Source organism: Hakea prostrata, chromosome 1, assembly GCF_041222555.1.
Source record: "Hakea prostrata isolate BN-2017 chromosome 1, UWA_Hpros_2, whole genome shotgun sequence".
NCBI classification, from domain to species: Eukaryota; Viridiplantae; Streptophyta; class Magnoliopsida; order Proteales; family Proteaceae; genus Hakea; species Hakea prostrata.
This window is the reverse complement of record NC_142600.1, coordinates 26,705,611-26,777,699: the sequence shown is the minus strand read 5'-3', so window position 1 is coordinate 26,777,699 and position 72,089 is coordinate 26,705,611. Positions and strand designations below refer to the sequence as shown.

Below are 72,089 nucleotides of genomic sequence, written 5' to 3'. Positions count from 1 at the left end.
TACCAATGCAAATAATTATCAAACACCTCTCCTCAGTTAACTTTTGGGTATCTTTTACTTTTACTCTTCAAACTTGCAATTTATCATAATTTTGTCTTTGTTTATTGTGTGGTTAGTAGTAATCCATCCTACCAATTAAAGATGCTAATTGTGCCCTCAATTAAAATAATTGTTAAAACCGTGACATCATTGTTAAAACCCAATTATCATTAATTATTAGGAGCCCAACATACCCTTTTTTTTTTTACTAAAGTTTATCATACAAGTTAAAAACATACCCAACCATGGCCGTATGTGTTTGATTGGTATCAACTATGACCTTTTTTTGGGATAATTGCGATTTTTGAATGTTTAGTAGTATGTGTTTTTAATAATGTCTTCTTGATTTTATAAATAAAATATTAAATCCCTAATTTAGGGTATGTTTCCCATTGATTTTGAACCTAAAGTTAATTTGGGTTCTAATTGTCGTGCTTTCCCCTTTTTGGGGAAGAATTATTCTAATCCACGATAATTTAGTATTTTTCGAGGGGGGTTTTGTAATTCAGGGTTGTAAAACTACAAAATATTTTTCAGTGTACAGGGTGTTTGGGGTTTTAAGAACCATGTTTAACTGTTGTGTTTGGTAACTAGATCCAGTTAATAATTCACCATTTCAGTTTTTAAACTTCAGGTTAAGAGTGACTTGAGTTGAGAGACCTGACAATCATCTTCCATGTCTTTTATGATATTAGTATCATAGACTGAAGCTTCAAATCTTCTACCTAAATGGATGTTTCTGAAGTTCCATTCAGCCCTCTAAGTCTAGGGTATCCCTTTCACCCATATATATATATATATACCTCAGTTTTTTTATTTTTTTTTTATTTTTTATTTTTTATTATTGGCAGCATTGGATTGGAATTTGTGTATATTATGTTTGTCTGACCATCAATGGTGCAATTGAGAAAAAATTTAATAATGTATAAGGTCATGTCGTTCATAAAAAGATTAACATGTTATCAATTGGTGTTTTTGGAGATCAGGAAGGCGAATCTGAAGTATTTTTTGACTAAAAGTGACTTGGATCAAACCTCAGGGACTCCAAATGAAAATTACATTATTTTTTTCTTATTATAGTGATCCAGTTATAATTCGAATAATAACCTTGTTAAATTAATTCTACCAAAACGCATGTTAAAATTAATTTGGTAGAATTTCTTGAAATGCAATTCAACCATAGACCATTTTTTCTTCCCGTAATTGGTTTACCTGGAAGAAGCAAGCAAGGGCGTTAATTATTGAAAGCTCCTTTTGGAATTGAGTTTGCATGGACCAACTTACGCGCACATTGACTACATCTTCAGGAAGTAACTTTTTACATAAATTTAGGTATAAGAGGAAGTTTCACCCTTAATCCCAAGGGGATTCAAACCCTTGACCCATAATTATGAGGTGTTGGTTTTGCCGAGTGAGTAACCCCTCAAGGTTGTTTAGTGAACAAAACACGTGCAATTCCTTGTAATTCATATATAGGATTGTGACACATGGCACTTAATTGTCCAACTGTTACAACTAAAATCCAAGTAAGTATTGAATGTAATGACTTCCTAAAATTTCTTCCAATTTCGTTTTTCTTCATTTCTTGTGGCTTAGTTTTAGAAATTTATTACACATTCTTGATAATTTTAATTAAATCCATTGGATAATGAACTGCCACCTGTCACATTTCCCAAATGCTAAATAGAGATTTACAAGGGTGGGGGATTTTAGACGATGTAGATCTTGCAATATGCCCTTCTTTTAAAACATCAACCTCAAGCGAATTTCTACCAAAAAAAAAAAAACCTCATGTTAATCATGGGTAGAACATGTCACATAAATCTCTGTGCCAAAGAAGCACTATAAGGACGCATTTACAACCATACAAGCCAAATATGTCTTTCATGCACGATAGTCTTTTGTTTCCTTTTCAGCGGTCATATCTTATGAAAGAATAACTGGGCCAGAGAAGAACTGTGATGGTATATTATCTGGACATATATGTCATGCATCTTTATCATGCTAGCCTTTTATGCATTTGGCTTTAGTGCTCCACAATTAACACACAATAGTAAGCTGAAAATCGTGAGTATCAAAAGTTGTGGTCAAGATTTCGTTTTGCAGTTTTTTTTTATTTATTTATAAATATGTATATATACTTTTGAACTACACTAATTGTAAAAAAAAAAAAAAAAAAAACGACCACTTTGAATGTTGTTCTCAGTAAATGTGCAGCACTGAAGCAGGAACTTGTCTTTTACTCCTCTAGTGGCCCAATTTGGCTTCAGTGTTGTGCATTTAATGAACAGCATTGAGCTGCAAATGGTACAGATTTAAAGTGGTGTTCGATCTTTTTTTTTTTGGGGGGGTTTCGGTGGTGTAGTTCAAAAAGTGGGGGGAAAAAAAAAAAAAAAAAAACTAAAACTAAAACTAAAACAATAACAAAAAACCAAAGAAAAGAAGAAAAAAAAAACCCAAAACAGGTGGCCAGAATTCATCCACACCATTCACGGCTCAGTGCTACACATTTGATGTGCAGCACTTGAAGCAATGGCCATAAATGCTAATGGATCCGTGGCTATAAATATCAGATCATACAAGTACTTTCTAAGGCATTATATCAGAGCTCTTCCTCCCTTCTTGACTCCAGTCTTACACTCTTTTTGTCACTAGGAAAATGCCAGACCTTCCTTCTCTTGCTCCTGCTGCCCACCAGCATTTGATTCAAAATATAAAAGCAGATATCACTCGCCAATCAGCAAATTACCATCCAACCATTTGGGGAGATCGATTCATCACATATGCTCCCAAAGATCATACGGTGAGTTGCAAACTTGACAGAGAGAGGTATACCAAAACTGTGTGTAAAGCTCACAGCAAGTTTTTCCGTTGTGCATGTGTGTATAGGGAAGGATCAGGGAGGTCCACAACTGTGTCTGTGTGTTATAAACAAAGAGTGGACCAAAGCCATACATGGGATCTATGTCATAGCTTTTTCTAGCTTTTTCTTTTTTCTCTTTGTATGTATTAGTGTGGAAATTAACAAAGATTAAGCATTTTGCAGGTTTATGATATTTCTGAAAATGATAGAGAGTTGAAAGAAGAAGTAAGGAGGATGCTAAGGGCTGATGCCAATGATCCTGCAAAGAAGTTGAACTTAATTGATTCATTGCAACGGCTTGGTGTGGCTTACCACTTTGAAGGCGAGATAGAGGAAGTGCTACAGAAAATGCAAGACATCCCACCTGATAGTTGTGATGGAAACCATCTTTGTATAATTGCTTTGTGGTTTCGACTAATGAGACAACAAGGCTATAATGTCCCTAGTAGTAAGTACTATGTAATCCTTAAGCATCCCTTGATTGTTTGGCAATTAAGTAGATAACCATCCACTTTAATACTACTTAAATATGATCAAGCGTCCGACCACCTTGCAGGTGTTTTCAATAGGTTTAAAGATAGCAAAGGCAGCTTCAAGGAGGAGATAATTAAAGATGTGCCTGCCTTGTTATGCTTGTATGAAGCTACGTTTCTCAAGGTTCATGGAGAGGACATCCTAGATCAAGCCTTGGCATTCACAACCACTCAGCTTGAATCTAAAGTTGCTCATGACTTGAAGCCTTCACTTGCAACACAAGTGAAGCATGCATTGAGACAACCCCTCCACAAGGGCATGCCAAGACTACAAATCAGGCATTACATCTCCATTTATCAAGAATTGGAGGAGAGGAATGAGACTCTGCTGAAGCTTGCAAAATTGGATTTTAATTCACTTCGGTCAATTCATTTGCAGGAGCTAAGCCAACTCTCAAGGTAGTTGGATTTATTAAATCTTTTTCCCTGAATAATATTTTTCCTTTTTTTTTTTTTTTTTGGTGGTTTGATACATGCATTTTTGTTTCATGCATATATTTGTTATTATGAGCACATGTGATATTCACATACCTATTATTGCAGATGGTGGAGAGAACTGAACTTCGCAACTAAGCTCCCTTATGCTAGAGATCGACTAGTGGAATGCTATCTTTGGATACTAGGAGTGTATTCTGAAGCACATTACTCTCTATCTAGAACGATCTTGACCAAAGTTATGGCCATGACTTCAGTGATAGATGACACCTATGATGTGTATGGCACATTAGAAGAACTCGAGCTTTTCAAAGATGCAGTTGAAAGGTTTGATACTTACATATGTACAATTTTCTGGTTTATTGAAGTGAATTACTTCAAGCTTTTAATGGAGTGCCCAAATTTTCAGGTGGGATATAAGTGCACTGGAGCCACTTCCAGAATACATGAAAGTGCTTTATTCTGCACTCTTAGATGTTTACGATGAAATTGGAGGAATTCTAAGAAAAGAAGGAGTACCTTATCAGCTTAATTATGCAATTGCAGCAGTGAGTGTATCACCAACAGTTAATTATATAACTTGTTGATCTTACATATTCTAGTAAATCTACCTAAAAAGTTAAAACCCTAAAATCATGTTTGTCTGGTTTTATTCCAGATGAAGAGACAAGTCCAAGTTTACTTCATAGAAGCCAAGTGGTCTAAGGAAGGATATATTCCAACATTCGACGAGTATCTAAGAATTGCGTTGCCCTCTTGTGGTTATCCTATGCTTACAGTGACATCCTTTCTTGGCATGGGAGATGTTATGACAAAGGAGGCATTAGATTGGGCAATCGATGATCCCAAACTTGTTCAGGCTTCGGCAATAATATGTCGACTTATGAATGACCTCGTGTCCCGCAAGGTATATAAAACCTAACGCAAACATCATGGCAAAAAGACTTGCTTGAGTAAGGTTGCATGCATGCATAGAAAATTGCTCCCCCCCCCCCCCCCCTCCCTCTTCCGGACTCTTCTTGGGTGGAAGCCTTCGGCACCAAGTTTAATTCGCCTTTTTTACACACAACATGGCATGGCTGTAGTATATACAGTATTTTTTTTTTTTTTGCTGTTGATACGGACACGATGCATTTCACCTGTATAACTCCGTCTTCTTTTTCGTTAACCAAGCAGATGATATGTATCTAACATTGATTTCTAATTCTATTTGAATTGAAGATGGAGCAAGAGAGAGGAATTGTTTGTTCAGGTGTTGAGTGTTACATGAAACAATACGGAGTCACTGAACAAGAGGCATGCCATGAGCTTCAACGAAGAGTGGAACAAGCATGGGAAGATATAAATCAAGGATTCATGAAACCTACTGATGTCCCAGTGCCATTTCTGTTACGAATTCTCAATTTCGCACGTATGATGGATGTCATTTATAAGCATAAAGATGGATATAGTGATTCCACATTATTGAAAGAGTCCATCACCTTGTTGTTCATTGATCCACTATAATTTAACATCGTTTCACCTGGATTGGATCGATATATCTGAAAATAGCAAATGCCGATGAACCCCATAATGCATTTAGATGGAATTGTAATGTTTGTATGTATCAATAAAGTGATATCAACAGAAAAGATTTTAGTCATTTGGATCCCATCGATCATTGTTCTTGTTATGTTGACTGTTCTATTGAATTCTGATGAACCAAGTTCTTCTAATTGATGATCATCAACGAATGGTAGTTAAAAGACTAGTGGGCCAAAGAATGTAAAATAACAATACATGAAACATAAAATAGGGATTTTAAATTGCATTTTGTTATCAAGTAGTACATGTTTTTTTAATTGTTTGGTAAATTTTTTTTTTTTTAAAAAGGGTATGTTGGTTCTTTTAATAATTAAAGATAATTTGTGTTTTAACTATGGAGTTTTGGTTTTTAACAATTATTTTAATTGAGGGTAAAAAAATATTTTTAGCCAAATGTAGTTTGGAATTTTAGAAAAACATTTAACAGTAAAAATTAAATTCAATTGAGAAATTAATAGAGGGGAGGTTTTGATATATTTGCTAGGTAAGAGGGGAGGTAAGTGATATTATCCAACTAAGAGGGGGTGTAAGTGCTATTTGTCCAGCTAAGAGGGGAGTTGATATTTACCCTTTAAAATATCATAAAGAAAAGAAAGAAAAAGATCACAAAGAAATTCCAATGGATTTAAAACTTATTCTTCCAAAAATCAGAAATTCTTTTCTCGAACCTCCGACATAAATAATTTCCATGCATGCTTTCTTTCTCTCCTCCCCTCAGCCATGAACTAGTTAGGTGATTTTAAGAGATGCATGTGACTGTCAAAATATCAAGATATTAAGGGAATCCCCTGACATGTAAGACACCACAAGACAAACGACAGATAAGGCATCACTCATTGTGGGGTTATTACACACTTTGAGGGTTTTTTCTTTCTCTCTTTTTTTTGTAGAAAAAAAAAATCTTAGCACTAATTGATGGACATGTCTTCTCCATCTTTAGGGTTTTAAAAGAGACACCATAGCACTAATTGGTGAAGATGTGAACCACTCATCAACTCCAAATGATAAATTTATAACGTGAACAGGAGCCTAATGCACTATATTATTCATGAGAGGTGAAACACGTGAAAGAAAATCCTCATGAAATGATAAACTATAGCTTTCACTAGGGGCAAATACTTATCAAGCACATTCTGCTCGCAATATATAAAGATGATCCGTACACCAAAAAAATATATATATGAACATGATCCAAATTTATCAATTAGTGCATAATTAATCATAATTTTTTACGATTTCTTTTTAATAATCTTACAATATTTAAAAAAGATTTACATGGTGAGTTTACTTAAAAGAGATTGTATATATAGTAGATTAAAAATTTTGGACTATTTACCTAATACCTATTTTAATATTTCATTTGTCTTTTTTTTTTGGTAAAATAATGCTTTTCATTTCTGTCCAACAAAAGTTTTGGCATTTGCTTTTTTATTCCTAAAAGTTTGTATTATTTGTTAAAAAAAATTTAAAAATATTATCAATCATCAGCTTTAGAAATGTCCCTTTAAAATCAATTTAAATTTATCACAATCATCTTTTTTATCCATTTTATTTTATTTTTAAAAATAAATTATTAAAAACTTATGAAAGCATGAAGAGTAGTAACAAAGTTGTAGCAGTAAATAATTAAAAGAAGGTTTAAAGAAGCAATAGGATTAGAATATTAGGAAGATATTCTTTACAATTTTTCTTTTCTTTTCAAAAACATGAGTAATGGCTATTATCTTTTGGGGATAAATTATTTGGGAAAATAAAAAGCTATAAAAAAATAATTTCAGTAATGTTGATCAAAATTTTTGTCACGTTGGAATGATAAAGATTAAAATAATGACTAGGCAAAACTTTTTTGGGCTGGTTTTTCTAACTAAATGGAGTTGGGCCAATTGGCTACATAGATGTGTGCCTTCTAATTAGTTCTTCGAGACCGTACTAGGTACAAACTCTATGGAAAAATGAGAAGATAATTGAAATTAAGAATAAGGAGAGGGAATCCTTAATTGATTAGACCTATAGTGTATCACTCCCACGGATATTCATATATGACCGGATCCGACTAAGTGGGGTGTGACAACATCCCCTCCAAGACAAGTGCATATTTACCTAGTAGGTCTATCAAAGAGGAAGAATTTGTTAGGGAAACAAATAGAGGTAATGGCAAGACTCTTACATTGGGGGGGGGGGGGTAAATGAAAATGCCATCAGTTGCCATTTTGGAGAGCCGTTAGTGAACACTTGGAGTACCAAGTTGAAGAGAATAGGGGACATGGGTATCCTCGGTGAAGGCCCGATTTGCAAAGAAGCATAGGGAGTGAATGCCGTCAATAGAAACCAAAAGAGAGGGCTTAATAATGCATTGAACCACCTTGATAAAGAGAGGGTAGAAATTAAGCCTATCAAGCAAGGTGAACAGAAAACTCCACTGCACTGAGTTGTAATCTTTCCTCATATCCATTTTTGTTGCAAATCTAGCCACAATCTGATCAAGATGGTAGCCTTGCATCAATCTTGACAAAAGAGGATATTGTCAGAAATATTTTGTCCGTCCACCAAAGTCATTTGGTTAGGATGAATAAGAGATGATGCTACATCTTTTATCTGGTTTGTTGACAACTTGGCAATGAACCGATAAATGAAAGATCCAATTGCAAAGAGTCTGTATTCATTGAAGGTCTCTTGAGACTCCCCTTTTGGGATGGGTATAAGTCTAGACATTTTAACCTGATTTGGAAGGTACAAATTCCTAAAAAAAGGAAGGATTACATTGCACAAATCCGCACCCACAATATCCCAACACTTCTTGTAAAAGATAGCTCCAAAACCATATGGACCTTGAGAGCTATGGTCTTTTGCATAGAAGACCACCTATTTAATCTCTTCAATGGAAAAAGTCGAACCATATTGTTTCTGCTTGCATCTTTGAGGGCTCGATTTTGGCATAGGGTCCATGTGCATACAGACACTCTTTGGAGTTCCCATTCCTTGATTCTAAAAGAAAAGTGTTGCTTAACTTTGGATCAACACCAGATCGAAGATGCAATTGCCAGGCGGAACCTTCACGTAGGTAATGCGGTTTTGTTTCCTCCTCCCTTTGATAGTGTTTTGGAAGAGCCAAGTATTACCATCTCCTTGTTTCGCCCAATCAATCTCTGCTTTCTGTCTAAGCCCTAATTCTCAAGCTTGAAATAGGTAAAGCTCTCCAGATATCGAGGTCTCCTCCTCTGCCTTGGAGCTATTGAAGGAATCAACGTCCATCTCAAGTTGGACTTTAGTGAGCTCATCTTCCAACTCCGCAATCCACTAATCCATTTGTGGAACTTCTGCTTACTTTAGTTTTTAAATTCAAGCTTCAAGCTTTTCAACCGAGTGAGAAAGATGAACACAGGTGTGAAATCCCCCAAAACCCTAACCCATAAATCCATATTGTAAGTCAGAAAACTCGGAATGCGAGTAGAAGGCAACTATGGGCCATCCAAGTTGAGACCATTGGATTGGACTTTGAACCAATGAAAATAGATGGAGAAGATGCTAAGTTGGGAGTTCTTTCAGAATTTGGAAGAAGATCTAACTCGGGCGTTGACGGACTTGGTAGATGGATCAAGAATGTAGTGATGACATATGTAGAAGGTCCCGAAAAATCAGGTAAAACCCTTCTATAGCATAGAAAAGGACCCAAGACTAAGCTAGGGCATTCAAGGCCTCAATTTCACTCTTGGAACAAAAGTAAGACCCAAAATGGAGGCCTTAAAGCACAGAGACCCCAAAAATGGATTTTTATTGTATATATTTGTCCAATTTCTCACTAAAAACCTTTCAAACGTTGTTTATTTTAGGGATATTTTTTAAAATAAACAGTGATTTAATTGTTTTCAGTGATAAATTTAATAAATATATCCAATAAAAATCCATTTTTGGGGTCTTCGTGCTTTTGAAACATAAAGTGGGGTGTCAGTGCTTTAAGGCCTCTATTTTGGAGTGCATGTGCAATTTGCTCTAATTTTATTATTTGGTACTACTGCATTGTTTGAAACAATAATATGGATCATAGGTTTATGTACTCATTTGTGCAATGTTTATGATACATTAATCAAGGTTGGGCCAAGTTTAGGAAGCATGGCCTTCCAGAGTATAAAGACTTGTGTGAAATTTTCGGAGGTACATATGCTACAGATGAAAAAGCAATAACTCCTAACATTGCACTAGAGTCTACAGTGGAGTTGAGCAGGGATAATTACGAGTCTATGGGCACAGAGCAAAGTGTTGGCAATATATTGTTGACACGGGACGATATATCGCCCTATCGCTGGGGGGCAACATGACTCCCCCTAGCGACACAACATATACCAAATGTCGGCGATATATCACTGAAAAATCTGCTATATATAGCAAAAAGTCGATTTTTCGGTGATATATCGCCAAATTCACCATATTTAAAAGAATTTCATTCAGTTTTTCACCAATTTTTCATTCAATTTTTGCCAAAGTGACGTAAGACCTCTACGGGCTCTAGGGGCGCTGCACCCACACCCCTGTTGGGGCTGCCTCCTCGGACCCCGCTTGCTCACCGAGAAACGGGAGCTCAGTGTCTGTTGGCAACATAATGTAAAGCATGAGTCATACTCAACATGTATAATGAATTGTAGACTTTAATACTTCTCTTCACCAATTGTGTATTTGTGTTTTCTTTACATGTTTACATTAGTTTATATGAGTTTTTCAAACATCCAGTTTTGCCCGCATATAGTGTCACATCCACCCAGCCGGTATCCTATCTGGGCATACCCGGATGTGATCCACAGCCCGAAGATCCAGATCGAGCGGCCATGCCTCCCACATACAAGATAACATAATCATGAACAGTATAATCAATGTTTAAAGTAAGCAATAAACAGATCAAATGAATAAGAAAAGATAATAAATCAGAGTGCGAAAATATCAAGTGTCAACTTCTCAATTGAAATGGTCTCAAGGGAAAGGAGTGATCATAAGTCACCCTTTCAAAATAGCGGAAAGGTGGTTAATTAAACTAAATTACAAATCCGTCAAGAGTAAATCCATAAGGGTTAAAGGCAATATACTCATAAGTTTTACAGTCATCCAAGGAAATGGGGCACTACACAAAGGTTTCTTCAATCCTAATGATTGTTTCTTCATAGGTATGGATGTAGTGAACCAAGCGTGGCCGCTCCCTCACTAAGGTGGGGCTAACCCTGGTATGAACCATAATCCTCCTCGGTACAATAATCCTAACTCTAATCGTAGCCATCACCCGAAGGGTAGTATGCGGGATCATAGCTCGGGTCATAGTGTGCGCCATCAGGGTCTTCTGTACCTGCAGGATAATCTAACAAATTGCACGAAAGGAATGAATTCAAAAGAACTCAGCAAGGCAAGTCGTTTCATAATACACAGTTCATCCAATACAAATCATGGTATGATGCAATATGATATGAGACAATGATGATATATGATTCTAATCCTAAGTATGCTAGTCTCTAAGGTAGACATGCTTTAAGCCATAGCACCATACTTCTTTGGGTCATCTGTCACTCCCCCTTAATCATATAGATATCTTGGGTCTGCCATGGTAATTGGGTAAGGTCCTCATCAAGCCATGGTTTGGGGATTTAGTCATCACTCTCTCACATCACCAGTGGTATAAGTATTGGCGCATGTCACGGAGAAGTCTAGACCAATGCAAGTCATCTACTTAGTCATATCATGTCAGATCCGGATACTTCCCCTATGGCACCGACCAACTCGGTTCCGTATCCTTCATACTAGAGTCAGCGTATCCTATGGCACCGACCAACTCGGACTACGGACTCATCAACCCTATTGGTCGTCCACAAATGGTAAACGGGAACTCTCACGTCCTCTCACGGGTTGGTTACCGGTCTTGAGCGCCCATGAGCCCTAGTCTATCCATTTGCAACCCTACCAATAAATGGCCCCTTTCTGGTATCCGCAGTATGGTTTAAGTCCTCTCACAGAGTGGATACCGGTCTTGAGCGCCCATTAACCATACTCTACCACGGGTCGTTCGGTCTCAATACCCTTCCGATTCGGGTCTGATACGACAAGGAAACCTAACTATACACCTAGACAATCCTATGTATGTCATCCAATAACCCGGGAAAGCGTCGATGGACACCATCGGAGAATATCCCATACTACTCCCTCCAATGTCCAAAGACAGAAGTGTCGGAAGGACACTTCCCAATCCCAAGTCATACGTAGTCAATCACAAGTTCAATCTCATCATATCATACTTAATCAATGATTCATCATATAAAAAAAGACATATGACTCTGTGCAGTGGAGTTTTCTTTTCACATTGCTTCTTCGTATGCAATTTCCTCCTATTTTCATAAATTGGGTGGTTCAGTTGGTAACAAATCCTCAATATGTGGTGTTTTTAAATGGTGCTCAATCCCCCTGCTTTACAGTGAACAGGGGTCTTCGGCAAGGATGCCCTCTTTCCCCAACTTTGTTTAATTTGGTGCTTCAAGTGTTTACTGACTCTCTATCTGTGGCTGCCTGCTTGGGTGAATTCAAGTATCATCAGTTTTGTGAGAAGCCAAAAATTACTACTATATGCTTTGCTGATGATTTATTTATATTTGGTAGATCCTCTGTTGCAAATATGACATGTCTTGACAAGGTCTTGAGCGACTTCTCAGCAAGATCGGGTCTTTCAGTGAACAAGGATAAATCAACAATCTTTTTCTCCAATACTCCCCAACCAATTCAGGAAGTCTTTCAACAATCACTCAGGTTTCCAATTGGTGTCTTGCATGTTCGTTATCTTGGTATTCCTCTTACTTCGAAGCATCCTACTTCAGCAGACTTTGCATCTCTTCTTGCCAAGGTGGAGGGTAGGTTGAATGCTTGGAGGGCAAAATCTTTATCTTATGCGGGGCGGTTGACGTTGATTAAATCTGTCCTTTACGGCATTATTGGGTATTGGGTGCAGTGTTTTAAGTTACCTCAGACGGTGGTACATTCCTTGGAACGATCCATGGCTCGCTTCTTATGGTGGGGTGCTAGAGAAAGTGGGTCAATAAAAGTTTCTTGGCAAAAGATCTGTAGACCTTTTAAGGAAGGTGGCTTGGGCATCAAGGATATTTCCAATTGGAATTTGGCAGCCTTGGCGAAGCAAATTTGGCTCATATGCATGAATTCGCCATCTCTGTGGCAAACCTTTGTTCGACATAGATGGTTGAAGAAGAACACTATTTGGTCCCTTCCTCTGCCTAGTCGATGTTCTTTCTCTCTTCGGGCCATATTGAAGGTTAGATCTCTGATTATTCATAAGATTCGATACTTAGTGCATGACGGATCCACCATATCAACTTGGTTTGATCCATGGTTGGAATCGGGTCCACTATATAGCCCTGGGTTGTTGGTGTCTATTGCGGTTGGCAGGGAGCCTCATTCTCGCGTTTCAGACTTGATAGGTGATCATGAAATGTGGAATGGAGAGGTAAATGATCCTGTGATTCGTGACAAGTGGCTTGAAATTTCTAAGACGCCCATATTTCGTCGTTTGGAGGGGGACAAGCCAGTGTGGACAGCTAGTTCTTCAGGTGATTTCACTATTAGTTCGGCTTATAGTATGCTTCGTCAAGCAAGTGAAGAAGTGGGTTGGTATAATGTGATTTGGTCTTCTAAAAATCTAAAACGGTTCGCTTTTGTTGCTTGGCTAGCCTGCCTTGAGCGCCTTCCTACCAAGGACCGATTAATCTCATGGGGTAAGAATATTGACCCAACTTGCTCATTATGCCAATCGGTAGGAGAATCGCATGCTCATATCTTCTTCTCCTGTCCTTTCTCTTTTGGTGTTTGGAGCCGTCTCATGATCCTTCATGGGCTCAAGGATCCAGGTCCTCTCTCGTGGGCAGACGCCTTGCAATGGTGCATTGAGCATTTCAGGGGATTCGATAGCTTGAATGATGTGAGACGATTCAACTTTGTTACCATGATTTACTTTTTGTGGCAGGAAAGGAATAATCGTACCTTTCAGAAGGGCTCTCGGAGTGACCTTGACATCTTTTACTTAGTGGCTAAGATGACCCGATTACGGTTTCAAATTGCAAAGCTAGTGGTGGAGGATTGCCCGAGACAGAGACAATTCTTCTCTAGTTGGGGTATTTCGGTTTCTTTTGCTCAGGTTAAGAGTTCTGTTCATTATTGGTTACCGCCGCCATGGGGTTGGATCCTGATCAACTGTGACGGTTCTCTCCGGGGACATATTGGAGGGTATGGTGCTATGGCTCGAAATTGCAGGGGTGATGTTATTTTTGCTTGTTCTGGTGGTTGTGCTAATGTGGGTGTTTTTCATGCTGAGATGCTTGCAATTCGGTGTGGCTTGCAATTTGCGCAACAATACGGCTGCAATAAGGTTTTGGTGCATTCAGACTCCGAAGTGGCAATTAGGACTTTACTGGGTACTTACCGCCCACATTGGGGGATACTACACATTGTTGAGGATATTCTTCACTTGAGATCCTTGTTTTAGGAGTATATTTTGGTGCATGGTGTTAGGGAGACTAATAGGTGCGCGGATTTTTTAGCCGGATTGGCAACGTCGGACCAAGAAATTTTGTTGGATCCTCTCTCTTTGCCTGCTCAGCTCTCTCAATATGTTGTAGAAGAGCGACAGGGTCGTAGGTTCTTTAGAACCTAATCCTGTATTATTGTTTGTATTTTATTTATTTCTATTAATATAAAGTCTCCTTTTCTCCAAAAAAAAAAAAAAAAAAAAAAAAATATTTAAGGAAGATTAATTAAAAAAAAAAAAAAAAAAAAAAAAAAAAAATATTTTTCAAAAAAAAGGGGGAAAAACCCCAATCCCCATGTAAGGGGAAAGTCGTCATTGATCAAGGATCAAAAAAAAAAAAAAAAATAAAAGATTAATTAAAAAAAAAAAAAAAAAAAAAAAAAAAAAAAAATATTATAAAAAAAGGGTGACCCCCCCCCCCCCCCTAAGAGGGGGAGGTCGCCATTGATCAAGGATTGACATTACTTAGGTAGTGAACCAAAATACACTAAGAGGGTTTCCATAGATAATGTGAATAATAAAATCCACCAAAACTACAAATGATCGCAGCGGAAAATATTCAAATATAAATCAAAATGCTTCCATGAATTGTCTCATAATTTTAATGAAATCCAAATAAAGGTCTAGAATCCAAGATTTACAACTAATAGGAAATTTCAATATTTATCTATCCTAAGAGATGTAGTAGACATGATCTTGATCTTCATCCTCTAAATATCCTTCATCCCTCTGATCAAGTCCATCATCTGTAGAAGTAAGGGGTAAGTTTCGGGAAGAAACTTAAGTACAACCTAATACATATCAACAGTTTCCTTTCTTTTTATATTTAATATTTAATTAAATAGAATCTTATACAAATAAAATGAACTAACATGTATAAATGAGAAAATAAAGTCATGACATGCCCAATGATATGAATGAGACTCAATGATGCCAAAAAGATAGAAATAAATCACACCCTCACTGGTCTAGGGTCGATAGGATGTCCCATGCCGTTACATGGCCCATGGCATCCACCCAACATCCATCTACCCTCAACCCAAATGTTTCCAAACTCAATGTATGTTCCATGCCGTTACATGGCATGCGCGCGTTACACAGCCTTAACATACATTCTCATCCAAAAACACAATTACCATCTCACATGCATACATGGTCTAAGGTAGATCGGATGTCCCATGCCGTTACATGGCCTGTGCGCGTTACACAGCCCAACATCCATCTACCTTAACCAAATGTTTTAGAATCAATGTATGTTCCATGCCGTTACATGGCTCAACGCGCGTTACACAGCCTTAACATACATTCTCATCCAAAACATCTACTAACTCAACATCACACATAATGCTAATATGACCATGACATGTCTTGATGAATCATATGCAAACAATGCAAGATCATATGAAAATGATGAATTTTGGATATAGTCCATTATAAAATCAATGCATAATACGATAATAAATAACCCAATAAAACATAAATATAAAGATACATTCATGCTTATAGAAAAGATTAATAAATTCAAGGGAGAGATTAGTTATTGATAGATCATAATAATTTCATAAAATATAATCTAAAAGAATACATATTTATATACTCAAAGACAAGATACTAATAAATCAAGATAGACAAGATCTAAAACGTATTCATACTCAAAATCAAATTATTAAATCAAAGAAATAAATCATATACCAATAAACTATGTAAATCAAACATCATATAAAACGTATTAATAATCAAGATAAGTTATAAATTCATAATAGAATCAATCACTAAGAAGTCACGTAAAACTATAAATTAGATCATAGAAAAAGAAGACAATAACCTATTGAAAGTGTGAAGGTTGTACTTACCGTGGAGAATATCACCCTTCGATAGAGGGCCTTCAACGCTCTAAATTATCTTCTTCTTTTCTCTGCACCATTGTCTTTCTTTTCTCTTCTTGCTTAACCAACTCTCAATTCTCTTCTTTAATAACCAAATTCTCTTCTTTAATAACCAATATAGGCCCTCAATTCTCTTCTTTAATATACCACGTTCTCATCATCTTTCTTCTCTCCCCTCAATATTCCTCAAGATTCCTCAATATTGTCTCTTCCTAAACTACACCTAAATCCTCCTAAACTCCACGTTTCTTTCACCATCAATTTCTCTCTCCTCTCAATATTCCCTCCTCTTACCATCCATTTCTCTCTCCTCAATATTCCCTCCTCCTAACCTCCACGATTCCATCAACCATCTCCTCCTGAATTCCCACGTTTTCCTTATATTCCCATACTTAGTTTCTCTCAATACTTGATTCCCTCAATATTGGATTCCTCTTTTTATTTGATTACATATTTTATCTCTCATGCAATATTTGATTTGTCTTTTATTCCCTATTTATGCATATCTCCCTATTTATGCAATATTTTCTTTATCATTTAATCCTCTTTTTATTTGATTACATATTTTATCTCTCATGCAATATTTGATTTGTCTTATTCCCTATTTATGCATATCTCCCTATTTATGCAATATTTTCTTTATCATTTAATCATTCTTTTATTTATGCAATGTTTTTGACTTCTACGCATGAAATCTCCCAAATTCTAAAGTAGATCCGGATGGGGTTAAAACAATATCAAAATGTGTAATATAATATATGTAGCTATGCGGCATTGAACCCTGGACTTCTTTCTTAATTCAACGTGCTTGTTAACTGTTTAGCTTGTCCTCAACCTGTGATTGAATTTAGCAAATAAATTCTAGTAACTATATTAATCCCATACTAGTTCGGCTTTTAATGGTAATTATTTGAATATCAATACAAAATGCCAAGACTACCCCTATGCTTTATTTGCGCGTTTTAAAAAAAAAAAAACAAAAAAAAAAAAAAAAAAAAAAAAAAAAAAAAAAATATTATAAAAAAAAAAAAAAAAAAATATAAAAATTTTTTTTTAAAAATTAAAAATTTTTTTTTTTTTTTAAATTTTTTTTTTTACCACCCTCCTTACCTTAATCGAGTCGTAAATAAAATCAATGATCACCAAGAATAGTCCTAGAAATCAGTGCTGGTACTCTAGACAACATACAAGTAACATCAGAGAAGAAAACAGTCGAATCAGAGGTCAAACGAATCAATTAGGCCAAGTACAGGGGTGTTCTCATATCTTGGTTGACTGGCTTGGTCGACTGTCAGTCGACCAAGACTTGTTAACCACTGGGCAGAATTGAAAATCGGTTAGAAACTGGCCTTGCGGTGCTCCGATCGACATGAAATTTGGAGGGCAAGTTTACAACAATATGAGGATACTACACATTAAATTTCATGATGATCCAACGGTCCAATTAAAAATACCCAAATCGAAGTCTTATGTTCTATATGATAAATATCACAAATCGAAATGGAATTGGTTGGAATTGTAAAGAATGATGGGAATCAACTAAGTGAGTGGTAAGAATCAAATTAGAATAAAAAATTCATAGTAATCTAGACCTAACATGCATTTACATATCAGTTTTGAATCAAGACAAGGTTGAAATGAAAGGAATCAAGGTAATGCAATGTAAGTAATCCTAATTGAATCATAGCATAGCAAGAATGGGGTGATAATCATGGGATTGATTGGGGAAAGACTCATGGTTAAGTGTTTGCAAGGTTGCATCACTTCAACCATGATCTTAAGATCATAATTTGGTAGGAAATGAATAGATTAGAAGAAGAATAGAAGGAATCATACCTTGAGTTGATGATTGATGTGCAATACAAATGATTGGAGTCAAAGATCTTCCCAAACACCAAGAAGAGCACAAGAGAGTCTCCAACTTCGTGCTCTGGAGTGCAAATGATTAGCCTAGGTCCTCATTCACGAGTTCCAAAAAGATAGGGGCAAAATGGGAAGTGATTTTGTAAAAATTCGGATTCCATTACTGCTGGTCGACTGGCTGGTCAACTGTTAGTCGACCAAGTAGTCGATCAAGGCATGACTGCAACTTCAGGAGTGGATTTGGAAGGCCAGACAGATCCGAATTGAGTTGGGTCTTCTCCTACAAGTCAATTAACAAGTCTAGTTTCAAGAAATACCTTCGGATTGATCACGGGGGTCCAATAAGTGCTTCAACTAATTCAATCTTCATCGATGCGCAGATTTTCACTCAACACTGACAATGTGCTCAAGTAAGGGGCATCATTGTCAATGTCCATAGGCTCTGGATCAAGCATCGAATCTTCAATAATGCTCCTTACTTCAATGGGTGAGTCGTCCCGCTGACTCATTGTCTGTTTCCCTCAATTTTGACGATTCATTTGGACCTACCAACCTTCTTTCTTTGCATCAACCACCTCCATCCATTGAGCATTGTCTTTAGAAACCTCCACAATGTTGTGAGGGAGTGTCCTAACGGGGCTCCTAGCTATACAACCACAAACTATGTAGGGCCCACAAGTAAAAATAATAAAACAATTAAAAAAAATCCATCTCCCTAATCCTGTAGGCACCTTGTAATTTGTGGTCAATAGCCGTTGGATGAGCACAGATGGGGGAGATGATCCGGACTCGTTGTGAGGTTCGTTACGACTGTTACGTCCATAGCATTTGCATGGTCACATACCGGAGGTACCTAGTCATACACACACACCAAAAAAAAGATAAAAAGATGAGCCACTTTTATCTTCCACAAACACCTCCCCGGGAAGACCATAGTGACGAGCAGAATTGAGTTGTTCACGCCACATTTTCCTCCTGCCAACACGAATCGGTTTACCTTTCAGGCTAGCAACAATGCTCAAGGCCGGGAAGCGCACCCATAGAGGCATAAATTTTCATCCTTCTTGTGTAGGGAGATTCCAGGTACCCAAGGTCGTAAAATGCGAGGTTTGAAGCTACTGTGCAAGACCCTTATGCCATGATTTGTTTCATTGAGATAGTCTCTTGAAATTCAAATATGAAAATTCTTCTATCCATGCCGTAGACTTCCACGTAGCCAACATTGGACCACTTTGATTCGACGAATTTCTTCATCGCCATGAAGGAAGTTTTGGGTCCAAGAACATACCCAACCAAGGCTGATTCCGATCAACCTCTCTCGTGTGCAAGAAAAGCTGGATTATGGACACCTTCCTCAACTCCATTCGCCACTACCGGCGGGATAAAAGGGAGTTAGTCGTCTTCACCATCAACTGTTTGCCTTCCTCCAGAACAACCTTGCCCATGTCTTCATATGCTCATCACCCAAGTTGGCGGATAGTCGAGGCAAACCAGCAGCAGTTACTACGGGCCACCAATGCCTCCAGCCCAGCAGCCATGAAGCCTTGTTACCGTAAACCAGCAAAGGAAAATGAGAACCCCACAGACCCCCCCCCTCGGAGCTCCCCTCAAGTGGTCTAGAGTATTGCGAGATGACAAACTAACCACCATTGCTAGAGAGGATTCATTTACAAATTTCTTATTCATGGAAGATCTCTTAAGTCTTCACAAAGTAAACCATCGATGAATTTTGCGAAATAACAATTTACAGAAAAGCTCAGCATCCCAACAATCAAATGTGAGGAGCAAGCTTAACTCTTTCGATATCAATATCAATATCAATGGATCTCAAAATAATACAGAAACTTGAAAATGAAGGTTACGAATTTTCACCTCCCAAGCTCCAAGAACTGAGCAGACTTGAGCTAATCTTTTGCCCTGCTCTCTCTCTCTCATTCCAATTTCAATCAACAAAAGCTCCTTGTGAATTCACTTCTATCTTCAAGTCACTGGTATGAGTATAATGAAAGCTAGTGTATACCATGGTTTTCATGCATTTCCTCTTCCACCCACTTACCCAAAAAAAAAAAAAAGACGGGAAAAGTGAAGGTCTCGCACCATGATTTCCTTTTTCATTCAACTCTGCCCTACCTAGACATCTGTGCTGCCCTGCAGCTGCTGTTTGTTGACTAGATAAAATACATGATCATATGTAATCAAAGCCCCCAGCAATCAAAATGGGGAAGGAACCGATAGTAGAACGACTGGAACTTGAATAAATAACAATGAATAAGGTACATATGGTGTCTCTGATCATCAGTCTTGGACCAGAAAACCATCAAGAAGTGGATGCTCTACATCTGAATCCCTTCCAAGCACTCCTCTGTCATGTTGACGTGGTCTGCCAAAGAAAATAAAAGCAAGCATCAAGCAGTTAGAATGGCCTACATAAAGGAAACAGTACATCAACGGAATTCAGAAGGAGAAACATATGATGTCCTCAACAACCGGCAAGTTCCTGCTACTGATAAGATGATGTCCAAGAAAATGCACATGGTAAATGCTGATAGAACATGATTTATGTCTCAGAATTCTGATGAAAAATACAAGAAATAACTGCTAAATTGCTCACAAGAGTCACAACTACTACTTGTTAAGTCACATAACCGGGATACATCATGGCACAAAGTCATGAGTGCTGCATGACTTTTGCAATATTACTCAAATATATGTTTCTGAATAAGAAATCAACAAGGGATACTTCCATGAACAACGTTCCAAAATAATACCTTCTTAACTTCTCTAGGGTTATTGCAACAGATATACTTGACTTATTTTGCCCACTCATAGCAAGTGATGGTTACATCAAAATGTTGAAATAAAAGAAAATTCTGTTCGTATCAAGTTCATTGAGAAAAGAAAGCAATGCAGCCATGATGACAAAACAGCTGAATGAAGAAAAAATTGGCAACACTACTTTTGCATCACCAAAGGAAAAGCCACAACTTCCATATGCGTCCCTATCACCATGCTTGGCTAATTCATCATTGAGAGAATGGGAAAACCTGGTTGTGCACTGCATTAGTTCAAGGAAGAGCAAAGACAGACAAAACATTGCAATCATGATAACAAAGTTAAAGAATTAGGCAACACTACTCTTTTTTTGACTAATTTACATGGCCTTACCTGAGAGGGAGTCATCAGATGGCAGAAGCAGAGAGAAAAATAAAAAAATGACTAATTGACTTCAAATGTGATGGACATGTATTCCTGAATAATTCCTTTGCAGAGGCCAGCAGTATCATTGAACCAACAACAACAATAAGCCTTGTCCCAACTAAATGGGGTCGGCTACATGGATTCTTGCCTTCCAATCAGTTCTATTTGAGGTCATGCTAGATACAAGGCCTCAGCCATGCATATCTTTCCTCACCACTTCTCTTAAGGTTATCTCAGGTATGCTCGTAGCTCTTCTAATTCCTTCAATTTGATATATCACTTTTCCATACAGGGGCATTTATAGGTTTCTGTTGAACGTGGTTGTGCCACCTCAAACGACTTTCTCGAAGCTTATCACATATTGAAGCAACTCCTTGACCAACTCTAATATAATCATTCATTATATCATCCTTCCTAGTTTTGCCACTCATCCATCTTAACATCCTCATTTTTGCTACACTAAGTTTATCTATATGATTCTTTTTAACAGCCCAACACTCTGCACCATACATCATAGTTGGTCGAACGAATGGTCCTATAGAATTTTCCTTTAAGCTTTAATGGAATACGTCAATCACACAAGACCCTAGACACATCTCTCCACTTCATTCACCCTATTTTAATTCTTGGGAAACATCATTCTTCTATATCACCTCTTTTGTTTATGATTGAACACAAGTACTTAAAACAATCACCACCTCATCGTCAAGTTTCACCACCTCATCGTGTACCCGATCCTGGCTAAAGTTACAAACTAGATTAATTGTCTTCGTTCTACTTAGTTTAAAGGCTCTTAATTCTAAAGTTGCTCTCCATGTTCTAACTTGGTATTGATCCCCACTTGAGTCCCATCTATCAACACAATATCATCAGCAAAAAGCATACACCAAGGGACCTCGTCTTGAATGTCTTTGGTTAATTCATCCATTACAAGTGCAAATAAATATGGGCTTAAAGTCAATTATTGATGTAGCCAAACTATAATTGGGAATTCATTACTTTGTCCCCCCCACTGTTCTTACACTTGTCATTGAACCATTATACATATCCTTGATTATGTCTACATATTTACTTGCAACACTTCTTTTCTCTCGTACTTGCCAAATTAACACTCTAGGAACTCTATCATAAGCTTTTTCTAAGTCAATAAATACCATATGAAGGTCTTTCCTACACTCTCTATACCTTTCCATAAGTCTCCTAATTAGGTAAATAGCCTCTGTTGTAGATCTTTCTGGCATAAATGCAAATGGGTTCTCTATAATTGTGGTTAAGTGTCTCAAATGGGTTTCAATTACTCTTTCCCAAATTTCATAGTATGGCTCATCAGTTTAATGCCCCCATAGTTATTACAGCTTTGAGTATCTCCTTTATCTTTGTAAATTGGAACCACGATGCTTCTCCTCCATTCATCTGGCATTTTTCTTATGCTCATAAACTTATTAAACAACTTAGTCAACCAAACTAGCCTGTGGGTTCCTAAGTTTTTCTATACTTCTATTGGGATTTCATCAAGACCTTATGTCTTGCCTAGTTTCATCATCCTTGGTGTTTCTTTTACTTCGAATATCAAAATTATCATTGAACCAACATTGCCTAAAATTGGGACTCAAGACCAAGGATAGCTCCTGTTATGACAATCTGATAAAAATCATGGAGAGTCCTTGGCATGAATGAAGCCCTAAGAGCCTAAGACTAATCTAGAATGAAGATTGCACAACAAAACCATGGAAAATAGGTTATTGACACAACAAGAGAAAGTATAGTTTTCTGTTGCCCTCTGCAACGTAAGTATCAAGTTAAAACTAACCTCCCTCGAAAAAGCCTTATATTTATTACATCCATGAATCTCAATAAGCATAGCTGAACTTGACAGTCAAAAAGTGTGGAGGGCACCAAATAAGATTCAAAGGGAAACATTCTACCAAGGAGTATGAAGAAAATTTAAAATCAGGTAAAGCCTTAAAACATCCATCATACAACAACTTCCTCAAGTTAAAATTCCCTTAGTAATAGGTCTTTCATTTCTAACTTACTAGCCGAGTAAAAAGTGGAAATGAGAACAACAGAAAGAGAGGCTCAACTAATCCCAGAAAGATTGGTCTGGACTCTTGATACCAACACTCTCATTCATTCCATTTTCGGATTCAGTTATTATATCCCGTAATGTAGCAAAGCCCCTAAGAATCTTCCAAGAAATATGTCACATCCTATGACTGTATATCTTTGAAGCCATAATCATCAACTCCTTTGGATTGACTGGACAATCTCCCATGAAAAATATTTCTATCCTCTCCTCACCAGGCTTCTAGAAAAGGTTAAAATCATTTGGTTCACTTCAATAGGATACCCCTATTCCCTTTCAGTAAATAACACGAACCTTAAAATCAGCCATATAAAATATAGGGAGATTAGGGAACATGGGCTGACCATCCTACCTCAGTTACTTAACCACTACAATTGCAAAAAAAGGCTAGTGATAAAAAAAACTATTGAAAAAAGAAATGAAATAAAGATGTATAATGCTCTCCAAACAGCCATTATAGCCAAGATATCCATAAGATATAATTTTTCTAAAGCCTTCTAAACTTAAAGTCTTCAGATTAACTATTTAACCCAAAAAAAAAAGACTTAGGGTCCATGGATAACAAGGGACAACACCAACATACCCAAACTTGAGAAATCACAAGATTAATGGTATTAAACTTGCAGAGGCTCTCAAAATTAATAAATTATCGATCAATCACAAGCTAGTTGAGTACATTGTCATATTTGTATAAAGCAGACCTTCTGAAAAAATTAAGCCATAATATGTATCTCTTACAGTATGCAAAGTCATAAGTTCTGCTTTTTCTCTTCAAGTAAGGAGAGTATTGTCCATGACTATTTTTTTGGCATGAAATATTGACCATGACTGCGAGGACTAGAAAAGCTTGTGTTAGAAAACAAGCATTAAATAATCAAAACAACAGCTGAACTAGAACAAAGAAAAGAGAGAAGAAGAAGAAGAAGAGAAGAGAGATGAAGAACAAGTAGAAGAGACCTGTGATTCTTGCTTAAGAGTCTAGAATCACAGAGCCCTTTTATTTATAGCTTCTAATGAATCTAATACAACTTGAGAGACAAGTAATTGTCCTCTAGAAAAAGGAAACAAAAAAATTACAACTTTAGTAACTTCCTAGCTCTTAAAATAGAAAGTTCTGAAAATAGAAACTACCACCAAAATATAAACTATGCTTTCTAAAAACTCCCAAAACTTGTGTAGCAAGACTCCAACATTAGAAATAGAAAGTAGAATAACATCAATAGCATAATATTGTTCACGTAAACAGTACAAACAAAGTTACTGTTCACGTGAACAGTACCGTGAACAGTAAAAACAGATTTTTTACTGTTCACGTGAATAGTGTCATGAACAGTAAATAGCCCAAGTGTATATACTTCAACAGCTTGTAAAGCTTACATTTTGAGAGGTGGTACCTTCCCATTGGGGTTCGATTTCTGTTGCTGCAGAGAGAGATCTCCTATGTTTTGTTTACTGTTACTGGTTCACAAACAGCATCTAAAACAGAGGTTCATGAAAGAAGAAGAATGATGGGGAAGGGGAGGATGTTTGCTCTGATTATAGATGGTGCAGACCTGGAATTGGCCTGCTATGGTGGGCTTTCATGGGAGGGGAATTAGAAGAATAGGAAGAGGAAGAAGTGGGTAGTAGAGGCACAGGAAGGAAGTCTCACAATCAAATAACACTCACACTTGGTTATCTCTCAGTACCTTCTCTTCAACCTGAAACTGCATCCTAATACAAGTTATGTAAAAGAAGAAACATAATCCTGGTTGAAATATGAAACTAAACACAATTCAGATCAAATACTAACTGACTCCTACATGGGAATATTAAAACAATTAAAAGACTAAAATTTAAAACTAAACCAATTTATTTAATAAAGTCCAACTCTTGTTGGACCAAATCTCATTGGACTGGTTCTCTTTTGGTTGGACCGAAACCAGTTGAATCAATCTATTGATATTGCATCCGTTAGTATATGTTTATTATAACATGAAGTCGAAGATAAAATAATTGGAGATGTAGATAAAAGGGGATCGAGTAGATGTGAACCCAATCAACCTTGGTTGCTTCCTTAATGAAGACCCAGTTAAGCATGTATAGCTGACATCTATAATGTGTTGGTGATGGATCAACTAACTGAGGGATTGCTAGTACACCAACCTTGATCCAATCATAGAAAGCATCATTAGACAGCTTGACAAAGATGAAACACAAGCACCATCATATTCACAAGATCCTAATGTGATGTTAAAGAAAGAGGATATTGATGAGAGTTTGATTAAGAGCACAAGGTTATGTCACAAATATGGAAAACTTCAGCAAAGTTAATATGGCAGTGATGATTGGTGATGGTGATGGAGGCATTGGTGGCAATGGTGGCGGTGGTGTGTATGATGTCACTAGACCTGCTGGTGGTAGTGACGGTGGTGGACCTTCTGGTGTTGATTGGATGCAATTCACATGTGAAGCAAGGTTACACATGCAACCCAAGATTATGATCATGCTATTAGGACATGCAAGAAAAAGAGTAAGTGCTCCCAACCCGGCCATGTGGGATGATATGAGTGGAATGGGGGTCACTTACTTTGAGTTCAAATCATGGATGTCAAGGCGGCAAGAGAGATTGGGGCTCCGCCTAGGCCATAAAGCGGTGCCTAGGTGGCAATAAGGCCACCAAAGCGGTTGGGTCAAAAATTTTCAATACAACTACTTTCTATAATAAGATAAAAAAAATATTCAATAGTCTCATTCATCCCAAAAAAAAAGCATTCAAGAATCATAATTATGAAAAATTATTAAAAAAAAAACACAAACATAAATTCATCTCATCAAACCATGGTTGTCAAAGCGTCCGCCTAGGCATTTACTGATTCATTGATTCTTGATGTTGAGTATGGCTTATGCTTCACATTCTTTTGCCAACGGGCATAGGGGCCCTGGCCGGGGTGTGGGGGCAGCATCCCCAGAGCAAAAAATAGGTTCTATGTCACTTTGGGCTTTGGAGTTTCTTTGCAAATTAGGTGTCAATTAAGCGGTTCAAAACAAAGTGGTTGAAAAACTGCTTTGCCGCCTAGGCGGACGGATTGACAACCATGGTTCAGATGGTGTGGTGTTCCCTCAAGCCATGGTTTGAACCCACTATCCATAATAGTGATTCTTCCAATTACGGAAATTATTATGCTTATGGATATGGTGAGGCACAACCACAAGTTAGCAGTGTACCAAATTGGCTACTCTAGAGCAGTACACGAGATTCTCCTGTGAATGAGAATCAAACTTCCATCAATTCTATAACTGGGGTCAATAATATATGAATGTTCAAAAAGTACACAACATCCTCTTGGTGTCTCTTCAAGAAGATTTAACATATGGCTTTGAACTTCCACAACAGTCTTCATGAGATTAGAAGCAGTAATGCATGTAAGAAACCTCAGGTTTGATAACTTACATCAGTTGCATACTTACTAGTTTAACGAGCATATGTTAAATACATAGTATTCTTCTTCTTAACAATTCATGCATGTTTAAATGACTGTTTATTGGCTATACCTCTATTGTTTTCTGTTCAAATTGGACCATTTCCATCTTATTCTGCACCCGTTGATATGTATCAACGATATGATATGATACACAATGAAAAGTCTCTTAAAATCACCGAACTGATATATAATAGTTTAAAAGCATAATAGTACATGATAATTTGAGATATATCCGACATAACATGAGTAGCAAAGATACTGAAGAGATATACCATTGGTCCACAGTGGCTGGATCCTCTTTTTGAGTAATATCAGACCTTACACTAGTTGATTGGAGCTCCATAGTGGCTGGATCTTCTTTTTCCTACAAACCGCCAGTAAACTTCATCAAGCACAATGGACGATATTGTGCGAGAACAGAGAATAAGAATTTTCAGGTTAGGTACCTCAATTAACAAATCTTTTCTAGTAATCAGACCAATAACTTGAGAAGGGCGAGGGATAACAAATATGTGTCTCAATCCCAGTTGGCGGAACAGATTATACACCTGTACCACCGATAACAGGTGAGAATAGAAATGTCTATAATTGTAGTGGCAATAGCAATCAAATAAAGAGCAAATTATTTGTTAAATGCATGGGAGATGCTCACCTTTGTCAAAGACATATCTTCAGGGACAATGTATGGGCAGGGGTTCAGAAAAGGAGCAAGATCTATGTGCATTTCCAATTCATCAGGACTTAGATGAATCTTATCTAGGGACATTCTTTTACTGGAGACAGGTTTCATAAATTCGCTGGTGCCACACCTGTGGAATTTGGCTAATTCATTGACCTCTGGAACTGAACAAGGCAGGACTAAGATTAATATGAACCACCGCATACCTGTTTGGCATGGATCCACCTCTTATATCACATGGAAAAGGGCTATGCTGGAAATCAACTTTAAACTGAAGAAGTATGAATAAATGACTGCATCAAAAACCAATTGCCCATGCTCAGTGTTATTCAAAAAATGCAAAAATTTGTGGGCATATATTTGATCAATGACAAATCCAACAAATTAATAGCAGCAATTTCTACCTACGAAGTATGAGACCAATAATGAGTGTCTCTCCATTCCCTGGTCGATCTACTACCTAGATTCAATGTTACAAGAAACATAAGCAAGTTAACTGAGATCAGACAAATAATTTTGATATAGGTTGACATGTCTATGTGTCACTGATGCAGTCTCTGTGTGTGTGTGTGTGTGTGTAATTTGTGATATGTAAAGAACATGTGTAACTCACAGGAAAGCCATTATGCTTGCTGCTTCTCAAGATGGAAACTACATCAGCAACTTTGACAACACGAGGGAAGTACACAACCTATCAAACAAGAAGTGAAACTAGCTGTAAGTGGGAAAGCAGAATAACAGGAAGATTGAAGAACAAGGAGCAATCTGAAAGCATTCTTATGGAACTGACCTTTTGATTCCTGCAGGCTTCCTTTGCTGTCATTCTCCACATATGGTGTTTAGGTCTTGATTCGAGTAAAGGAATATCCCTCATTCGAGCTTGCATTTCGTACAAACCTTCATTGAAAGCATCACCAACAGCCTGTTATAGAAAAAGATTGCATAATCAGCTGAGTAGATTTCCTAGAAGAAACATACCACATCTTAAAAGCATATTTCCAGGTTTGGATGAAACCAGGCACGGAACCAAAATACTTGGCGAAACTGTTTCGGTTAGTGGTTGATTTCAAGTGGGGTTTTGTATCCACCAAATTTCTACACTCTTCACCAACCCTTTCAAACAAAGTTGGGCGTACCCATCCAAAAAGGTATGACTAGCAAATATATCTTTCAAATAATCACATTACAGTCTCCCACATGGAACATCTTTAACTTGATCTCTAGTTTACTTCTGATGATAGAGCCATCAAGTAGTACACATGAAAACCTTTCCATAGGTAGTTGTGTCCAATTCAAACAACTAGATTAGGATTTAGGAGAGGTCACTCATGGAAGTTTTTCAAAAAAGAAAAAAAGGTATTCAAGTCTATAAGAACTTACCAGCAAACCAGGCATTTCACCAGCTAGAATTTCCCTCTTTTCTCTGGTGTGTAGCCAAATCCCCTAGTAAAAGGGTCATTTTCTGGTGAGAATCAGGCTTACTTTGGCAAAAATATCACTTCTTCGCTTACCTGTGAATTTCCACCCCTTCAATGCCTATAAATAGAAGGCCAGAAGAAGAAAAGAAAAAGGGAACGACAAACGGTATGAGAAAGAGTGATGTGAACCAGGATCTAGGGTTTAATGATTGATACAAGCCCTAGGTCAAAGTCCCCCTCATGATCCTCTTCAAGTGAATCAGCAGCTATCTAGGGTCTGCAATACCCTACGGATGACGGAATTGGGCTGGGTAGGGGGTTCTAGAGCTGGGAACGCGGTAGGTTAGGTTCTACTAGGGTGTAGAAGTTTGGGCTATCCAATCCAACTGAAACCTTGCTAGGGTTTAGGACATTAGTGTTTCTTAAATTCTAGGGTTTCTAGGGTTTGAACTAGGGGTGGGGTCGGGTGTTTCTTGGGGTTGAGGAAAGGTGATCCTAGAAGAGTTGAAGAGAATTAGGAATTTGAAATTTTAGGGTTTTGGGGTTTCTAATGAAGAGGATGAAGAGTAGGGATTTCTAGGGTTCGGGGGAAGGGAGGGGCTGAATTGAGAATCAAAGGTTGGTAGGGGGAGGGGAGTCTAGTTCGGGTATTGGTTAAGGGAAACCGAGGGTTTTAGATTAGGTAAAATTTCTTATTTTGATTTTTCTGGAAAATTCTAAGCTGCTGCAAGCTAAAGGAAGAAGAAGAAGAAGGAAAAGAAGAGAGGGACTGGGATTGATAACCTAGGGTCGGGGAAGGGAGGGGGTTAAGGGATTAGATCTGAGGGAGGGGATAGGGGGCTGCTGCACAGTAGGGAAGGGGGAGGGATGATTTACGATGGGGGAGGCTGGTCTTACTGGTTGTAGGGTAGGGTTTGGGGATGGGGATGGAGCTTGCGGATGGGAGAGAAGGAAGAGAGAAGGCTAGGGTCTGGGTTGGGTTTAATGTACTTAATAGTGGAGGAAGATGGAAGCTGGAATTCTACAAATCTGCAGAAAACTCCCTTAAACAGTAGCTACAGCCTACAAGTCCCCCTCTATGGAACCCATGACTCCAACTTTTTCTCCCTCAAAAGTCAATTTCATTCAATACCCATAATCTGAATTTTAACAACCTAGAGAGGCTTATTTATAGCCTTCAGAAGGAACTCACACTAGGACTCAACTTCAGGGGGAAAAATCAAAAATCAAAAATCAAAAATCAAACTAGGACTCCTACTTTGATTAAAGACTCATACTCATACAAGGACTCTTTCATATCTTACCCTAAAAGGATCCAAATTGAAAAACAAAAGTAGGTATGGAATCCTTGTAGGAAGTAGACTGCAACTAGGGGCTCCCCTTACTACTTCGGAATCCCAACCTAACTGACACTTCAATAACTAGACAAATAGTTTCAAATTCAAAAATAAATGTAGATCTAGGGTTCCACAAACATATTGGACCTAATGAAATTGTATGTTGATTCAACTGAAAAATTACAAAATTACCAAAATACCCTGGTCGTACCAAAGGGCCATAGGATATGGTGCTATCACCCTAGGCTCTATTGTGGCTTTGATTCTGGTTCACATCAAAGAGGGTTCCAGGGAATAACACCTAGAAATGACCAAAATATGCCCAAGTCAAATTCTGCAAGAATTATTATAGAGGCACCAAAACTCCATCCAACTCACTAAGCTAGGTCCTCTAGGCCAGATAGATAGTTTCCCAAAATCCCCTCTATATGCTACTGTTGTAATCAAGGTCTAAAGTGTTGCATATTGGTTGGATAATTTTAAGAGATGTTTTGTTTGTATCATATCATCTTGCAGATACATATTAGGTGCAAAATTACATGGAAATGAACAAATTTAAACAAAAAATAATAGATACAGACAATAGTCACTAACATGCAAAAACACTAAAAAGAAAAATATTATACATTTAAGACAAATGTGCTAAACTGAGGTTGTTGTTAGCTATCAAAGATGAAGCTCCTTATCTATATTGCTGCTTCTAATACCATGAAGAGTTTTGGGGAGGTTCAAAGCCATATCGAAACTCTTCTTTATGTTTATGTTCTACATTTGCTTTTCATGAGGGGTTCTTGATTAGACTTAATCCCTAAATAAATTTCTGACTAAGAACACCTTTAATTTTAAATATATTTACTTCTCATATTCTTGTATTTTATAGCAAGCAGAATAAGCTTCTCTGGTTAAATATTTAGGGTGGTTGATGCCACCTACAATTTCTATTTGATCTAAACAGATGATGCAATAATTGAAAACCTAGAAACATAAGGTATTATCCACTAATTAAATGGTTTACACATTTGATAAGTTCCCACATCATAGTATCCAATGATGTTTGGTGCTCCATGACATACCATGTGTTGGGACAAGGGTAGATTGATGTGATAAGAGAGTTTCAAATAAATACAATCTAATCTACCTAATTTGTAAAAAAAATTCTGACAGTGAAAAATAGAAGTGAATGACAAGTCTAATCCAACCCAAATGTGAAGCTTGTTTTCCATATTTGTTATGAGAAACATAACCAAAAAAACTAGGATTTCAAGTTAGCAGATACATGTTGACACATGCTAATACATGTCAATACGGTTTATTATGTACCGTGACATTCTGGAATTTCCCATTTTTACTAAGAAATACATATTGACATGTATTGGCTGATATATATTGTGAAAGATATTAAGGTACAATCTAATTTTTCTATTAAACAATATGCTTATATTGCAATGTATCTACTGTATTGTCTGTTGTATCATATTGTATTGCACCATGTGTCAACATGTGTTGCCTCCATGACTTGCCATATCAAGACATCAGCCCATCTTGTCTTGACTTAGCCGATACTTTAAACCCTCCTTATAGTGTTAGAACTGTTGTAAATATGACTATAGGAGTTTTCTTAAAATCACTTGTTTATGTCATTAAATTTCAATTTGAATTTTTAAAATGATAATATGATTTTTCTTCATAAGTGAAATTTATACCTAAAATGATGATATATTTATATATTCCAATGTAATACCTAAATGAAAACACACTCTCTGGTTAATATTCAGACCCAAAGAAATCTTTATGGGAAATCCTATTAGACACATAGTTATTGTCAACGGATTCCTTTAACCAATATAATGAGTGAGATAACTCTTGAAACGCCCGACCTAACTCGAACAAGCTTCCTCTCTATCGACAAAGAAGGCTAACGAAAAAGTAATCTTTTGCCATAGGTTCATGATCAAGGTACAACAACAAGAAGCCTTGTCCCAACTGAATGGAGTTGGATACATGGATCCCTACCTTCCAATCAGCTCTATTTGATGGCATACTACATACAAGGCCAAAGCAAAGCATATCTTTTCTCAACACTTCTCATAAGGTTATTTAGGTCTACTCCTAACTCTTCTAGTTCATCTGATCTGGACAAAATCACTTCTCCATATAAGGGTATTTAAAAGGCCTCCGTTGAACGTGGTTGTGCCACCTTAACTGACGTTCTTGTAGCCTATCATTTATCGGAGCTACTACAAGCCAACTCTCATATATCCTTCCTAGTTTCGCCACTTATCCATCTTAGCATCCTCATTTCTACTACATTGAGTTTATTTATATGATGCTTCTTCACAAGCCAACACTCCACCATACAACATAGTTGGTCGTGCAACGGGCCTAGAGAATTTTCCTTTGAACATCAAAGGAATACATTGATCACACAAAACCTTGGACACACCCCTCCACTTAATCCACTCTACTTTAATTATTCGGGAAATGTCATCCTTTATACAACCTTCTTCATTTATGATTGATATAAAGGTACCTAAATTAAATGCTCTATGGAGCTCCTTCTCATAAAGTTTCACCACCTCATCACCCGTCCAATCAAGACCAAAGTTACACATTTGATATTCCATCTTAATTTTACTTAGTATAAAGCCTCTTGATTCCAAAGTTGCTCTCCATGACTTTAATTTGGTGTCAATCTCTGCTTATGTCTCATCTACAAAAACAATATCATCAACAAAAAGCATATACCGAGAAACCTCATCTTGAATGTCATTGGTTAAATCATCCATTATAAGTGCAAACTAGTATGGGCTTAAACCTGATCGTTAATATAGCCCAAGTGTAATTGGGAATTCACCACCTTGTCCCTCCACCATTCTTATACTTGTCACTAAACCATCATACATATCTTTAACTATGTCTACATATCTACTTGCAACATTTCTCTTCTCTAGTACTTCCCAAATTAACTCTCTAGGGACTCTATCATAGGCCTTTTTTAGGTGAATAAAAATTATATGGATATCCTTTTTGAACTCTCTATACCTTTCCATAATTCTCCTAATAAGGTAAATATCTTATTTTATGGATCTTCCCATCTTAAAACCATATTGGTTCTCTATTATAGTAGTTTCTTGTCTCAAATAGGTTTCAATTACTCTCCCGTAATTTGGTAGTAGGAGTCATCAATTTTATGCCTCTATAGTTAAAAACAGCTTTGGGGCCACAATGCTTCTCATTTATTCATCCAGCATTTTCCTTGTAATTATAATCTTATTAAACAACTTAGTTAGCCAAGCTAGCCCATGGGTTCCTAAGCTCTTCACTTTCATTAGGTTTTCATCAGGACATTATGCCTTGCCTATTTTCATCTTCCTTAGGGCTTCTTTTACTATGGACATTGTAATTCTCTGTATATATGTTTGAAAATTGGTGCCATGGCGAATAGTTTATTTTCAAGTAAAAAGATACTTGAAGTATATTTGTTTATAGGCTAGAGAAATAGACTTCTTGTTTCTTCTTGATGTCCTCATCACGTACTAGTTCTTTACCATCTTCGTTTTTTATACATCTAACATGGTCAAAATCTCTACTCTTCTTACCCCTCATTTTAGCCATCTTATAAATAGCTTTTTCCCCTTCATTGTGCTTCCCTTATTATATGTATCTTCATATTCTTCTCCCTTGCTTTTCCAATAAGTTCCTTACCTTCATTTCTATCCAACTCATTCCTTTGTAGGATCTCACATCCCTAATCATTTTCCATGTTTTAAAGCTAGTTTTCTTATTCTCAATAGCTGCTTGAACCTCACCATTCACCAAGTCTCTCTATTGGATCATCTATGACATCTCTAGCCACCTTCCTAATATGTGTCCCAACTCATTCCACATCGTATTAGTGCCCCCCTGAAATTACCACTTTCCTTGTTTTACTGCTTCATTAGTGAAAGACTTCAACCGATCTCCTTTAAGCTCCACCACCTTATAGTTAACCTCACAATCGACACTTCATTAGGTGGTCTACCCACTTGTTTGAACTCTCTCTGAGTATTTTCATATCTTTCCTAATCTCACACTCATCTTCAGAATTAATCATTGCGGGAAACAAGTTATTTCCATGTCAGGCAGAGTGCCCGCTGCCAGCTTGGGTTTAATGAACTGCAAGTCTAGTCAGGTCGGCCCTATTTTGTTCCTTTCAGCTGGATTTTCTTATCCAATTTCTCCAATCCAACTGAACCACTCCCCCAGGACGAGAAGTAGCAAAGCAGCTACCATTTTTTCAGGATTCAGCAGAGAAAGAACATCAAGATATTAAATGGACCCTCGAATAGACCAGTCACTGACGGAAATAACTGATCAGACAAATAATGGTCTAACTTCTTAAATATAATCAAACTCAAACCAGCATAACTTTAGCACCTTCATTGGGACAATGACAAAGGCGCCCTAATCACACCAAGGACAATAATTGTGACCCCATGGGTCCTCCCTAAGTTGACTCTAGAAGGAGACGAATATGAGATAAAAAGGAATCCTCCCCAGTGATGCAGTACGATTAGAGATGGAGCTCCTATCGCATGACTTCTTTTTCTCAGCCTGTATTCTGGATGTAATGAAATCCATCAAACCAGCCTATCTTGGCTCAACTTTTAGCTTAACCGACTTATATTTGAGGAATTTGTTTGACATCAATATAGCTCATTCAAAGAGAAATAATTTCTTAGAACTATCAGCTAATGGATTGCCGATTTTGAGGAAAGAACAGCTGATGATGTGGGCCCACAGCCAGCTTGCTCATGATCAAAAAGATTGAAGATGTTTGGTGAAAGAAAGAAACTTACTTAGTGTTCACTTTACAATACCTAGAACAATGATCAAGTGAGATCTTGTTAGATATTTTAGATTTTATTAGTATCTTATTGGCATTATTAAGTAGATGCTAGATTTGGGTAGGATACTTGGGAATAGTTTAGTTGGGTTTAAGCTGCTAAGAGTCCTAGATAGGAAAAAGATTGAGAAGCTACAATTTTCCTTGAGGGGATATGTTCATTCCTTAACCTGAGAACTTCACATAAGTTTAAGTGGCTCTAAGATAAGTTTGACGGGTGCAGCTCTCCAAATTCCCATCTCAACATACTTTAGTTTGGTGACTATTTAGGGTTTCTTTAATAAGAAGATGGGTTAAATATTCTTCCTTAGGTTTTCGGGGTCTGCTCCATGATAGCTCATGTGATTGGATCTTACTCAATACAGGACTTAGGACGATACAACCATTGCATTTGCTAAACAATTTGCATACAACATAAAGATCACTGTAGAGATGGACACCTTAAGGCAAGACTTCGGAGAAAGTTTTTCTTTCTTCATCACAAGATATAGAGATATGGTCGCAGGGATGAGAGTATGCCCCTCACAGCGTGAACAGGTTGACATGATTGTCCGAAACCTTCACAACCTCCAATACTTCCAGGATCTTGTATCTTCCAGTGACCAGCTCCTTTATTGGTGCTGGAAGAAGGATCAAAGGTAGGCTCTCACATCCACCCAGAAGTGGGAAGAACACAGAGTAAGGGTAAGAGTTGCAACCCTAAATTTAGTGTGATGATCACCATTCACCAGCCAGCTGCACCTAATTCAACTGTGCCACCACCTTGGCAGATAACCTCTTGTACATCCAATCTTCATCATACAACCAAGACCATTACTATCAAGTAGTGTGCAACAATTCACCAAGTTGGGGATGTCCACAAGAATGATATATTCCAAGCTGTAAAGGACTGGGCTCTTGGACATAGTTCACCATGAATAATTGATGAGGACATCAGTGAGCAGTTCCGAGTTTACCGGCGACGCCGACATAGAGATCATCCCACGACAGAATCTATGTGGATGGATGATGAGTTCGGAGGTTATCGGATTGCTAGGATCCTATGGTTCGATGAGAAACATTGCTCATAAGCAGTTTGTCATGTTATTTTCCTTAGTCTTAGTGGGTTGGGTAGTAGTTTACTATTGGAATATTTTAATTTCATGTTTGAGTCTTTATGGGCTGGGCCTAGAGTTTATTTGGGCCCAATTTTGAATTATTTTGAGTTTGGGTTATATTTACAACTTAAGTTGGGGTTATTTTGGGAATTAAACATGTAGGGTTGTGAGGGATCAATTTTTTTTATTTAAACCTTGTATCAAAATCGTTTTTGGCAATTAAGGAATGAAAGAAAAGAATTAGAAAAAGCTCACGCTGCTCTCTCTCTCTCTTGGCTGTAATGGTTCTTTCCCCTCTCTCCAGGTAAGCTCTCTCTCCTCCTTTCACCCTTGTTTCCCACTAGAAAACTTCCCCTTGCTCTCCTTTACAAAGATCTACTCTCTTTTTTCTCAAAAAATACCTAGTTTCTTTCCTAGAAATCTTCTTCTTCTTCTTCCCCAAACCCCACGGTTCTGCTTTTCTTACAGAAAAAGGAAAAAAAAACCTTCTTTTCTTTTCTTCCCTCTTTGTTAGTCTAGTTGTCTTTGGTTAGTCTCCCTTCCCTTCTCTTTGTTTCTTTTCTTTCTCTCCCTCTCTCTTATCACCTACTCTCTTTCCTAGGATACGCCATTACTTCAAAATATTATTTTCTCCTTTCCTAGGATTCCCCACTACTTCAAAATATTTTTATTTCTCTTATTTCTGTTCCTAGATGCTTAGATGCTTTCTAACCCCTGTTTGCAGCCAGGATCAGCAGGTAATATTTTCTCTCCCAAAATATTTCTCATTTATTCTTTGGCAGTAGTTTTGTTTAAAACAAAAACTTCCCAAGACTCCCTTACATTGTTAGTTGTTGAATTCCTTGTTAGAAGTCTAATATTGACTAGGACAGCTCTATTTTTCTTTAAGTTTCTTAATACCCTTGCATTCAATTTAGTGTTATGGTGCCAAGATCCCCATCCCCTTGTTTCCCTATTGATTCTTGTTTAGTTGTGCTTACCAGTAAGACTTATTGTGTTTATTTCTCTACTTTAGCTGTCTTACATGCATAACTAATCAGATTTCAAGTGTTGCAAATTCCTTTCTTTACTATCTGTCAAGAATAGGTGTTTAATTCTAAGAGTCTAGTAGCCCACTTTGTAGGTCCCCTAGTTTCTAGGGTTTCTCCTACATCAATAATACCTTCACTAATACTGTCAAGTACCACCTACAAATCAGGCATTCCACCAATGGGTGCATAACTCTTAGACGTGCAATCCAAGATCTTCTTTTTTGGTAATCAATCCAAGATCTCCTGAGACTGGAAAGAATAACGAGCTGAATCAGTTTCAAAGCCAACTGGCCAATTTCGGTTATGAAATGGTAGGATACTTTAGCTTAGGCCTATCAATCATAGTGGAACCCTCAGTTTTTTAAAAAAGTAAGAGAATGGCCACAGTGGAAGTTTGACTTCAAATCTTATGTTCGTAATATACATTGTAATTTGCTGTAAGCATTACCTTATATTGGCCTATTCCACACAATTTTAGTACCAGAACACACATCAAGTTAATTAACTAGTAAAAATATACATTAAGAGTATTCATCCCAAAAATTTTTCTAAAAATAAGCATTAAGAATGAACCAAGATAAACTGATAAACCATTTCATAATTATCAAACATTATACATGGTTAAGAACCATTTAACAATGTAGGAAGTGTTTCGGAAAAACATCAATACTTGTTCCAAGCTTGTATGGGAGTGACTTGGCCAATGATCACAAAAAAACCAAGTTTCCCAAAACCTTTCCATCAAATCCAGCGAACAATATGAATTCATTCGGAACAAGGGCTATTATATTAAGGAAATGTGTCATTTGAGTTGATAAAAGAGCCAGCAGCAGCACTAAGATAATTGTTAGGAAAAAAAAGCTTTAATTAGCCAAAACAATAACTGAACTTGAAAGAGAATGAAGAAAAAATCAAAGAAGAAGATGAAGAATCGGCAACAATGGACGATTTATAGATCTCAATAGTATAGAATACAACTTGAGAAGTAAGCCATCTTGCCCTCTAAAAAAGGAAACAAAAAGTACATCTAATGGACTCATGAATCTGTCCAAAACAGAAAGAACTAAAAGGGAAAATACATGAAATTAGAAAGAAACTTGAAAATAGAAACAGTGCTTTCTAATTCTCCTAAACCTTGATCACCAAGGAACCTTTTCCAATGAAGGAAAGTATGTAACTCAATTCAACAAAACTTGTGAACCAAGTAACCATCTCTAAGACTAGAAACTCAATAACTTGAGCACCAAGGCAACAGAATCCTCAACACTCCCCCTCAAGCTGGAGTATACACAAAGAAAACTCTAGCTTGAACAATAATAATAAAGTTGAAAGGTAGCACAGTCTTGAACCGTGTAGCAATAGAAAATGCCAATAAACAGTAAGATTATTTCACCCAAGAGATAATCAACTTAAAAAAATACTTTAATTCTTCATGTTGAACGAACCATCTAATATTGAGAATAATTGGTGATATTGATGATGAACAAAATCCACAAGTATAGCAGCATCAAAGGCATTATCCAAGTATTGTCAGTAGTAAGGAGGAATCTCCACAGTAACAGATAAAAGTTTGTAGCTTTAATGTCTACACATAACCTCTTGCAAGAAGCCAAAGTAGTAGGCAAAGGTATAGGTAGGTAAAAGGCAATATTAGTTATTGTGGACTAAATAGGTCAGTAAAAGGCAGTGTAGGTTACTACAGAGCAAGTAGGTAGTAAAAGGTAGTATAAGTTCCTACACACCAAATAGGTAAGTAGGCAAGTAAAAAGTAGTATAGGTTACTACGGACCAAGTAGGTAAGTAGGTAGGTAAAAGGTAATATAGGTTACTACGGATCAAATAGGTAGATAAAAGATAATATAGATTACTATGGACCACAAGTAGGTAAGTAGGTAGGTAAAAGTACTATGGATGTTGTTGTAGAATACCATCTTAGGAGGATAAAGTTTTTCCCCAATAATACTCTTCAACACATCTTGAATAGATATATAAAGAGAATCTAAACTCCCCCTCATGTGTAGCATTAGATGTGGACAATTAATGACAACCAGTTTCCAATAAACAAAGATCCCTAGCAAGAATTTCCAATGTGCCCTTTATGGTAGATATAGTCTTCATTTTTCCAGCAAGTCTAAATCCAAGAAACAATTTCCAAATTCTCCTCATGGTAGATTAAGATACATTGTAATAAACTGGAATTTTTCAAGGGGTTATTGCTAAATAAAGGCAAAGAATGGCAAATCTGTAAATATCCTAAAACTGAAACGGGATATAAATGTAATTAGAGAAATTTCCAAAAGGTAACACAAACAAAAGCCAAACAGTGAACTTGGAAGCCTAAGTTTGAGGAAACACTTCAATTATGGAAATACAAAATAAGGTAAGTCTAGGAATCAGGAAACTGGATGAGAAATCAGAATAAAAAATTCAAATCAGGAACAGAATCCGAAAAACATAACTAGAAACTGAATCAGGAACAGAACAGAAAACAAAATTAGAAAATGAACCAGGTATTGAACCCAAAACTGATCCAAATCTGAACCCAAAATTGAAAACAAAACTAAACTACAATTGAACCAAGAACTGAACCAAACAATGAACTAAAACCCGAACCAGAAGTTGAACCGAAAACTCAACCAACTAAATCAATAACCAATCGACTTATCTTCTTCCTCAAACCTGAAAAATCGAAGACGAGGACACCTGCAATTTAATCAATAACCAATCGACTTATCTTCTTCCTCAAACCTGAAAAATTGAAGACGAGGACACCTGCAATTTCTCTCCGATGGTCTTTTTCCCCCCTCTTGAAGATGTCAACTTTGAACAACGATGATTGTCCACTGCAACTAGATTTTGAACCATCACCTCCTCAGCAAAAATATAATTTCTCCAATGCAGTAGGAACCAGAATCAAGGTATTAAGCCTACTTTGCAAAGATCACAGCTTGAAACTCTCAGATGGCAAAAAAAAAAAAAAAGGATCTTGAACTCGTGATCTGAATACAGTTTCAAAGAAAACTCAAGAAACTCACAACCAGAAAACACCGAAACCTAGCAACCAGCAGCACCATTGGCAATAAACAGGCAATCAATCAAAATCTGTAGACGAACTTTGCACCAAAACTTTGAGATTACCATGCTTATCAGCTAGCACAGATCACACAAATCACATATCTCAATGGAAAAGATCAGCACCAAAACATCCCACAATTTTTTTCACCTTCATGGGAACCCTTAGTTCAATGAATAATTTATCATCTTCATTGAACTAGGGTTCCGTTATTCAAACTGGAAACCTAAATGACTCTCAAACTGGCAATCACAAAGAGAAACAAATGTTGATTAAACCTACTCTGATACCATGTTAAGAAATAAGCTTTAATCAGCCAAAACAATAGCTGAACTTGAAAGAGAATGAAGAAGAAATCGAAGAAGAAGAAGAAGATGAAGAATCAACAACAATGGGTTGCGATTCTAGCTTAGAACTCCTAGAATTACAGCCTCTTATTTATAGATCTCAATAGTCTAGATTACAACATGAGAAGCAAGCCATCTTGCTTTCTAAAAAGGGAAATTAAAAAAAAGTACATCTAACGGACTCATGAATCTGACCAAAATAGAAATAACCAAAAGGGAAAGTACATGAAATTAGAAAGAAACTTGAAAATAAAAACTATGTCGAAAATAGAAACCGTACTTTCTAATTCTCCTAAGCCTCGATCACCAAGGAACCTTCTCCAAGAAAGGAAAAGTGTGTAACTCAATTCTCCAAACTTGTGAACCAAGTCACCATCTCTAAAACTAGAAACTCAATAACATGAACACCAAGGCAGCAGAATTATCAACAATAATCTTTGGAGAAGTAATGAGGAGAGACACGAATGGATTAGGATTTTGTATGACTTCGAATAGAACTGATTCAAGAGTGAGGATCTATGTAGCCAACCCATTTAGTTTGTGCTATACTATGTTATTGTAGTTTTATTCTTTCTGCAGAAACAGTACCAGGACTCTACATTCTGTAGAATTTTCATTGAAACAGCTAAGTATTGACTAAAACTTTACATTCTTTGCATACCTTTCAAGGGTTTCAACATCTATCAAAACCAAAATATTTCACGATATTTTGCAAAAACCTTGAACTATGATTTAAAAGTAAAGAACTACCTTTGATATCAAAAGCACAAGCATTATAAGAGGTAGAAGCTTCAAATCATTGGTGATCTCAACCATAATGACACAAAGGGATACTGTCATTCGCATTGAACCTCCAAGAAAAGCAGCAGCACCAAGCAAAGCATACCTGAACAGGAAATGAGACTTTAGAGAAATATATAATATATCTTGAAGACAGCAACACCAATAACTTCTGTGCAGAGCTTGCATGGGGAGCTAGGGGGATAAAGCAAAGGGGATCAACCAATCAATTGGATTTCAAAACTTGTTTTCATCTGAAAATGGCACATAAATGCAAGAGTTGGAGCCCCAACAGAAATAAAATTAACTAACTCTATTAAAAATATAAGCATTTCCTATTGATGAGCGTTGGAGGAATACAAATTAACTACCAACTTAAATTTCCACAATGAAGATAGAAGCATACGGTGAGAAATGACTGTTCCTAGCAAATAAACCTCTAGAACACTAAACCCTTCTGCATCTTTTACAGATCCCTCTTAGTAAAACCCTAATGACAGGACTCTTGCTTTACCTGGTCTAAAACAATCAGGATTTAGGAGAATAAAGACTTCCTCCACAGAGTCAAAAGAATGGATCCAAGGACAAGGATAAAAATATTCAAAGGAAATGAGGGGAGTTGAAAAGTTAAATGGCTAAACAAATGGAAAAGAAAGCATGCATTTTTATTTATTCATTCATGGATGGAAAAAGCAATATATGTCAATATGGGGGAAGGTTCTACAGTCAAAAAGAAAATAACTGAAAAGGAAAACAACATGCAAGGTGAAGAACTATGCCACTTTTTTTCAGCCATGAGGTTAAGGCAGTTAATGTCCACATGCACAGGAAAAATTCCTGCCCCCCCAACTCATCCCTCCAAAACAAAAAACTGCCTTCCATTTATAATTACAGTTGTTGACAGTTGACACTTATGACATCAACAAGTCACTGAATTTCCGTCACATCAATACATATTTGATTTTCAGGCAATCAGCATAAGGTTTAATAAATCTGGTATACAATCTTCACGGTTCCTCTGAGACTACCTACACAAAACTCGGCCCAAGCAAAGTCAGTGATTTATAATCCATCATAAGACTTTGACAAGATAATTTCCATAACTCTGGTATTCAGGATGATAAAAGTCCCATGAACCATGTAGGAACCAAAGAGAAAGAAAGACCTACGTTCCCTCCTCGATCTTGAGCTTCCTGTAAAAGTTAACCACAAACATGCCAACAAGCCGTCCGTATGTTGATCCTATCATTATTCCAGGAACAAATTGACCAGCAGGAACAGCAGTACCAAATGTCACCACTGCTAAGGCATAAAACAAAACCTGAAACCAAGAAAGGCAAACACAAAGTGAGGAGTACAGAAATGGTCAAGCAACTAATTATAAGACAAACATTAGCAAATCACCAGCAGAATGAAGCCAAAATTCCATGTTAAGAAATGTAAAGAGACAAAGAACCCTCCTCTCTTGATCAAACAAAAGGACCACATACAAACCCCAATGAGAAAACATAAAGTACCTTCCACTCACTTTGCCCTAAGGGTTCCGCCTCTATTTCTAGCATCAAAGAGGAAGCCATCTCAGAATTCTTCTCCCCTTTGCCCCCCCCCCCAATCTTCCCTCCTCCTCACCAATAACTTCGTCCCATCATCCTTTTAGGACTCCCTCCAAGCCATCACCTCTACTGGAGGGATTTCTTGCCGCCACCCATGCTCACAAATTCAATCGAGCCCTGGTCCTGATGGGTTCAGTATGAGGTTCTACCGACTCTACAACGGTCAAGGGCATTGTGGAAACCGATCTAATTGAAGCTATCATAAGTTTTTTTTCTCAATCCCAATAGGATTTCCCCATATCAATCAAACCTTTGTAAGCCTCATCCAAGAATCTCTGGGAGCATCTTCTCTGTCTGATTTCCAATCTCCTCAACAACTTCATCTCCAAAATCCTGGCCAACTGCATTAAATCTATCATCCCTCTACGTGTTAGTCCAAACCAATCGGCCTTCATCTCTGGTCATATTATCACTGACAACATCCTCCTCTGCTCTAAAATTATTAAAGGATTTGACCATAAGAATAGATATCCTACTCTCTCCTCACAATTGACATCCACAATGCCTTTGACACACTTCACTGGGATTTCTTGGTGAACGTACTTAATCAAATGCATCCCCCCATACTCTCTCATCGGATCCTAAAATGCATCTCCTCCCCCTCCTCCTCCGAGCTAGTCAATGGTTACCTTGCTGGCTTCTTCTACTCCAAAGTTGGAATTAGACAAGGATGCCCTCTCTCCCCTTACCTCCTCTCCTTGGCCTTGAAAATCCTCTCTTGAAATATCTAGTCCAAGACAAACCATCACTTGATCTCTCCACTTCCTAAATGTAAGGCGTCCAACCTCATATGTCTTGCCTTTGCAAATGATCTCATGATTTTCTGCAAGGTGGACCCTCCTCCCTCACTTCCATTATATCCTCCCTCCACCTCTTTGAGTCTATCTCGAACTTCAAGCTAACCTTCTAAAATATAGGCTCTTTATCTCTGGGGTTTTTAACCCCCTCACTGCCTCAATTCTTAACATCAGAAAATCTCCCATGGATCTCTCCTAATCAAATATCTCGGCCTTCCCCTCCTCCTTTCTCCTCTTATAGGTCATCAGGGCACCCCCATGCTCAACCTTACTTGCAAGAGGGTCCACCTTTGGAAAGGCAAGCTCCTCTATTACACAAGCAAATTGGTCTCATAAAGTTAGTCCTCCAATCCTCCTACATCTATTGGTGTGGAGTTTTTGCCCTTCCTAAATCTACCATCCATGCCATGAAATCTCTCTTCTATAATTTTCTCTGGAAGAGCCAGGAATATTCCAAATTCCTTCACTCCCTCAGTCCAAAATCTACAAGCCTAAATTTGAAGGATGCCTTGGCATTTGGCACATCAAGGATAATAATATTGCCATCCTTCTCAACCTCATCTAGAAAATCTCTAAAGTGAATTTTGTTTCAATAAATTGGATTTACTCCTATCTTCTCAAGCAGGGAACCCCCTTCCAACCCCCCCCCCTTCTCATCTTCCACCTAAATCTAGAGGAATATCTTGACTCTTCACCCCTAACTCTTCTGCCTTGTCCCTTTCTAATGCTGACGGATCTAAAATTTCCTTTCAGCTTGACCCTTGACACCCGCTTCCATGTTGTGGGCGTTTAGGTGGTCTACTCCTCTAGCATCCCCAAAAACTCCCCTCTTTTTTTTCATCCTCTCAAGCTCCTGGTCTTCACCTTCCCTCTTCCCCTATTGGCTGAATTTTATTTGGCCCTTTCTTCTATTAGGGCCCTGGAATCACAAGATTACACCATGCGGAGGAGTGAGAGAGAGGGTGATGATTGGGGGATGATAAATAGAGGGGAAAGTGTGAGGGAAAGGTATAAAATATTTTATGCAAGTGTTTAGGCAAGGGGTGATTGACACCATCAAAACCAATTTATATTTCATTTGTGATTGTTCTTCATTATTCCAATATTGAAATAATATTAGTTTTCATGTTTGATTCACAAGTTCTTATCACTCTCCTCTTCTTCCTAACCTTGATCCCTCCTGTGACCAGGTCCTCTGTCCTTCTTCCAAGAATGGTGTCTTCACCACTACCTCCGCTTGGAACCTCATCCTCCCCCTTTCTCCTCCTATCCCTAGGTGCAATCTTGTTTGGTTCACTTTACACATCCCTCGCCATCCCTCACATCATGGAGAACTCTCTCCCTCTGCCTCCACAGCCAATCCCTCCTCATTAGTCACTTGATCCCTACCTCCCCCACCTGTATATTTTGCCCTTCCTTTGAAGATATCTCCCTCTCCTCTTTGATTGCCCATTCACTAAACACATCATGCTGAGAGCCTTGCCTCTATCTAGCTGACTTCCAAATGTCCCCACCCATTTGAGACTAAGTACCATTAGATAGCCTCCATCTTCAAAGGCCCCTCCCTGGCAGATTTTGTTGGTACTTAGTGCTTATATTTCGTAAATATGGACTAAGTGCAACTTGCGCAAGTTGACCTCCAAATCTAGACCAAAAGGCATACTCGAAGGCCATCTTGCAATGATGTTAGTTCTAGATTACTCTCTTCCCCTGCAAATCCTTAGCAGATTCCCCAAGGAACAAGCACGTAGATTCCCCAAGGAACAAGCACATTGTTGTTACCTACACTCTAAATTATACTTTATTGGCTTCTTCTAGGCTCTAGAAGCCAAGTTGCCCCCCCCTCTCTCCCACCTTGTAGTTCTTTCCCTTCAAGTGTTTATAATATATTTTTATTCACCCAAAAGAAATAGTTACGAAACATTATGCATATATGATATAACCAATTCTTTAGAACTTTGGAAATTGTTAGAAAACAAGCATTAAATAATCAAAACAACAGCTGAACTAGAACAAAGAAAAGAGAAAAGAAGAAGAAGAAGAGAAGAGAGATGAAGAACCAGTAGAAGAGGCTTGTGATTCTTGCTTAAGAATCTAGAATCACAGAGCCCTTTTATTTATAGCTTCTAATGAATCTAATACAACTTGAGAGACAAGTAATTGTCCTCTAGAAAAAGGAAACAAAAAATTACAACTTTAGTAACTTCCTAGCTCCTAAAATAGAAATTTCTGAAAATAGAAACTACCACCAAAATAGAAACTATGCTTTCTAAAAACTCCAAAACTTATGTAGCAAGACTCCAACATTAGAAATAGAAAGTAGAGTAGCATCACTAGCATATACTGTTCACGTGAAAAGTAACACAGATTTTACTGTTCACGTGAATAGTGTCGTGAACAGAAAATAGCCCAAGTGTATATACTTCAACAGAAATATTAAATTAATCAATTGTAATAGTAAAGATTAAAGTGAACAGGCATACTTGGTTAGGGATACTAACCAACCTTTTTCACTTTGCACAGATAAGCCACATTCATTAAGTACAAATTGAACAGGATGTTAGAGAAATATTCCCTTAGCTAACCCATTGAGCACTGATGCTTGGAAGAAGAAAAGCAGCAGGATAATGTTTAATATCTTGGGGAATTGACAACATCTTGTTCATCATGTGAGATGTGAACATGTTAGGTAACATTTTACAAGGAAATATTGCCATTAGAAATTGTGCAGGTTCAATTTCCCATCCCACTTGGATGGAAAATGCACTCTAGGGTCTGTACTTTCTCTCCCTTCCAAGGCTTAGCATCTCAAGCCCCACAATAGCCTTCTTTGTATGCCCTTTCTCTTCTTTCCAATCCTAGCATTTTTCAGAAGCTTTTACATGGACTACACATTATTTGTCAGAATTAGGGGATTTTGAAATAGAGAATTTCATCATGCTTGAACAAGCCAATATTATTATTTTTCCCATGCAGAGCTAGCTGGGAAAAAAAAAAATCAAATCCCTATGGAAAACGAAGGAGAAACAAGTCATATATTAGCTTTGGATTTGGAGCTCCTGTGGAATGAAGGAATGATAATAGAGTGGTTTCTCTAATTAATAAAAGAGATTAATCTGAAAGCCATTAGTTGCTTGCAAATGAAACTGCCAAGTGAATAGAGTTGAGAGGTACTATACCAAAAAGGTAACAAGGCCTTGAGCACTATACTCATGATATGTGTTAGCACTAAATAAATTGCGTATGGCATTATCCTGAAACAAAAATTTAACTTTAGAATTAAGGCAACAGTAAGCTTTTAACACCAAGAATAGAAGACTGAAGGTCAGCTCTATTAGTAAGAACCTGAGTGTTGAAAAAGATAGTTGCCAAATCATTGTATTCATTGTCATTGGCACAGTAGAACTGAAAGTAACAAAAATTAATGGTAATTAGAAAAATGAGAAACTATACAAAAAGCATATTTAATTTCTACTTAGAAAGTAAGAATTATATTATGAAAGACAATAGATTTGTCAAAACAAGCTCTGACATAATCAACTGTAACATCATGGAGATCAATAGAAGTGATGTGTAGTGGTATATATAATTCATTCAAATAAGTCAATGGACGCTCTTTTTTTTTTTTTTTTTTGGGTTGGCGGTTGTAAATAAAATGGTCCTGCACCACTTGCACCATGAAAGGGATGTGTTACAGTAAGGAAAGGCACCCCCAGGGGGAGGGGAGCATGGAACGCCATTTTTTCGTGCAAAGTGAAGACAGGAGGGTGGATCTCTTGACTTCCAGATACCACAAAACAACCTTCAGGATACTAACAATTAAGTGTCCAATAAATAAGAAGTCTGCCACCCTAAGTCATTTCCCTACAAGGTGCATTGTGTATTTCAATGTTCAGGGTTCACATGATTTGACTTCCTAATAATTAAGTTATTGACCTTCCCGAACCATAAAACCTCTTTTGGCCTAAAATTTCTTTACTATTTATTTCCACATTTTGCTCGAATTCCAACAATCTTCCAACTGCTTCAGTCACTAAAGGCAACATAAGTGCCATCACCAACTTCGGCCAGACAGCGGGAGGGGAACCACAAAACAAGGCCAAAGCTGGGCAGACTTCGCCACAGTCAAACAGAAATGGGTGCTCGTGGAAAAGAAGTACTCCCTTGCTTGATAGGGGGGGCTCATTGCTGCTCTTTCCACATAATACTTTCTTCTAGGGATGCTGATGGAACCTATTCAGACTGGATAATGGCATTAACATGTCTGCATCGGATTATATTCAGAAAGACATGAATAGCATCCTATTAGTTTTCATACAGACTCGGGTACCCTCGGCTACCTTCCAGATAGTTACTTTTCAACACAGATTCTCCTAAATGAATACTAGCACGGAGTGGGTACTAAATTTGAATGCCAGTTTACATCTTAACTGTTTTATCCATGACATTTAGGGTTGAGACTTGAAAATTCAGCAACTACCGTTTCTTCTACTCATCTTAGAATTAGAATCCTTGCATTTTTTATGATTAATTTCTTTTGTACTCAGTTTAATAGAAAATATAGAAAACAACCACGGTATCTTAATGTATAAAATTATGAAGATAGCAAAACATAACCAACAAGGTAACTCAATTGTTGTGTTCTCCTAAAATTATTTGAATAATATGAACTTTGGTTGAAACCCACTAAACAATAGAACTTCATCATGACAAACCCTCCTCCGCTGCTCCCCCTCCCTCCCACTACCGTCGCCGTCCACTCCTCCACCGCCACCTCCACCGTTACCATCGCCACAACCATAGCCTCCGCCCCCGCCTCCGCCACCTTTGCTTCCTCCGATATCACTAAATCCTCGACCCTCCCTTCCTCCCTTCTCCGTCTCCCCCATTAACCTCCATCGCCTGTTCCAAACCCCTCGCTTCTTCTTTCCATTCATCCTCCCCCCTGCTATCTCCGCCACCATCGACACCACCACCACCACCACCCCCGCCAGTCTCGTCTTCACCTGTGAACCCCTCCTCTGTCAACCCTACCCCTCTCCCTCATGCCTGGAGCACCCTTTTCCATCAACCGGCTCCTTCTAGCAAAAACCTCTCCTACTTCCCTCCCATCCCCCTGGTTCATTGCCCCACCTCTGCAACTGCGCCTGAGATTCACCACTGGAAGAATGCTGTCTTGGGACAATTTCTTGGTCCCTGCCCTCCCCTCGGCATTATCAAAGCTTCTCTCTCTAAACAATGAAGTCCTTGGCTCCATGGATATGTTCTTATCAGGATGGCATCTTCTTTCAATTTCTCTTCCCCTTCCCCGCCAATCCAAGGCCATTGATGGCTCCCCTGGTATGTTGGAAAGCGCCAATTTTCATTAAGCCTGGACTCCTTCTATGCCCCTTCTCAGTCATCTCAACTCCCTCCCCCTTGGATCAACCCGCCTGCCTCCCCTAGATTCGGAGTGATGCTTGTCCATTGGCTCCCTCGTCCTCTTCATTCCACTAAGACCTCCGTGCTCGGCTCTCCTTGCTAGACTTTGTATTAGTTCCATCATCCAGCCCCCGCCTCCCCGTATTTCCTTGCGATGATTTGGGTACTCACTTAAACCAAGTCATTGTCTCGACCGGGTCCCCGCGTGGTGCTCTCTCGTGTCTTGCTTTTGGCCTGATACTCATAATGCACTACCCCATCGTTCTTTCCCGCCCCTGAGTTCCCTGCCTCCTTCAGCTCCTTCTCCCCTTCTTCGTGGTTCTTGATCGTGCTTCTTCTCCTTCGCCTCTGCTAGTCCCCGCCTTCTCCTCCTCTTTTGAGGTTATTTGCCCCTTCGCATCCCCACGATCATCGCTGGAATCATCTCCATCCCTTCTATGTGATCCTCCCCGGCGCCTTTTTCCCCTTCAGCTAGGAGGAGAAATAGTCTTCTCCTCCTCCCTCATTCCCTCTCTGTCCCTCCTTCTTCTCTCGCTCTCTCCCTCTTCTCCTCTCTCCGCTTTCGATCCTCCCACCATTCGCCCTCCTTGTGTGGCTCCTCGCTCTCTCCTGTCCGTCCCCTTCTCGCTTCCTCCCTTCTTTCCCCTCTCTACTCCTTGTTTCCATCCCCAGCCTCTCACCTCCTCTTCGCCACCTCCCTCTCAACCCTTCCCCAAACTCTCCCTTATCTCTCCCCCCTTTGTATATCTTTCCCTCCTCCCCCCACCCCTTTCCTCCTTTCTTTCTAACCATCCCTTCTTTGGCCTTTTTCTATTACCCCGGCCCATTTCCTCTCATATGGGTATCCTCCCAACCGTCATAACTTAAACCCTCTTTTAAAGCCCAACCCTCTTTGTTCTTTCACCATCCATACCCACCCTACCCCGAACTTCTCCGACTCCTAACCCCCCCACCAACATACTTCCACTATCTCCACTTTCGCCCTCCTCTATCCCTCCCTGCCTTCCCCCCAATCCCCCCCCCCTTCCTTCCCCCCTCCCTTCCCGCTCCATCTCTCCTCCCTTGTTTTCTCCTCCCCTTTTCTCCTTGTGACTCCCCTCCTCTTTGCTTCCCTTTCTTCTGTTCCCCCCCTAGCTTTCCCCCTCCCCTTCTCTTTTCCTTCCCTTTGTTTTCTTTCTTTTTGGTGTTAGGGGCCTCCTCCTCCGCTGATAACACTCAATTCATCTGCCTCTCTTGGTTGTTCCCTGTTCATTAACTCCCATCTTCCCCCTTCCCTACTTTCCTTCCTCTCCTTTCTCTTTTCCCTTTATTTTCCTATATCCCTCATTTCCATCTTTCTTCCTCTTCCCCTTTCTTCATCTTCATCTATCCTCTTCCTCCTCCCCTTCTTTCTTCCTCTCTTTGTCTTTTTCTCCTTCTTCCCCTCTTTCCCTTCTCCTTTCCTCTTCCTTATTTCCCTTTTTGTGCTTCTTTTTCTTTCTCTGCCTTTGGTCCCCCCTTGCTTCTTTCTTCTCTCTTTTTCTCTTTGTTCCTCTTCCTTGCTATCTTCCTCCTTTTTGCCTCCTTTTCTTTTCTTTTATCCCTTGGTCTTCTTCCCGCCTCCCTCCCATTTCGCCCTTCCCTTCTCTCCTCCTCCCTCTTCCTCCCTTCTTACCTCCCTCTTTTCCCTGCCCTTCTTCTTTTTTTTTCTTCCTCTTTCCCCCCCTCTTCCTCCCCCCTCCCTGCCTTCTCTTCCTCTTGCTTTCCTTCCCCAGTTCCCTCCCCTTCTCCTCTGGGTCTTCCTCTATTTCCTCTTCGATATCTCTTCCATCCTCTCCTTCCCTTCCCTTTCTCGAAGCTCCCTCTCTTTCTTCTTTCCTCTCATCTCCCGCTTCCTTCGCCATCCATCCTGGCTTCTTCCCTCCACTTTCTTCCATCTTCCCTTGCTCGCCTTTCTTCCTTCCCTTCTTTTGTTTATCTCCCCCCTAGCTTAACGAATTGTCTCCTTTTTCTCTCTTCTTTCCCCTCATCCCTCCCCCCCCCCCTCCCTCTCCTTCTCCTCCTTGCCCTTCTCTCTCCCTCCCTTTTCTTCCTTCCCCTTTTGCTCCCCTCCGCTCCCTGCCTCCCTCCTCTTCTTTCTTCTTCTCTTGGATTTCATTCGCTCTTCTCCATCCCTTCTTCCTCCCCTCCCCTTGCCCCATCTTCCTTCCTCTCCTCTCCCCCCTTCCTCTCTCTCCTTTTCTCCCATCTCGCTCTCCCCTCTTTATAATTCATCTCCAAATCTTCCTCCTTTTGGTCATCCCCTCTTTGGTTCCCTAACCATCTCTTTCTTGCCCGTTTTCTCCAATTTCTTCATGTCTTAGATTATCCTGTTTTAGATCCACCACTCCCCCTGCCCTAATAGGTCTCCCTGTGTTCACTCTATTCTGGGACTTCATCACTCCTATCATTGGGCTTCCCCTCCCCTTCTCCATTGGATTGAGACCTTCATCTCCCCCTCATTTCTCTATCATCTTTGGTTCCTCGGCTGGTTTTTTCTTCTTATTGTATCCCGTTCCCCCTCTCCCCTTACCTTTTCTCCTTGCTTGTCCTTTCTCGCCTCTCCTCCCATCATTTCTCATCTCCCCTATTCCCATGCCATCCTAGCTCCCCACCTTCATTTCCTGCCTCTCTTTCTCGTAATCACTCTTCCATCTCTTCCATCCTTCTTCCCTCTCCATTTTTGATCCCTCTCTCTTGTTTCTTATCCTCCATTTTTCTCACGTGTCTCTTCCCTCAGCCTCTCTCCCCCCCGTTCATCCCTCTTTCCCTGACCTCCTCCCCTCTCCCCGTTGCCTCCTCCCCTTCTCCCCTGCTCATCTTCCGGAGCTCCACTCGCGCTCCTCTCTTTCTCTCCTTCCTCTTCCTCCTCTTCCTATCTTTCTGTGTGGCTCTTCTCCCTTCCCCTCTCTCCCTCCCCTCCTTTTCTTCTTTTCTTTGAGGGCCGTCTTCCCATTCCTCCCCCATCGCTTTTCCTTTTCTCCTTCTCCTTTTCCTCTCCGGCATGTTGGCCGCCTCTTACTCATTGGAATTGCCTCCCTGTTCCTTTTCTCTTTCTTTCTTCCTTCTCCCCTCCTCCTCTCTCTTCCCCCATCCCTCCTTTGCTCCCTTCTTCCTCGTCCTCCCCATTTCTATCCTTCTCTTCCCCTCCCCTCCTTCCCTGCCCCCTCCTGTTCTTTACTCTCCTTCCCCCCTGTCTTCCCTTCCCCAACCACTCCCCTCTCACCTTTATCTCCTGTTTTGGTCCCCCTCCCCCTCTCCTTTTCCTCCCTCCCCCTCTCCTCCCTTCCTTCCCCCTCCCCCTTCCCCCTCCTCCCCCTCCCTCCTTACCTTCCCCTTTTTTTCCCTCCCCTCCCTCCTCTTTGGCCCTTCCTCCTCCCCCCTTTCTCTCCCCTCCCCCCCCTCCTTTTGTTTCTTTCCTCTTTTTTCTTGCCCAATTTCCCGCTCGTGTTGGTCCCTAGCCACCGCCTCCATTTGGCCTAGACCGTGACGTTCTCATCGTTTTGCTCGAGATTGGAATTGGATCCTGCGAAGCTATGCCGGTTCCACTATCTGCGACCTTGTGGGCAAACTTGTCTTTGCCGCCACTTTGCACCATCTTTGGTGGGAGCGTAATCTGAGGAGATGGACCTCCAAATCTAGATCCAGAGATATGATTTGGAATGCCATCTGTTTTGATGTTTCTTTAAGACTCCGGTCTCTCCCCCACCCCCTATTGCTGACTCTCCAAGAAATAGGGTGATTGTTAGTTCTTGGAACCTCTCAGCTTCTTTCCTTCCCCCCTCCCCCTTTTTTTTTCCTCTGTATGTTTTTCTTGTTCTTCAGTAATTTAAATTATTATTCATCCAAAAAAAAAATTTTCGATAATTAATCTCTAAAATAGGGGGATTAGCATATATATCAGATTAGTTCTCGGACTGATTTGGATTTTCCTAAATGTATACAAATGCAGATTTGGATGTGGATTTCAGTTATCCATTTATTCCCTACTTTCTTCCAATATAAAAATACTCTAAAGAAACCCTTATATTATTAGTTCCCATGCAAAATAAGGCTTAAATAGATGTTGGATGTGGATGCAGATCTCAAGCAGTACTCTTTTGGAACTTGGAAGCTTACCCTCACATAATTTCCATACATTCCCGGTGGCTGTGGACACTCTATACCCGAATTAGCTTCTGATACTGGGCATGGACTACATTTTCTTAGGAGCGGTAATCCAAAGGAAATGATCGATGTTAACAGAGAGACCAGACATGCTTCAATAATCTGCAACCCACAAAGTAGAGACTGGAATTAGCCACTGATAATCATGAAAAAACAAGCAAATGCCATGAAAACAGGATAAATTGATGAGCAAAAATTTCAATTACAAAATTGTCATAGTTCTTTCTGATGAATTTTTTCCAACCTAGAGTACATAAAAAGAATGCCAGAGAATACCTTCACTCTGTTCCCTTTCTTATGTAAATATTGTCGACGCCAACGAGTTATATAAAGAGTGAGCTGATTGAATAAGGCACCTGAAGAAGAATTAAGAAAAGCAACAAGGTCACAAGATTCTATTGTTTCTCTATCTGTCTCTACCTGCTGACTAGAATCCTGCTCCAAAAACTGACACTGAATATTGTCCAGAATTATTCTTTCTTCTTTATATTTTTATTAAAGTAATGCTATCATAAAACTTCAGCAAAGAAAAGAAGATACCAAGAAGACCTCCAATCACCCCAATGAAAGCCATAGGCAATAATTCCTCAAACGAGTAGTCCTCTTGACCACTACAGAAGTAGTTCTATGGGTTAGAGAAGGAAATGCAAAGAACAACTCAATACAGAAACATGCACATAATATACAATGCGGGAAGTAAGGAACTTTTAAGTACAAAGGACGTTCAATTCTAATTTCTAACCCAGAGATGTCCCAGATTATGAAGCCTCCAGACCCAAAGTGTCCACACTTTCCACTTCCACACCAGGCCATTGCAGTACGTACCACAACAGCCACAACAGCTGATGTGAAAAAGACACGCCACATAAGTTGACTCCTCCACCTTCAAGAAATATAAATGATAAAACATCATTGTCTAAACCATCTCAACTGTTGAACAAACATATGGCCATCAAAAGATCAAGAAACTTTTACCAAGACGTAACCTCTTCAAGTGCAAATAACACACCTCCAACAGGAGCTCTAAAGGCAGCAGCAACTCCAGCAGCACATCCACAGGTTACCTTCGAAAAACATTTGAAACCAGTGAAATGAGCAAATTCAACCATAACTTTAGTTCTCACTTCTCACTACTATTTTCCATCATGAAAGAAAATGATCCTTAGCTAAAAAACTTCTGCAAAATGCTACACAACCATAAGCATACAAGATGCAAACTCCAAACTACTAAAACTGGACAAATAGGATCAATAATGAATGGATAATTATAGAAACATTGTATAAACAGGTAAAAGCTTATTTGGGACATGTTGTCTCCCCCTCATGCCTGTTGCACTTTTCTAGTCTTTAACTCTTTTGTGCACCCACTCCCTTCTGTTGAGATTGGGGCTCAACCTTCAGACTTAATAATATGAATTTCAGATGTGTGTCATGCAAGCCAACAAAAACACCACCAAAGATTTTTCAGACTCCCCTTTTGCAGATTCTGATGTGGCATTAAGAAGAAACATCCCCAGCAAGAAAGGAACACATGTCAATTGGGCATGGCAGCTGTAATGTAATGGCCCACTTACCAATATGGGTAAGGTCATTAATTGGTCCAAGAATCAGTTTCACTTAGGTAGCAAACCGGTTGAAACATAATGGTACGTTAGTAAAATTAAACCCAAATCGTCTAGAGCATTAATCAGCAGAAGCTTTATTTTTCTTCAACAAATATTGGTAAACCGAAGCATTGTCACTATTCTAGGATTTCCAAAATGAACTAAAAGTTAGAGTATTACATTTTTCTCAAATAAAGCATTTAATAAACGATTATGCATTATTCAAAAGTAAACAAGAAATATTTTCTAAATTCTTAGCAGACAATAAATGAGTGAGGTTCATTGCTGGACTGGGTTTCATCCGTTTCATGGCCCAATCTCTCAAAGTCAGGCTCTTTACATTATCATCCAGGGGAAAGAAAATCAAGGGTTAAGTTTCAACAAATTTAGCAAGATCAAACCACCAAAATATTATACAAGTTTGAAACATTGTTTTAAGATAATACAAAAGATACCTCTGATATGAAAATAATGAAAATAATATTCACACAAAAAATTATTCTTTTATTTACTTGGACCCTATACAATGCCTCATGCAGTTACATGGCCTACGCGAGTTACACAGCCATGACATGTGTATTGCTCCTTAATGTTAGTTTCATCAATTTCTTTGGGTTCAATGCATAATACCACATGCCGTTACATGGCATGCGCGTGTTACATCCTCGATATGTGTATTGGTCCCTTCATTGTTATCATGGGTTTCTCCAATATGAGGGGATGAAAGGTGATCCACGCTGTTACATAGCCTATACACGTTACCCATCCAATTCATCATTGGACCATGATACATGGAAACTTCATATATCTATTTCCATAATGCATAACAGCATCATATATGAATCTCTTGCAATATGTTCCATCTTGATATTCATAGAAATTCATAACTATTAAATAATCATGGCTAAACAATAAGGAAACGACTTCTTGCTTGATGCTAGGAGCATTAGAGAACCAAGATCCATAAATGGAGAGCAGAATGGGGATGGAGTTGAAGTTATGGCAGACTTTAAGGGAATGGTGGAAGTAGGCTGAGTTTGAGTCCCTAAGCTTAAGCTACTTAACTCAAGAATTATAATGGAAGAAACTCTCCACTTGAGCTGAGCGTCAGCCAGGGAGGGGTTAAGAGGGTCAAGCTGGAGTATGGATTGTACTAGAGTGAGATTATCACAACAACCATAGACACAGGAGGAGACATTCCCAAAGGAAGAGGAGTTTCAGGCTTTGAGGGAGAGCTTAGTATTGTGAAGCTTCCTAGCGAAGGCCACAAGGGGGGGATAAGGAATGGCAATCGACTGGCTTATCCCAAGCTTCCTAAATGGCAAGGAGGAATGACAAGTTAGAGGACCACATGTTAAAGAATTTGAATGGCTTGGAACAAAGAAGGAGAGAGAATAAGTGTGGAGATGGCAAAGGGAGTGGTTGGAGAGGTTGGCAGGGAGAAAGGAGGTATGGGAGGAAGGGAAGGAGGAAAGCTAAGAATCATTCACAAGAAAATTATCAAGTTTGGAAGCAAGTTGGTCTCGAATCCTGTGGTTATGCCAAGTAAGGAGGTGCCTAACCATTAAAGATCAGTTAAAGCCAAGTCCTTAATCAGCAACTAAAGCATTGACAGCAATAGGGTCGGTGGTGACCCCTAACCTTTTCATGGGAGAAACAAAAGACACAAAGATCATCCCTGAGGCCCCAAGGGAGATACCCAACCGAAGGAGGGGGAGAGGGCAAGAGTGGGGGAGAGGGGGGGAGAGAGAGAGAGAGAGAAGGTCCGCCCACAAGGGAATACAATCATTAAGATGATTCAACCCATAGATAATGGAGAGGCAGAGCAGTACAAGTGGGTGGGAGAGGAGGGAGAAGAAAGACAAAGGTGTATAACTTGGGAATAGGAGAAAGAAGAGGTGGTTTTCATTTTAGCAATGTCTTGTAGAATCCAAATACGATGTCAAGGAGAGTGATCATAACCATGAAGGGGCAATGGAGGTGGCAATCCAAGGGGTGTTGTCACGAAGGACATGGGTTTCAAGAAGGGCACAAAATAAAAATTTAGTGGAACAGATGGCTCCCTTGACATCTGCTCGGCGAGGGAGTTCAATCTCCAAATTAGTGCTTCTGAGTTACACCAAAGGTCCTCACAGCCAGATCCCCCCACCGAGCTAGAGGGACACTAAAATGGCTAGCTTGAAAAATTCAATGGGATCAATGAGCTTAGATGACACTTGGCAGGGAGAGTGTGGGGTCTATACCATATAGCGCTTATGGGCCTGGCTACTGATATGGATATGAAGGAGCAGATGGTGGGGTAACTCATCTGCTAGTTCGAGCACATATGGTGGGGCATATGGTGGCTCATCTGCTGATTAAAGTGGTATGTCTGCACATGGACATAAGGATAGATAAGGCAGATCACTTATGGAGTTCATCTTTGGATATCCATCAAGTCACTAAGAGTACTAGTACTAGTAGCAGTACCAGTTGAGATGCCAAAAAGAAATTCAGAGGATGTTGAAATTACTCTAAGCACTGGCCTCCCACGCAGGAACAGTCCTTTCCCTTACAACACTTTCTATAAGATGGGTTGGCCATTTTATGCAGATGATGCTACATACAAAAGGGCAATGTGCGACTTCTTGAATAACTTAGGCATTCTATAAGATAGGCTGAGTATGTCCACTATCGGCAATGGATGGAGCCACCCCGCTGCAACAGCTATTATTAGGTTAGAGTAGGTCTAATGTGCATTGTAATTTGTAATTCATTCATATACTATTATGTTATACACTTATACTATTTAATGTACTACTTAGTTCTACACTTGTACTTGACTACTTCTATATTGAATTTTAGTTGTTGTCCTTTTTGTTGCACTTTAATGAAAATACTTAGTATTCTCTTGCATAAGATCCATATTTACATTTATTAAAATTCATGTACAAGACTTCCAGTTTTGCCAACGTACAATGGGCATGTGTTGATCAAGAACACTACTTTGGATTAGGTTTTAGGAAAAAATAACACTCCCAGTGTGTTTATTAGTGTCAAATTAGGTTGGACACCAAAAACCAGGCAAGAAGAACCACAAAAACCTAACAAAATTCAGGGCCAAAATAAAAAACTAACTCCAAAACACCAAAATTTCAGTGAAATTTTGGAATTTCAGCTTTCCAACTATGGTTGCTTGTAAAGCCACAAGGTATCGGTAACTCCACGAGCCCTCTTTGGGTAGTCCTAGTCACATCACCTTCACTTGGAGCACCCTTAAAGACATCAAAGAATACAAACTACAGAAACCCAATGAGCCTTTTCAAGAGACTGAATAAACTGACTTAGAACTCCAATGAAAAAAGTATATTGGTTATTGTAATGGCAAGGTTTATTAACTTTCCAATCAGGCTCCCGTAGCAATGAACATCATCCAGTAATTCTCCATCATTAACTCCAAATTTCTGATGAGGTTCTAATGGAATATCCACTACCTTTGAAGCAAACATTTCTATATTAGTTAGAAGATCTAGAACATGTTTTCATTGAGATAAGCTGATTCCCTTTTTGCTAGGAACAAACTCATCGTGAGAAAATAGTGAAAATCTCCTAGGTCTATTATAGTCTAAAAATGTGTCTACAGTTAGTTTTCACCTCAACAATGCCACCCTTGTCATTTCTAGTTATAATTATATCTCACATCGCAGTGTGCATGGCATATCATCCACATGCACAACCGACAAACACCAAGTGGTCAGAGTAACACTGGTTGAACCCATGAAGTAGTCATAGTATTACTAACCATCTCAAACCATGCCTTAGAGACTGTTTGAGACAGTAAAATGCTTTATGTAGCTTGTATACCTTGTGTTGATTCTCCTCCCCCTAAGCAACATACCATGGAGGTTACTTCATGTAAACGTCTTCTTAAAGATCACCACATAGGAAGGCATTTTTTATGTCAGGCTAAAGTAAGGCCAATCAGAGTTGACTACAAGATAAATGATTAGGCGAACCGATTCAATCTGGCAACAAGAGATAAAGTCTCAAAAGTAATCAAACCCGTAAGTCTAGGTGTAACCTTTGGCAACTAAATGGGCTTTCAGCCTCTCAACGGAGCCGTCAAAGTGATACTTGATAGTGAAGACCCAACGACACTTAACCACATCCTTATCAGGAGGTAAATCAACTAAACTCCATGCATTTCAGGAGGTTGAAGCATACATTTTGATATCCATGCTCGAAGAGATATAGGTAAGTCAACTGAAGGCAAGGAGGAAGGAGCTGCATTCAAGGAAAACGATGGAGCAAAGGGCGATGGAGGAGGAGCTATAATAGGAGTAGTGCTGCCCCTCGCTTGCAGCCATTGATATACCCTCAAAGAAGGGGGTGGGGATAGGAATTAAAGATAAGATGGGGATGGACTGGAAGGAGTCATTTTAGATTCCCAACAGTGGGGAAAGTAGGGCGCATCTTCAAAAAAGGTTACATCAGCATTGACAAACTGTCTGCTAGTGATAGGGTATAGCATCAGTGTCCTTTTTTTGAGTGATAAGAGTACCCTAAAGAAGACTAACTTTGTAGACCAGGGGGAAAACTTATCAGGGACAAGATGGGAACTATTGACAAAACAATACAACCAAAAACCCTATGCTGTAGCCTGATGGAAAAGGGGGTAAAGGTAGGAAAAGCAATAGAAATGGGGATATTTTGGGGGAAAAAATGTATTAAGGCATCTCATTAATGAGATAACAGGCAGTCGAAACTCCATCACACCAATATTGTTTGGGAACATGCAAATGGAAGACTAGAGCCTGGATCACCACAAGAAGGTGACAGTTTTCTCATTCAGGCACACCATTTTGCTGGGGGTATAGGTTAACTAGTTTGACGAAGAGTACCATTCTTTGCCACAAAAATCAGAAACCTCATTCTGAACATAATGTAATGCATTGTCAGAACAAAAAACTTTAGTAGACAAAGAAAATTGAGTTTTGATTTCACTCACAAAGTTATGGAAAATAGGCAAGAATTCTGTTCTATCCCTTAAAAAACATAACCAGTGAGACGAGAATAATCGTCAAAAAATGTGACAATGTACAGAAAACTCTGCTCTAAATCCATGTTAGAAACCAGAATCCTATAACCAGCAATCAGCAAAGAAGTTGAAGAAGAAGAAGCTGAGAGAGGAGAGGTGAAATATTGCAATACCTGTGGGGAATAGATCCTGCAATTAGGCTTGAGTAAATTCCTAATTGCAGGTCTGTTTTTTATTTATAATTGAAGGAAATACAATCTTTCTAAAGTAGGACTCTACTGCCCTTGACTACTTATGGCAGTTTTACAAAAGGAAACCAATAGGGGGGGGAACACTATTCTAAAAGAGCTAACACTCACGACAGTAAGGACAATTTTTCCCTTAGTGCCGCCTCTTTGAACTTAACAATATGACATATATTGGTTAGTATTGGAGCGGATAAACGGATATTTAAAACTTCGTTACAAGAGGCAATCGTCGCCATACAGGCTTTAAGGGAATCATGACATTACTGTCGAGGTGAAGACCAACATATTCTGTTTCTCCTCACGAGATTCAGTTTATCATGCATCTGAGAGAATAAAAATGCTTTTCAGCAGCAGGTGTTTAGTCTCTTGTTGTTTGTTTGACTACCATTTGCATTGAGAACAAAAGGAAAATTCTGTCTATGAGACAATTACCTGCTAGTAAATGAACCTAAAAAACTGGTGAAGATTCAGTATATAAAATAAACTACAAAGCAAGAGATACTCACAAAATCACGACAATCACGATCACTCAGGAATACTTTTAGCCACCTTGATCTTGGAAGATATTTTATAGATCCAACCTAAGTTGATTTGCAGCATCAAGAAAAAGAAGAATATGAGTGTAGGAAGACATGCCATAGAAAAGACAAGTTATCAATGCGACGCTCTATTTAAAAATAACTAAACAATGAAAAGACATTGGATCAGCCCTATTTAAAATTACAAAAGCAGCGCAGGGCACAAGTTCAAGAACTATGTGCGGACATGAGGAATCAAAAAAGGAAACATGGAATGTTTGTGAACAGAGGTCATTACTTGAAGCATGTTTTTCAGGTTCTTAATTTCTGTAAAAATCAAGAGTATTTGTATTGTTCCTCAATAGTCAGCTTTGTTAATTCTTTTAATATAAATTCACATGACCTTTTGTTTAGGGTACATAATGAACCCCTTTCGATCTGTTATTTACTCCTTTTCTTCTCCAGCCCAAAAAGATACTTTCCTCAAATATAGCCCTTCCCTCCCCTATTCTTCTCCCCACCCCACACCTCACCAACCCCCAAGAAAAAAGATAACCAATTTTCTAGCGCATGGGATTCTCAAAGGGATGCTGTTACTGTTGAATGGTAAAAAAACACTATATTATCAGGTTTCAAATTTGTGGCCCTAACCTACAAGTGCTAACAATTTATTGTAATTCATTTAAACAATTGCTAATTTTTCAGTCAATAACCACTGGGGGCCACAACGTATGTAATGACAAATGTTAGCATCTTGCACTCAACAAGATTCTCAAACAAAACTACACATTACATTCAGCCCAATAAACACACAATTTACTAACTGAGGCCCAATAAATGAGATCATATACCCTAAAGATGGATAGAGCAGAAAAATGGATATTATAGTTCATGTCTCTCCAAATACATCACACCAAAGTTTTCATGGATCATTCATACCATTTCTAACCTGATCCTCGGAGGGATGTGAATACATAATATACAGATCAGACTAATCCATACTAAATAACTCCAACTGTTGTCAGCAGATGGGTGCTGGTCCATTAGGATGGAATTGGAATTGAAATCGAGGTACACTGAGAGGGGAGAAATTCAAATGCCACACCAACCCCTGGATCCTTGTACCATATGACAGCAGAAACCAGCCAACCACACTTCTGATCTAAATTCTTTCTTCCACCCATAGTTGTGAAAGCATCACCTAGCCATCAAGATAGGTAAGGCCTAGGCAGTTTCCTGCCCTATTCTAAATCAACAATGCCCGGCACCTTACATAAAAGAAGTTCTCAGAACCACATAGTTGTATTTGACCTTGTAGGTGTCATGCCAAAGACTGAAAATGTCGGATATCTTCAGATTATCACTTGCAAAGAACCGGTAAAGCTGTCCTCAGTGATTGTCAACCCTCCAAATTTGGACAGCGAATCTTCGAACATTTCCATTTTTTATTTTAATCTTGTGTATTCGAACTCCCATTTCATTTCATGTATTTCTCATAAGACCTTGTTTTTCATGTGTGGAGGTTGCCCTTGGGTCCTAGCCAATTATGGGCTGAACTTAGATCTAGTAGCCTTTTGGAGGGACTACTGATCAATGGGGTGATTGATTGGCTAGATCAAGCAGTTGGTGTTCAAAGTCCTAATGTGGCTCCAACTTAGACTTTCCTAATGTGGCTCCAACTTAGACTTCACGATTTTGAGAGAAAACCAAGTTCATTATGGACTTATTAAAAAATAAAAAATAAAAAATAAAAGGAAGCAAAAACCAGGGTTTTGAGTTAATGGATCCCAACCCTAAGCCATCCATTATAAATAGAGGACCCATTGCTTGAGACCCATGTTTTCTTGTTTTGATCTAGAAAGAGAGAGAGAGAGAGAGAGAGAGAGAGAGAGAGAGAGCAAGGCTGGAGAAGAAGGAGAAGTGAAGTGAAGCTTGACCATCAGAGGAATTGTTATCCAAACTTTAGATCTGCATGATAGTGAGATACATAATCTTCTTCCCCCTTTTGATTTATTAGTTGTTCCAAATTTGTTGTTGTTGTTGGACTGTTTGTTGTTAGATTGGTCAAAAACCTAATTGTTTTAATCCCTAACCATCAAAAAGGGTGATGGTTTGAACCCTTACAGAACCTGTGATCCCTATTTCGACCCATTCAATTAATGGGGAATTATTGGAATATCATAAAGGGATCCCAAAGGAAGGCCAAAGGATCTTATAGATGATCCCACAATCTTTCTGTTGCTTGTGAAACCAAGTGAGAAACTAGGGGAATGCCTTCCTTGGTAGAGTTCTACTTCCCCGCTCTTTCTGGGGCTTCTAGGAGATGCATGTTTCTTAATGTTTTCCATTAACACAATACGCTTACTTATCCGGGGGGGGGGGATCATAGATTCTGCATTGTTTTGATCTGCATAAATGGGAGATTAACACCAATTGATGCAGGAAACATCCTCCTAGGGTTTTCCCCTTTTAGAAGTCAAAGCAATTCATGTACCAAAAGCAGCATAAAAGTTCATAATGACCCCCATGCATTCAAAGCCTTTTTGGCCACTGGAATAAGTACTGGTCAATGGCCTGATTGACTGGTGGCAGTAACAGTGTCCTACTTGACACTGAATAACTTCTAGTTTGGCCATGCCTTCTAGGGGTTTTAATTGTTTTACTCCTTTTTATTCTTGTTACTTGTATGCTTTGATTAGAAAGAGAAACTTGCTTAAGGACATAGACAATACACTTAATTTATTTTAATTTTGGTCAAAGATTTTATGATTTCTTCATGGGTTTGCTGGAATTGAAAACAGAGAAGCTTGGTCTTCTTTTTGGTTGAACATTTGTTGGATTCTTCATGACAACAACTTCTGGATCATCTTTTGAAAGGTTAGTCCCAATTTCTTCTTGTTTTGAAGGATTTCTTGAAGAAGAGAATGATCATCTGCTTTGTGAACAGAACTATCAAGCTTTCTGATTTGCAATTTTGCCTGTTCAAACCTGTAGTCTGTCTGATTCAAGTTAACTTGATTTTAATGCAACTGGTTCGGTTTGCTGTTTTAAATACATGGTCCAAAACTGATTTAATTTCTGGGTTGGTCCAAAGTTTGGTCTGCTGTTAGGATATGTATTGAATGACTTGTTTTCTGGTTCCTTTCTTGTTCAGAGATTTTATTGGGGTTGTTTTGACATATTTCTGAGTAAGATTATTTTCTGAAAATTTTTTGGTGGCTGAGACTAAGACTGAAAATAAAAATACCATGACCGAGGTGTTATCCTCTTCCTCCCATCGGCTTCCTGAACATAAAGTTGAAGGAGTTAGTAATTTTCATTGATGGAGTAAGATTGTTAAGAGTAGTGATTCTTTGGAGAGGACAATAGGATAACTTGACCAAAAAACCCGATACTACAGACCCTATCTAGGAGAGATGGATGTTCATACTTTAGGACAAAAGTTGAATTCTACAGAGAAACATATTGTGGACCTTCTCACCCAAATTGATACTGACAAGAAACTATGGGAATATCTGAATGTTTTGTACTCTCGTCAGAACAACCTTTCTCGTATCTACAGCTATCCTAGGAGTTCTACCGGACTTATTGAAAGGGTTGGCCATTCACCCAGTAATTTTAAGGTTTTAATAGGATGTATAAAGCGTTAAATTCTATACTTCCCATCACTTCTAATGCTATTAAGATGCAGAACTAACATGAGCAACTTGCTGTGATGAATTTTCTAGGGGGACTTGGGAAAGAGTTTGACTCAATAAGATCTCAAGTCCTCGGTGATGAGAAAATGCCCACCTTATCTATTACCTTCTCTAGGTTCTTTAAGTCTCCAAAGAGAACTCCCATGATACTACATCTAGTAACACATTTGAACTTGCCACAATCACTAATAACCATGGATCTTCTTCTAGAAATACTCATGGTCATGGGGTTACTACTGGAACTACCACCACTCAGGAACCTATCACCACTGTGGTCGGCCAAGTCATATTCAAAGATATTGTTAGAAATTGCACGACAAACCCCGACAAGTTGCCAACACTGCTACAGCCCCAAAGACCATATCTCCTCACAATCTGAAGATAAAATCATGAAGATGTCTACAAAAGACATTATTTGCTTTACCCAATTTTAGGCAGCCAAATCTCAATCATCTGCAACTACATTTGTACGAACAGGTATGCCTCTCATCCGCTTTTAGGACTAGGATTATTGATTCTGGTGCCACTGATCACATGACTGGCACCCCAAATTTCTTTTTTTCTTTTTGTTCATCACTTCTATGGTCACCCTTATGAATGGTTCCTGTAACATAGTTAAAGGCAATATAACTATTCATCTTACTCCATCCCTAACCTTATCCTCTGTCCTTTATTTACCAGAATTTTCATTTAATTTATTTCCTGTTCATAGGCTTACCATTGAATGGAATTGTTCTATCACATTTTTTCCTAGCTTTTGTCTCTTTCAGGATCTTACAGCGAAGAAGACATTTGGAAAGGGTTATGAGTCTAGGGGCTTGTATCTGTTTGACACGTCTGTTGCCTGTACGAGCATCTTTCTACAACATCAGATTCATTCCTAGATGGGTCATCCCTCTTTTCAAAGTTTAACTAGATAGTCGTTTTCAGCATATTTCTAGGTTACAATGTGAATCGTGTCAGTTTGGGAAGCTTCACCATGTGAGTTATCCACCCCAGGTTGTTAACCGGTTTTCCCACCATTTTGCTTTAGTTCATTATGATGTATGGGTCCATGTCCTATAGTTTCTACTGTAGATTTTAGATACTTTGTCACTTTTGTGGATGACTTTTCTAGAGTTACCTGGCTTTATTTAATGAAAAATCATTCTAAATTATTTCATATATCTTGTAATTTTATTGTGAAAGTTTACACTCAGTTTGGCATTATGTTTAAGATTCTTCGTAGTGATAATGCGAAAGAGTACTTTTTGAAACCTTTCACCTCTTTTATGAATTCTGATGGCATCCTTCATCAATCCTTTGCTACCTACACCCCCACAACAAATGGTGTTGTAGAGAGGAAGAATTGCCATCTTATGGAAGTGGCACACTCTTTGTTGTTTGAGATGAAGGTACCTAAACCTTTTCGGGCTGATGTAGTATTGACTGCTTGTTTTCTTACTAATCATATGTCGTCTTTTATACTAAAGGGCAAATTCCATATTCCACTTTGTTTCCTTCTGTTCCCTATTTGCCTTACCGCCACGAATTTTTGAGATTGTCTACTTTATGTGTGGTCTCTGTAAAGAGCTATGAAGTATATGTTTGTTGGTTACTCTTGTACTCAAAAAGGATATCGATGTTATTTGTTTGACTTAAAGAAGTGTTTTGTCTCTGATGATGTTTCATTCTTTGAGTCAACACCGTAATCCACAGATGTTTCTGTTTCCACCCTTGACGATGATGTCCCAGTCACCATTATTCAAACTACTGTGGCACCAAATATTGTTCTCCAACAGATTCCGACTAATGAAACAGATGGCTCAATAGTGTACCAACAACGTCACCAACTGGATGCTGCCCCTCCCCTCCCACTCCTGCACCTCATCCACCAACACTGTCGTCTTCTCCAAATTCGGTGGTAAGTCCTCCACGTCCTTATCTAGACTTGATGTTCCGATTGCCCTTCATAAAGGCACTCAAAGTTGTGTTTAATATCCTGTCACTAATTTTGTTTCTGTTGTTCCATTGGGAATAACAATTTCTTATGCTAATGTATCCTCCACATTCCACATTTGTTTATCTACCATTGAAACTTACCCTCTCCCCAAGTCTGTTGTAGAGCACCGACCTGAACACCAGCTTTCCAGCAATATCACAAATAAAGCCACCTACAAAAAATCTGAGGGGAAAAAACCATTCTTAGGCAAAAGTTAGGATGCATCTATTGCGAGGCCAAATAGAGGCAAGGAAATCTTCCAAATAGAACAAGCTAGGGGCAAGAGGAAAAATAGGTGATCAACATAATCTACACCATTCCAACAAAGAATATAGTGAGGGTGTGGAAGGCAGGGAGTAAGATGAAAAGATTAGGTAGCAGGGCAAGGGTTTATAGTTCTCCAAATGGTGAAATCGTGGAGGATTATGAGACCTTTGAGCGAAACCAGATTGTGCCAAAGAACAGAAAGGGACAGGGGTGTGAGATAACTTCCAAGCTGAAGAGAAGCTAAAAAATTAAAAATGCCATAAGGAGAGGAGAACCAAATGATTTTGTTTAGGTGGATGGGGCGGGGGGGGAAGGGAGGTATACATCAGGTGAGACCTGAGTGGGAGGGGGAGGAGAGGGAAGCCATGAAAGATCATGGAGGAAAGGGGAGCAGATTTGCTGACTCAGGAAAGCAACAATTCAGCAAATTCCATTCCTCATACCCCCCAACAAGTATTCCTATCAGTTGGTAAACATAACTTACAGTTCTTTTTTTGAGGTAATAACATACATACTGATTGTTCCACATGTGACAGATAGCTGCATGAAGTGGGAAAGTAGGACCAGGAAATTGAAATTTCATATTATAACATTTTGGTTATAATAATTAATTTTACCAATACTGTCACTTGGTATCATTGTTCTACCCTATGATGTTTCACGATTCTAGTTTTCAAAATGATACCTTCTGCACTTCAGGTGAAAGCATGTTTTTTTATTTTTGTCTATTTATTTTCTGAACAGGGGGGGAGGAGTGGGGGTTGGGGGTGGTAACTTACAAAGTTCCATTATACAATTCAAATTTCAACCAGGATGTGCTTACTTGTCCAAGCAGAGATGCAATACAAGCACCTGTATGGACAAGAGGGCCTTCTTTGCCAAGTGCAAGACCGCCTCCTACTGAACCAATGCTCCCAAGTATCTTTAAGAAGAAAATAGGAGAAAAGATCATGAACCAGCCAAAAATTACATAAAGTGATCAATAGAATAGTTCCTGGGAAAAGAAACAACACCTTTCCAATTAATGTTCTGAAAAGCAGGATGCCATGTGTATCAATTCCTGCACATTTACATGACTATCAAAATTCTCCTAACATGCACTAGTCCCTCAAAGCATATGATTAGCAAGTACAGCTTACCGTTCAAATACCCCTTAATTTCAGGAATACCAGAGCCAGCTGCTTCTGGTGCAAACTGCGTGATGATAAATACAGACGAAAAGACTAAAACCACATTGAGTACCATGTACACCACAAATCCCGCTAAGTACGAAGTCTGTATTATGGAAAAAGTTGCAGAGAACTTCCATCCAGCAAAGTTCTCAACAGTAATATTAATAAAAATTGCCGCTAACCCGGTTCCTGAGAAGAAACGAAGTAATGAAAATCCACAACAGAAAAAGAAAAAAAAAATAATGGACAGGAAGGCAACACAGGCAATTTAGATGGTTCCTTTCAATTCAGGATTGTTTAACAGAAAGTTGGGGGGGAAGAAAAAGAAGGTATAAAACCAGGCTTTTAGTATTTGTTTGATTGTCTAATTCTGATGGTGATGCAAATCACAACTCAAAATGACTGGATGTACCCTTCGAATATGCCTCACCCAACAGGAGATATCATGCAACTGCCACACTTTGAGATACAATCTGGTGCAGAAGGCTGAAGATAAGAAGCTTCACAGTGGTCTAGCTAATTACTTGAGTCAGTTTTGATTAATTTGTTATAGTAACACATGGGTTTTAAATTTTGGGTTTATTAAGCATGGCCTCATAGGCTGGTTTCCCTAATAGTATTTCGAGATTTCTAGCAACGTTATTGGATATTAGTATCGGCCAGGTGATTTAAGAAATGTGTCATATTGTAACATATCATGGATACATCTTGAATGGTGCAGAAATACATGGAAATTGTCAAAGGTTACACATGGAAATACACTTTTAGACAAAAGCCAATATACAACAACAAGTACCATGCATAAATACTAAAATGAAGAATGATGTATAATGAAATAAGTGCATTAAATTGATAATGTTATGAAAGAGAGTTTTTACATGTTGTGATCATTTATAGCTATCAAGGGTATTAGATTATGCAAAGGATGATGTTCTAGCACTTCCTAATTTTCTTTATAGTCCAAAAGCGTGAAAACCAAGATATTCAAGATTTCAGACTCTTGGTTGAGATTTTGCCTTCATTTTTCAGTCCATTGCTTCTCTCCTCTCTTTGCCATCTCAAAGAAACTCTGTAACATCAAGTTAGCCCTCAACTCCTAGAATAAGAACTCCTTGGGTGATATATCATCCCAAGTTTCCTCTTACTGCTCCAATCTTTCCGAATTCATACCCTCCTCCAATCCATCATACAAAATTCGATCGAAACCATCGAATTTTCGACCGAAATTTCACACTTTGAGAACCTCGAAACAAAACCATGGGGACACAAAAAAAAAGTCCCAAGTTTCAATCGAAACTATCAAAATTTAGACGAAACTAGTTGAAACCTCGAAATTTCCCAAGTGGGTCGAAACTTGAGCCGAACCAACTAGACCAGCCAGTTTATGAGAAAAAAATTTTGAGGGAAACCCAGGAGATTTTGTAGAAACCACGGACTTTTTCTTGAACATTTTGTGGTTTCTCCAAATTTTTTTTTTTTTTTTTTTTTTGTTTCTTTCATATTTCCCCAAATACCACAACTAATACTCCCTCCATCAGGAATTCTCTATCCAAATTATGTATCCTCAGGCAGGTTATCTTAAGCATGCTGATTACCAAACTTATAGGGCTACAGTTATCGATTACCTCGACAACCATAGGCATTACATGTCATGGGATGTCTCTGCTCGTTGGCCGGAGGAAAGGATGTTATATGCACAGTATTACTCAACTCACGAGATGGATCCACCAAGGCACTCCTCTTGGCACTGAGTTGTACTTCCCTTTTATTGTCAATTACTTTGTATTTGATGTTTTGAACTTAAAAGTTATATATTGAATGTCATGTACTTAAGTTTATAGTGTACTTCTCAAACACTCTACATTAATGTTATGTATATTAAATGACATATCCACATTCACTTGTTTAGCAAAATGCATGTGCCAATGTGTTCTTTATACTCTAATTAGCTTAAATGCAGAGTCCCACCCCCAAAATACTCCCCAAAACCTATTGAGACTTGATGTCGAAACTTACACAAAAAAATCCCAAGTTTCCTCGAAATTTCCCTGGTTTCCACCTAAGTTTTCCATTTTCACCTGGTCAAAACTTAAGTTTCTCTTGAGTTTCCCTCAAATGTTTTTCAATGCCCCAATTTAAACCCCCACAACCTTAACCTCACTGAGAGGGAGTCTATTATGATCTTTCTTCACTATGCTCCCAAGAAGAGAGCTTCCTCTGCTAGAAATCCAAAATTAAGTGGGTTGAGCTATGAGATTCAATTATCTCATACTTTCACTGTTCGCTCAAAGCTCACCTCAACCTCAACTCCATTCCCATGCTCCTCTACATAGATTTTTGGATTTCTTTCCCTTATACATCAAACAGGAGATGACTCCTTCTCCATTTCCAAAATCTTGTTTGCTTATGTCTAAGTGTCCTTTGCCTCTGTATTGGAGTTGCTTTGGAATGAAGGTGTGTGTGAGTCTGTGGAGACCGCAGGATTGTTTGCTTTAATAGGAGCAAAATTCTTAACTCCAAATAATACACCATGACTCTCTAACCTAACGAAAACATGCATCTGTCATGCAATTGACCAATCATATCCTCACTAGGCACTGATTCCTCTGCATTTATAACATTCTGTCATACAAATTAAGCTTTCATTTTTTAATTTTACAACTAAGTATCTAATTTCCTCACCAATAGCAAATGCAAGGAGTTTCTGAAATCTAACGCCAGCATTTGAAGTTTCAGTGCAATCAAAGACCAACAGGAACCCAATACAAGCCAATTTAACAAGGGTGTCAAAAATCAGTATTTCAGAGCAATTTAACTTCAAATTAGAAGCAATAGGTACAACAAGGACACAGAAAAATCGAATTAAAATCACAAATAGGACACAGAAAAACTCAAATAAAAATCACACGGCGACTACAGATATTGGTGAACACTTACCGATGCCGATCAGCAGCGCCAGGAACCATTTCAGGAACACATAATATCCACCTAGTAGATTTCCCCTACGCGCCTGTCCGATCTCAAATACCAGACAAAAATCAGAAAGATAAAAAAAGAAAGCAAAATCTCAAAAACTTGGTAAAAAGTTGTATAATAATTCTAGGAAGCCTGGAAACTCAACCTGTTCTTCCCTGTAAGCATAATTTTCGATAACTTCATAGTCCAGGCTCTCGGCACCATTACCTCCAGTCGTACTCGCGAAGTCTGCTCCTTCTTGAACTTGAGCTTCGTCTGAACTCGGCAACCGAGACCAGGCAAGCTTCGCGGTTTCGATACCTTTTTGAAAATGGTTGGACATCATCATTCAAGGCCCTCCGCAAAAGGTTAGAGCAGAGAGCCAGCTTTAGTCAGAGGCCAAACCCCAAATTCCCAGAAGAAGAACACAACCTTCTGTCGTATCCCGTGCCCAAGATGAACACCTGATGATCTCTCTGTCCGTATAACATTGAAAGGCTACTACAAACTCTGAAGTCTGAAGTCTCAACCTAGCATATTTGACTGAAGCAACATGAGAGAGAAAGAGATTCGTAAGATTGCATAAAAACGGAGATGGATTGGAAAAGAATGGCTCAAGAGCGAAAGATGAGGCGAATGTAACAGAAATACAGGAATTGATTCCGGTGGAAGCTGATGAAGACTCCACTTGGACAAGTAACGGTTCCTCCCACTCCCAGCCGTCCCTCCTGGTAATGACTGCTATATTGCACTGGTTTACTTTTCGCCTTGGAGCCAATGCACGTCAAACAACGCCTACCGAAGTCAAACCGCCGCTGAAAGAGATTAGTTAAAACTTAAAGGATGGCCCACTCGAGTTTTCTGTGTGTCGCAGCACAGGAATTCACTCTGTGCATGCACCGTCATGAGCTAGCTATAAAGCACCTGAACAGTTTCAAATAAGGAAGTGGGTTCGCTGATGGCGGTGGAGCGTTAGATTTGTAGAGACCAGTTACTTGTTTCTTACGTGCGACCATAAGAATAACTGAAACAGTCTTCCCCAAAAAAATTAAAATAAAAGTAATAATAATAACTGAAACAGACATTTTGCCATTCCAACTACCATCCCAAAAATAAATAAAAAATAAAAATAAGGCTCTCCGTGAGCGCAAGCCGCAAGGCCTATATTTTATTGTGCTCTCTGGCTCTCTGTGAGTTACCCAAAAAATATATATATTGTTGTCTCTGCAAAGCTATAATATTGACGAGTTTATTGCCACGTGGCACACCGGAGAGTAGCCTGGATGATGAGTTGAAGTGTCTTGGTCATGCTAGTGCCTAATTCTACATATTTCCCTGGGCTGATCACCAATTTTGGGCTCTTGATTGATGAGGGAGATTCACAGTTAAAAGTGCTTACCATATGATCTATAAATTATACCCCACCACCCAACCTGAATTTTTAGGATTTCGTCT

At 38.7% G+C, this 72,089-nt stretch overlaps 2 protein-coding genes across 3 annotated transcripts; one reads left to right on the top strand and one right to left on the bottom strand.

The window, feature by feature from the left end:
- Positions 1–2,651: 2,651 nt before the first annotated feature.
- Positions 2,652–5,376, top strand: LOC149028530 ((-)-germacrene D synthase-like). The gene is made up of 7 exons (XM_089137427.1): positions 2,652–2,842; positions 3,086–3,350; positions 3,459–3,834; positions 3,979–4,197; positions 4,280–4,418; positions 4,529–4,777; positions 5,092–5,376. Exons 1-7 carry the CDS (start codon positions 2,699–2,701, stop codon positions 5,374–5,376), a joined length of 1,677 nt encoding a protein of 558 aa, XP_088993553.1. The 5' UTR covers positions 2,652–2,698.
- Positions 5,377–19,394: 14,018 nt separating this feature from the next.
- On the bottom strand, positions 19,395–71,412 carry LOC149028529 (chloride channel protein CLC-d-like). 2 transcript variants are annotated; one of them, XM_089137418.1, is made up of 24 exons: positions 71,286–71,412; positions 70,801–71,177; positions 70,617–70,689; positions 67,647–67,868; positions 67,521–67,567; positions 67,331–67,429; positions 60,550–60,624; positions 54,150–54,238; positions 53,917–54,057; positions 53,715–53,785; positions 53,451–53,530; positions 53,127–53,276; positions 46,914–46,973; positions 46,748–46,822; positions 42,328–42,479; positions 41,129–41,264; positions 27,981–28,112; positions 27,804–27,881; positions 27,595–27,650; positions 27,397–27,483; positions 27,164–27,320; positions 26,958–27,059; positions 26,784–26,875; positions 19,395–20,143 (listed from the first exon to the last, which is right to left on the bottom strand). In XM_089137418.1, coding segments are annotated over exons 2-24 (2,358 nt in total). In that variant the 5' UTR covers positions 70,984–71,177; positions 71,286–71,412; the 3' UTR covers positions 19,395–20,142. The 2 variants fall into 2 exon arrangements, with proteins under 2 accessions (XP_088993544.1, XP_088993537.1); XM_089137411.1 differs by having other exon boundaries at positions 70,801–71,412.
- Between the last annotated feature and the right edge of the window lie 677 nt (positions 71,413–72,089).

Bases quoted from the DNA above. Each gene is read 5' to 3' on its own strand.
- LOC149028530 (XM_089137427.1), top strand. From the start codon at position 2,699: ATGCCAGACCTTCCTTCTCTTGCTCCTGCTGCCCACCAGCATTTGATT. The intron at 4,419-4,528 runs GTGAGTGTATCA...GTTTTATTCCAG, and splicing joins TTAATTATGCAATTGCAGCA to ATGAAGAGACAAGTCCAAGT. The intron at 4,778-5,091 runs GTATATAAAACC...TTTGAATTGAAG, and splicing joins ATGACCTCGTGTCCCGCAAG to ATGGAGCAAGAGAGAGGAAT.
- LOC149028529 (XM_089137411.1), bottom strand. From the start codon at position 70,983: ATGATGATGTCCAACCATTTTCAAAAAGGTATCGAAACCGCGAAGCTT. The intron at 27,321-27,396 runs GTATGCGGTGGT...CAAATTCCACAG, and splicing joins GGTGGATCCATGCCAAACAG to GTGTGGCACCAGCGAATTTA. The intron at 27,060-27,163 runs GTGAGCATCTCC...TCGGTGGTACAG, and splicing joins AAGATATGTCTTTGACAAAG to GTGTATAATCTGTTCCGCCA.